Source organism: Passer domesticus, unplaced genomic scaffold (assembly GCF_036417665.1).
Source record: "Passer domesticus isolate bPasDom1 unplaced genomic scaffold, bPasDom1.hap1 HAP1_SCAFFOLD_96, whole genome shotgun sequence".
Classification (NCBI taxonomy): Eukaryota; Metazoa; Chordata; class Aves; order Passeriformes; family Passeridae; genus Passer; species Passer domesticus.
The window spans coordinates 93605-152500 of record NW_026990190.1 but is presented as its reverse complement, the minus strand read 5'-3'; the positions used below and the strand labels follow the sequence as shown (position 1 = coordinate 152500).

Below are 58896 nucleotides of genomic sequence, written 5' to 3'. Positions count from 1 at the left end.
CTGCCACTGAAGAACAGGGGTTAAACAGTGGGATCTGGGAGAGCAGTTACAGATGTGAAAGCAGCAGGTGGAGACTCGTGTTTCCTTTTCCCCAGCCTCAACTCATGATAGCCAGATGAGGGATACCAAAGCTGCTGCAGCCCAACCTGTTTTCACCTTGCCTGTGTGACTTCCTGAGCTGCTGCCTGCAGACAGACAAGGAGCAGCGCTGGTCTGCCAAGGAGCTCCTGCAGGTAAAATGCAAAGGGGCCGCAGGTGAAACAGGGTGCGAGGGATGGGCTCCTCCTCCACGGAAGTCCAAGGGCATCAGATGAGCCCCCTTCCTCCTCACCTCCACTCTTGGTGTTCTTCAAATGAAAATGGTGAGGAGTCCTAGACTGGGCTGGGCTGGCAGGGCCCTGTAAAGGTCATCTGGTGCAAGTGTCCTGCAATGCGCAGGGACATCTTTAAAGAGATCAGGTTGCTCAGAGCCCCTTCCCACCTACCACGGAATGTTTGCCCCATCCCTGCCCAGGGATGGGCATCTCTAAGGGCCATCTCTAAGGGCAACCTGTGTCAGGGTTGCATCATGTTCCAAGTAAACAAGATCTTCCTTAGACCTAATCTGACTCAATCCCCATTATATATTATAAATATTATCTCACGTCCTATTGCAACTGTTAAAAAAGGTGCCCCCTGCTTCCTGAGAATCCCCTTTGAAATACTGGAACATAGCAATGAAGTCTCCCTGGGGCCTGTTCTCCTCTAGGCTGAATAACTCCAGGTGTCTCAGCCTGTCCTCAGAAGAGAGGTGTTCTGTCCTCTGACTGCTTCTGTTGCCCTGTTTTGTAATTTGGTGGGGTGCTCCATTTTATCCAACGGCAAAAGAATTGAAGTAGAGCAATGCAGGGTACAGAGACATGAAAAGGTGGTGCAGGAACCCAAGGATGCCAGGCTGGCTGAGTGGTCAGAGATTTGGCTGTGGGCAGGAGGGGCTGTGGGGGGCTCACTGTCAGCCTCTGAGGGGCCCTGGTTTGTGCCCCCAGCCCACCCTTCGAGGCTTCTGGGACGCAAACAGGGAGAGCTGAGAGGGACTTGTCCCAGCCCCCATCTGCTGCCTGGCACGCTCAAGCAGACAGGAACTGGCCCAGGGTTACTGCCAGGTTGTGTGGCAGAGAGGGAAGTGCAGCACCCAGTGCCACTGGGCTGTCCCTGCTGGGAAGGAAGGTGCCATCCAGCACAGGAGGGGCAGGGCATGGAAAGGTAGACACTGCTCTGTCTCCCTGTGGGAATCAGCACAGTGCCTGTTGTTCAAAGAGAGGGACCAATGTGAGGCTTTGGAGTTTCCTGAAAAGAAGAAACTCCAAGGACTGAAAGTACCATTTCTAGAGCACTGGCAGGGCAAAAATCCCGGCAAGATGATGACACCTGGTTAAATGGATGAGTGGGAGTCTGGGCCAGGTTTGCCTGTGATGGCAAGGTCCTGCACATAAAGAAGGAGGTGCAGATGGTCCATCTTTCTGGATCTTTCTAGGAGCCAGAGGAATCCTGTGAAGCACTGAGCTCGGAAAGTCATGGTTCATTGATTTTTGTTGATTTTCTTTTTTCCTTTGGGCAGCATCCATTTGTACGATTTGCTGAGCCTGCGTCCAGCCTGGTGCCACGGATTGTTTCAGTGAAGAAGAGGAAGGACCAAAGAAACTGAAAATCACATCAGGACCATTTACTTCTCAACCGGCACAGGGCAGGATTGTAGGTTCGGACAAGGGTTAGGGTTAGGGTTAGAGTTGGGGTTAGGGTTAGGGTTGGGGTTAGGGTTAGGGTCAGGGTCAGGGTTAGGGTTAGGACTAGAGTTAGGACGAGGGTTAGGACTAGATTAAGGTTCAGGTTAGGGTTTAGGAGTAGGCTTAGGTTTCGGTTATGATTGTCTAATAGGCCTGCTGAGTAGGATTAGAAATTAATAAAGTTTCCAAAACTCTCCCTGAAATTTCCTTCCTTCTCACTCTCTGAATAAGCTCTTGATTTCCTTGTAAATTTTCTTTTGTTTCTTAAAGGTGGAAGTCACCCATACAGTGTCTTTGGTATGGTGTCAAATTGGGGAATGCTCATCCTCATTTATGCTCTCCAGACCATGCTGCGTTTGGAATGTAAACCACTGGCTGGAAGGAGGCCCTTGGAGCTGCAGGAGGCAGCAGCCGGGCCCTGGGTGCCTCTTCCTGGCAGCGGGCGAATCCTCCGCTCTCAGAGCCCAGGTGGCAGCTGGCTGCTCCCGAGGGGAAGCGTAGCCGTGCTGGGCACAGCCCAGACTGGAGGCATTGGCCGTCTGGAGTCTGCCCAGGAGCAGAGGAAGGCCAGGGGCAGCCCAGGGCCGGTGGCCTGGCTGAGGATTCCTACTCTTCTGCCGGCTGCCCTGTGACTCCTGGCAAAGGGCAGCAGTGTGTGCAGCACTCTGGGCAGCGGCGCAGGGAGCCGGGCTGCTGGGCAGGCTGGAGCCCAGGGCAGCGTCCTTCAGGCACGGCACTTCTGCCAGGGCAAGCCAGGCCAGCCTGAGGCACTGACAGCTTCGCAGCTCACATCTGCAGGAGCCAGTGCCTCCCACAGCTCTGCCAGGAAGCGCCTGCAGGCCTGCAGTTCTGCCCTGAGCCACAGCAAAGGTGTGAAATGCAGAGTGTTCTGCAGAAATATTCAGGCCCACCAGGCCAGCCTGCTTTGTGCTCTCTGGTGCACAGCAAGCACTGCGCAATGCTGCTCTGAGCTGCTGGGAGAGAGGTGTTAGAAATAAACAAACTCTTGGTTACCATTAAGTGGAGACAAAGTCATTAAAGCAAACGAGAACCTTCTTCTTAAATAAGGATTCAACTGAGCCGGCTGTGTATCTCTGTCTCCTGAGAGCTGAACATACACACACACCAACACAATGCTGTTTTTCATTGCTTTTCACAGCCTTGGGTGATCCCTGTCCCCTTCCCCTTTGGCTGGGTGCTAGGCAAGTTACATTCTCTCCTGACAGCCTACTTTTCTGTCCCCTCTCCTCTTCTCCTACCTCTCTTTTATTCTGGTGTTCAACCCTGCTCCTTTTCCAGCTCACAGCAACACCCAAGAAATTAACTGGAACAAATGCAAACCAGAACTAACCACCACCTAGCACCAACAGCTTTCATTCCTTTTTCTAATAACCTTTTGACTGCAGCAAAATATGACCTCCTAGCTCCATGAGGGAATCACGAGCCTAATTTCAACATGTTTTTGGGATGATGATGCATCTTCAGTGAATAGGTTTTCTTTTGGGAAGGGTATAAGGACATGAGTTCAAGGCTGCAGGGCAAACCAGTTTTTGTTAGTTAGAAATTTTCGTTATGACCTTCCCATGCATAGTTTTTTAACCTTTCTGTAATATCAAATGACCTCAGTTCTGTGATTATTACATCTGCAAAGGCCAAGAGTGTTGAAACACACAGACCCTGGGGGAGACATCAGGGTATTTATTGTAGCAGCTTCTCCCTGTAAATAGCCCCCTGCCAGGCTCAACTTGAGAGAAATTCTCAAATAATAGCCAACCATCAGCTTCTTTTTGGGTGGGATGAGGAACACCCATTAGCCCACTCCAGCACTGGAAATATTTCAATGCAATGAAGCAGCAGTGCCTACAGGAGAGAGACTCTTTGGCTCTGGGCTCTCTCTGGCACTTCTGCTGCAAGGACATTCCCCTCTGGAACATTCCCACCCACAGCAGCCCACAGGGGCTGGGGGGCAGAGGCACAGGCTGGGGGTGCTCCCCTCTGGCCAGCCCTGCGGGAAGTAGGCATGGGAAAGGCCCAAACCCAGCCAAGTGCTGCTTCTGGAGGTGCTGGGAGCAGCCAGGGAGGCGGCACCAAACGGACACATCTGAAGGTCTCTTCTGCCCCGGATGAATCTGGGACTCAGCAATTGCTCTGGGCCAGGTGCAGCACCTGGCACTTGGCCTTGTGGGACCTCATGAAGCTGTCAGATGAGGTTGTCTCCCACTTCTCAAGCTTGTCCAGGTTCCTGTGCATGGCCATATCCTGCCATGGTGCCCCTGCCCGTCTCAGCTCCCCCATCCCCTGCAAATGTGCTGAGGGGGAGATTGGTCCACTGCCAGTGCCATTGGGGAAGCCACAAAAGAGCCCCAGGGCCAAGGCAGAGCCCTGAGGGACACCCCCCATCCCCAGCCTGCAGCTGCACATGGAGCCACTGCCCACAAGTCCCTGGCTGTGTCCATCTGGCCAATGGCTGGTGCCCAGAGTAGCCCACTCTCCAAAGCCAGGGCTCTGCAGGGGGCACGTCAGGCTGTCAAGTGGGACCATGGCACAGTGGGCACACTGTGGGACTGCGGGAGGGGCCTGGGCACACCAAGGACTACAAGTGCCCAAGTCCGGGGGCTCCTCCATGCAGTTTCCAGTGGGCTCCGCTGTGGATGGGGTGCTGGGTGTGGCCCTTTGTGACACAGGGCCCTTGATGATGCGGGACATGACGGTGCCCACAGACCATTGTGACATCAGAGGGCCCTTGATGATGCGGGACATGACGGTGCCCACAGACCATTGTGACATCAGAGGGCCCTTGATGATGCGGGACATGACGGTGCCCATAGACCATTGTGACATCAGAGGGCCCTTGATGATGCGGGACATGACGGTGCCCACAGACCATTATGACATCAGAGGGCCCCACCATAGCTGGGGGTATATAAGGGGTGCAGAGCCCTGGGGTGCCCAGTCCCGTGAGAGCCACTCTTGCAGAAGGAAGCGGCTCCCGGGATCTGTCCGTGCTACAGGACTGCAGAGATGGAAGTGAACAAGACAAACCTCAACTGCTTCCCATCACCCAGCCCCCTGCCCAGCTGGGGGCAAGACCAGGCCCTCAGCGGGCACCTGGTGGGGGCCGTGGGTGCCTCAGCCTGGCCACAGTCAGGCACTGAGGAGGAGGAGAGGCCCTTTGTCATCATGGAAGACGAAAACAAACCTGACACAGATGACAAGTGGGGAGACACTGGGGCTCGAGAGTATTGCCTTTGGGAAGGAGCGACAGGCTGTGAATTGTACCAGTTGGTACAAGTAATGGCAGCAAAGGCAGCATCGTCACGCAGAGCTGGGAGTCCCCAAGAGTTGCACCAGTGGGAGGGGGCTGTGAGGGCGGCCTGGGGAGACAGGGCACAGCAAGAGCTGTACCAGCTGGCTCAGAGAGAGAGTGAGGACTGGACCTCAGCTGGGGATGATGAAGACTGGGAATACTACCCCCAGACTGAGCATTCCCAAGAATATCAAGGTGAGGCAGAGCCAGAGCTGTCCCAAGGAGAGGTCAGCAGCTCTTCCGAGTGGGAAGACTGTAGCGAGCCAGAGCTCAAAGCCCTCCAAGACGTTTCCATGGAGGAAGACAACAGCAGCGGCGCAGACCTCACCCAGGACAGCCATGAAAGCATGAGCAACTTTAGCTTCAGGCCCACTCCCTTCCTGAGGGAGGACTACAAGGACGACTGGGACGAAGTCAGCGTCCTCGAGCTGTACGAAGCAGAAGGCAGCGCCCAAAGGCTGTCAGCTCCTGAGGCAGACGAGCTGCCAGTGCCCCTCCCTCTGGAGGCCTGGGTTGAGAGCCGGGCACCGGAGTCTCTGTGCGCCTCGCTTCCCTCCCTGTACAGCGAAGCCTCCGAGGGCCAGCAGGGCTCCGAGGCAGGGCCGCAGAGCCCGAAGCCTGCCCCGCTCAGCCCTCGCGAGGCCTCAGCTCCCCAGCCGGGAGCGCAGGCCCCCAGGCAGCAGCCGGCTGCCCTCAGCAAGCGGCCCGGCCGCCTCAGGCGGGCGCTGCGGGCGCTGTTCTGCTGCCGCTGCCTGGCGCCGCAGCCGCAGGAGTAGCGCCCGCGCCTGCCCAGCCCGGGGCTGCAGATGGCGGCCGGCCCGGGGCCCAGGGAGCCCTGGACATGGCCCCGCAGCCTCAGCTGCCCCGGCAGCCCTGGAGCGGCCCGGGGCCATCTCCCCAACACCCACGGTCACCACAGTGGCCAGCCCCACACAGCACGCGTGGGACACGACTGGAGCCAGGGTGCTCAGCTGTGAATCCCACAGAGTCATCAAGGTGGGAAGAGACCCTGACGGTCACCCAGGGCCACTGGCAGTGTGGCAGCACCACCATCGCCACAAAACCACGTCCCCAAGGGCCACATCTGCACAACTCTTCAACGCCTCAGAGACAGTGACTCCTCCGCCTCCCTGGGCAGCTTCTTCCAATGCCCCTCTGTCAGAGAAAAATTGCTTCTGATATTGAATCGGAACCTCCCCTGGAAATCAATGGCCATTTCCTCTCACCCCGAAAGGACTCCATGCTGGTCTTTTGGGATTGTATCCCTGAAGAATGGCACAGATGAGAGGTGTTGCTCCATGGATGTGACTGCAGGACTTGGACTGATACCATTATTCCCATTTAAGAAATAGTTTAAGAGTTTAATAAATAGTAGTAGTAAAAAAAAAAAAGAAATAGGGATAAGAAGGTGAAGAAGAATTAGTAGTAGTAGATATAAGAAGACAAAGGAACAGGATAAGAATAATAAGTTTAATAAGAAGAATGAGAATAGGAATAAGAAGATGAAGATGAAAAAATAGTAACTAATATAAGAATATTAAAACATAAGAATTATAGTAAGCATAAGAAGTGAATAAGATTAGTTAGAATGAGAATAAGAAGAATATTATAAAGAAGATGAAGAAGAAGAAAAAAGAGTAGTAGCATTTAAGAAGAAGGGGAAGAAGAAAGAAGGGAAAAAACAAGAAGGAATAGTAATAAGAATATTAAATAAAAATATACATCCGCACATCTTCTAGAATCTCAGAAGGCAGGAGAGGACTTCAAAAATTATCTACTTCCAACTGATCATCTTCTCAGCTCTCACTCTCCAAGACCTCTTTCCTATTTCTAGCTCCCTAACTCCCATTTCTTGTTCAATAAAATCCATGTCAAATAAAATCTGGTTTTGTTCTCCTATGGTCTCATTTGTGCCTTCACTGAGGGACAGACACCTCTCCCTCATGGCATCTTAACCCTGGATGGAACCACGGGCAGGGTCCCTTCCAGCCACAAGCCTTCCAGAATTCAGGGACTCCCTTCCCTTCTTCCCTCTGCTTCCAGCTGGAGAATGTGCAGCAAAGCCACCTTTCCTTTGCTGTCTGCTCAGGGAGCCCCCCTGCTGCTGGAGCTTGACTCTGCCAAAATGCACAGACCCACCTGGGGATGCTGCTGTCAGCCCCTATGCTCTGCAGAACCTCTTCTACCCATTTCAGGCTTCAATATTAAACACTAAGCAAAAGCAAATGTGTCAGATACTGCAAAGGCCATCTCTTGCTATTTCTCCTTGGCTGACGTTTGTGCAGGTGCTTCATCCTGGTGGAGGGGAGGCTGTTGCTGAGTATTCTTCCTCCTGAGCCCCTCAAGTGACAGGAATTTCAGTTGGGTTCACAGCTGTTCACAGCTACCAAATCGGCTGTCACAGACCTGACAAAGTATTGGGGCAGGACACAGCAAGTTTCACACAAAAGACATTACAATCTCACAACATAAAAAGCCACATATGGACAAAAAAAATTAAAAATATCAAATTTAAACACTGTAATGAGCTTTAAAATAACAAAGTTGCAACAGCTGCTCATTTAATGAAATAGCAGCAAACTTGCATATTTTCAAGTGTCTAATCATAACACAGGTTCATCCTCACCACCATCCACTAGATTTCCACAGACATATTGCAGCTTCCGGCAATATTTTTAATATCGTGGGGTACCAAAACATGTGCTGAGAACGTAGCCTCTAGGAAATTTCTAAAAATATGTGAACTTCTACCATGTTCTGTGGCTGTATTTCTTAACTGCACAAGTTCTTTATTTGTAATAGGTTCCCGTGTCTTTCTAGTAGTGGCACCTCCTCTTTTTCCCTTCTTATAATCTACTGGAAAGGCATTAATTCTCTGAGCTAATTGCCAGTCCCCTGCCTGTGTGGCTTCCATTTTTATTATTGCCCAAGGATCAACATATTCTATTTCCAAATCAGAATCGCTGTCACTGCTGTCATCAGATGACGAGAAGTGAGAGCTATCAGGCCTTGCCTTATGTTTCTTATGGCTGGCTGGAGCAACATTTGGCAGAGGTGCATGTGGCTGTGGAGAGTGTAAGGCAGCACATGGCAGAACGTGGCTACAGGGAGGCAGCAGGGCTGGAGTGGCCGTGCAATGCGTGATACAGCAGGCACAGGACTGGGGGGCGTGGGGAGGGGGGGCAGAACTGAAGGAAGTCTGGGGGGTCCCGACCGGGGGCTGTGGAGCGTGGGTATGGGGGCAGGGGAGGTGCGGGATGGAGGAGGCGGCGGGACTGGAAGAGGGTGCGGCGGATACAGGGTGGCTTGGGTCTGGGGCCGATACGCGGGCAGGCACGATTCCGGCGGCAGGCGAAAGCGCGATGGTGGGGGGGGGCGCGGATACGCAGGCAGGCTGATCCCCTGCCGCAGCCTGGATGATGCCGGGGGCAGGGAAAGACACGATGGTAGCGGGGGGGGCGAGGGTGGGGGAGGGAGTGGGGGCGGGCATGGCAGGGGCAGGAGGGACGGAAAAGGGGGTGGGGGGGGGCCCCAGTAGGGTCGGGGGGAGCAGGGGGAGGGGTGGGGTTTGGGTCGGTCCTGGCGGGAACTGGCGCAGATGCTCTCGGAGATAACACAGAGCAAGGAGGCGCGCAGGGTGTGGCTCCCGAGGGGCAGGCAGGGGGGAAGAGGGGGTGGGCAGGGGCCATGGGCGCCCTGGGGTCGGGGGGTTGCGGCGCAGATGGCAGGACGCTTGGATCCAGAGGAGTACTGGAATCCATGGTGGAGGGGGTGTTATCTCCTCGATTAGCATTTGAAATAGGCGCTTCTGTTGAGTCAGATAAGAACTTCCCCTTTCGTTCAACAGAAGCTAGCCCTGAAGTTACTATCTTTTTGTTAGTTTTTTCTACAGCTTTAGTGATAGCGTGAAATATAGGTAAAAACCGGGTTACAGAAAAGTCTTGGTTAGTTTGAAACTTATATATCGTGGTCCCAATTGTATCCCAAAAGGAGTCTAAGGTAATAGTCTGTGTATTAGTGTCTGGGAAGTGGCAGAGAATCCACTTTATAAATTTTTTCAGGTTAGTTTTTGAAAGGTTACCTTTAGAAAAAGAAAAGTTGTTAGAAGATAGGATTTCTAGGATTAGGGAATATAAATCTCTCTCGTTCTGGGATGGCTTAAACGTACTAAGCTTTGATCCCATTTTTCAGTTCCCGCCAGCAGAAAAAAGAGAAAAAAAAAAGAAAAAAACCCAAAAAAAAAGGACCCAAGGAAAAATATTTTGTGCGCAAGAAAGGCTGTGTTAAACTTACACTTTTCAGCCTGTTGTGGGTCAAAGTTCTGCTGGGGGTCGTCTGCTCATCAGCCTCCATGAACAAGTGTTCAGGTGTCGGGGTGCGGGTCGGCTGACCTCCTGTCCAGAAGAGTCCTTCTATAACGGAGAGCTTCTCCTTCCAGGATTTCTGGCGCGGAGGCAGTGACAATTTCACGAAGAAATGCTGCTCCTCTGAAATGCCAGGTCCGGCATTCAGTTCCGCGGCCAGGATATCACGGCGGTTCAGATGTCGGCCCAGGGGCCCCTCGCTGTTCGGGCGTCCGCTATGTTCGGTGCACCATCTATGGCTGGGCTATTACCCTCAGGGCAGAAGCCCAGCGGGGAATGCCGGCCGGCCAGGATAGCTCAGCGGAGGGCCAGGATAGCTCAGCGGGGGGCTCAGGCAACCCAGGCAGGCTATTGTGATTTGCAGTCAGCTCTTTAGTGATTTCAGCTCTTTTAGCTTGCCTGGTGCCGTCGGTACCGCCGCCGCAGCAGACGCAGAGAGAGAGGGAGAAGCGCTGTATGGGTTCCGCAGGGTTCTTTTATTCGGGTCTCCGCGAAGGGTCCAGTGACAGCTCTTCTCTCCCGAAGTGGGCAGAGTTAGGGGTTTTATACCTTACAGGGGTTTTGAAAACTGTCCAATAGTAAGGGTCAGGGGAAAAGTGACCTATGGATATACAGGGAGATAACAGGGTCCGGAAAGGCGGAAGAGAGGGGTTTCTAAAGCCTTAGTCATGCTACTCTTTGGCATTTCCTAGCTCAGGCTTCTGATCGCCAGGGAGGCCGTGCAGGCCCTGTGCCTGCTACAATAAACATTTTCCTGGTGTCCAACCAAATTCTCCTCTCTTCCAACGAAATTTAGTCATAGTTATCTCTTGCTTCCTCCTGTTCTGAACATCTGCAGGAGAAGGTTGGGGGTGGACCCCTCCTCTCCCTTTCTTGCTTGGCATGACATCTTTAACTGGTTTTTTATTTCCAAATATTAATTATCAATATTGATTACTGTTTCAATTTTGTCAGCATGAATCATATCTATTTATCCATTGTTCTCTGCTATCTTGTCCTCATCTTTCCACAATTCCTGTGCCTATTCAAGTCCAGCCTGGGACCGTGCACGCATTTGCTTTAGTTCTGTAGTGATTTATGCCCAGCCATCCTGCCAACCACACCCATTTCAATGTTGCAACAACCTAACTCTGGGCTGCAGTATGTGAATCACACTCTGCTGTGTGAGATGGCAGAGCACCAGAGCAGGCACTGAAGAAGGGGCATTCAGTACATTAGTGAAGTGAGTGCTGGAACCTGGGCTAGCTCTTAGAACTCCGGCACTACGGCAGGAGTCGGGAACTGCCTCGCTATGGGGATTTACCAGAGGCAGAGCCTTTAGTGCCACTTGCTCTCCAGTGCCAGACACAAGCCACGACAGGGACGAAGCACAGGAGAAAGGAGGAGGCGTCCCGTCTTCAGGTTCCACAAGGAACAGTTTAGTCCAGGCGAAGAGAACAGGATGAAAAGCCCCTAGCTGTACTGCCCAAGGGGTTTTGTACACATACAAGTCATGGGGTGGGTGCAAACAATGAACCAATAGGGAATCCTCAGGAGAGGAGTGAGGGGATTACATCAAGTGTCTGGGGCCAATTGGGGTAGGAGGGTGGAGAGGATGGGTCACAAGGGCCAATGGGGCTCCCAGGAGTAGGGGAATTCCAAAGGGGAGTTGCAGTCAGGGATTGGCCCAAAGGTTTGGGAACCAAGGGGCTGGGTTGCCTTGACAGGCAGGGAAAGAGCTGGAACAAGGGGTGGGGAAGGGCACGAGGGACAGTTTGGAGGGAGGGTAAAACCCACAGGTGAACCAACTCAGGAAAAACATGGGGGATAACAGAGCCCTTAAACAACACTTCAAATGAAATCAATAAAATAAATTTGAACTGCAACAATCAAGAGCATCTTGAGGGACGCAGCCTGACCAGCAATGTCAGCAGGCAAAAGAAAGGTTTTGCTAAGCAATGGCCCTTTGATGAAGCAAAACATTTACAATCAGGGCAGTCCATTCATGCGGACGGGCGCACACTCTGGGGGTAGAGCTGAGGCCATGAGGTCACAGCAGGGCTCTGGGGTCACAGCAGGCTGAGCTCTCAGCAGGCCCTGAGGTCACAGAGGTGCCAGAGGTGCCAGAGCCCCGTGGTTGCACAGCAGCACAAGGAGCCAGCACTCAGTCCCTGAGCACAACTGTTGCGGCAGCAGCAGCGGTGGCAGCAGCGGTGCTGACGTTGGGACAGCGGTGTCGGGACAGCGGTGGCAGCAAGAGCTGCGGGACTGGCGGAGGACAAGGCACCATGGCCCTTGCTCTGCGCCTCCTACTCCTGCTGCTCCTGGCCGTGGCCCTGCCTGCCAGGGCTGCCCAGGCTGCTCCGCTGCAAGCGCGGCGAGCAGGTGAGCCGGCAGCCTGGCTGCCCTTTCGCGGGACAGCGCTCCCTGCTCCCTGGGAAGCGCTGGGGATGGTTTTGCCCAGGGCTTTTGGGAGGGTTTCCTCTGTGGGAGGGAGAGAGACCCCACGGGCCCTGGGTTACTCCAGCCACCCCTCCAGAGATGTTGCAAAGGGCCTGCAAAGAGGTTGGAGAGTGACCAGGAGCCAGCCCAGAGCTCCCCAGGCCCCTCTGCACCTTTGGCCATGTCCATTCACATCTGGCTCCCACAGCCTTACCCAACACCCCTGCATTGCCCAGTTCTCTGTGGCAGAAGGGGATCCCAGCATGCCACAGATATGGTTCTGATCTCCGCTCCCTTTTAGACTGGAATCGTGACATGGGTTCTCAGGAAATCCTGATGAAGGATGGTTTGAAGTTCCTGGAGGATGCTGGAGGCAAGTTTTCATTCTGCCTTTCCTTAGTGAATAATCAGGGTCAGTGCAACAGAAGCTCACTTATAAACCATTTCCCTTAATATAATCTTAAGATTAAAAGAATCTGGAAACCTTGCCCTGCACCCTTCTGGAGGCCTGCGGGCTCCCACAGGATCACTGTCAGTGGGAGGAAGGAGCATTTAGCTTTCAATCTTCCTCCCGTGTGCTGTGCCAGTGTGTCCTTCCGTGTGCTCTGTGCAGTCACAGAGAAGAGCAGAGAGGGAAGGTGCCGGGCCCAGGGCTGTGCCTCGGGGCTGAGCCTTGTGGGCAGCCTGAGGATCTCCTGCAGTGCCACAGGAGCTCTTCTGTCCTGCCTTTCTTTGCAGCTGAACCTGCCGGTGAAGGTCCCACATCCAGGACTGAGGCTCTGGGAGATGCTGAGGGTAGGTCAAGGCCTTTCCCCTGGGAGAGCTGCCAGCTCAGAGCCCAAAGCTGGGCCAGGGAGGCAGCGCTGCAGGTGCCAACACAGAACCATGCACGTGTGTGCCCGCGCCCTGCACGATCCCCTCACCGCTGCTGCGGCTCAGTGGTGCCCGTGCAGATCAGCAGAGATGGCAGAAGCTTCTGTGGCTGTTGAGTTACAGGTGTGTCTGCGGGGAGGACTTCTCAAGCTCCAGGGCTGGATGCTTGGCCCCAACCCAGCTCCCATGGCAGGGGTGAGTAGTGTGTCCCTGCTGACCCCACAGGCTGAGCCCCGCTTTTGTGGGATCCATTCCTGGGAAATGGAAGTATTTTTCTCTAAGTTCTTCTGACAGGGAAGATCCAAGACACAAGAGACAAGATATCCCTGGAACCACCCACACAGATGAAGCAAGAGCTGAAGAAAATGCGGCAGGGAGGACAAGGTGGGTGCATTTCCCTCGTGCTTCCCGTGGAACTCAGCAGCCGGGGGCTTTGGCTGCACATCTGGACACGCTGTGCCCGGCACAGCGTGAAGGGATCCATGGCAGCCTCACTGCCCCGCTGCTGCTTTCACGCCCTGCAGGGGTGTTTCCCAGCCCGCCTGGCTGCAGCTTCTGCCCAGCCTCTGCCGGAAGGCATTTGGCATCAGCTGACAGGCAGCCCAAACTGTAACACACCCTGAGATCCCCCACTATATCCAGCCCTGCAGATTAGGAAAAGGGTGGCTGTTTGGAGGTGGAAGTGCTCTCATCATGCCACTCTCACCTGGCCATTTTCCTGCTCCGTAAATTTCACAAATATTACCTCTGATGCCACCGCCCAAGTGGGGAACAGCTCCATCTGATGCAGCTGTCTCACTTCCTTTGTCAAGAGATAGACATAGAGCTTCAGTGGAAGGTGGCATTTCCTGAAGGAAGCACTCCATCTTTGGTGCCAGCCCCTGCTGCAGGAAAGAAGGCAATGCCAGACATGGGCACAGGCACAGCAGGTAATTGCTGTGCCGGGCTCAGCCCTGGCCGGGGCTGTGTGGCAGCAGCTCTTCCCCCAGGGCCTGCCCTTGCCTGGCCCAGCAGCAGCCAAAGCTGGAGGCGCCTCGGCTTCCAGGCCTCTGGAGCTGGTTCAGAGCCCCGGGGAAATGGGACGGGTGCAGCAACGTCCCTGGCGCTGCAGCTGCTGCGGAGCTGGCCCTGAGTGCCCAGAGGCCCAAGGCACAGGAGCAGCCCCGAGCGGGAGCCCTGCCACCAGCCCAGGGCCAGAGCCAGCCCTGGCACACAATGGAAACAGTTCTCATCTTGGTTTGCTTCCAGACTGGGATGCTGGGACGGTTCCTCCATTAGCATGGCCCTCTGAAGTTGTGAAGCCCTCTGAGCATTCTGCAGGTATGTTCTCACTGTCCCACCAAGGCGTAATGTTTGACTGACTGGTAACAACTAGGTGACAGAAGCTTCTGTGGCTGTTGTTTTACAGCCATGTCTGAAGGGACAACTCCACCAACTCCTACCTTGGATGCTGCACAAAAGCCCAGCTCCCATCACAGGGGTGAGTAGTGTGTCCCTGCTGACCCCAAAGGCTGAGCCCTGCTTTTGTGGGATCCATTCCTGGGAAATGGAACTACTTTCTCTTAAGGTCCTACGACAGGAGAGACCAAAGACATGGCCGGCAAGAAATTCCAGGACCCATTAGAAATCATGTGGCAAATGCTGAAGGAACGTCTGCAAAGAAGGCAAGGTGGGTGCATTTCCCTCATACTTCCCCTGGGACTCAGCAGCCGGGGACTTTGGCTGCACATCTGGACACGCCGTGCCGGGCACAGCTGGAAGGGATCCATAGCAGCCTCACTGCCCCGCTGCTGCTTTCACGCCCTGCAGGGCTGTTTCCCAGCCTGGCCTGGCTGCAGCTTCTGCCCAGCCTCTGCAGGAAGGCATTTGGCATCAGCTGACAGACAGCCCAAACTGGACCTCCGGACATGCCCACCCTCAGATCCCCTGCAATTTCCTGGTGTCCAGGCAGATCAGATGTTGGGGCTGTTTGAGGAAGGAAGCAGCCATGGGTTGTCCCAAAATCCTGCGTGTTTTCTGATCCTTATCCATTCCTTTCACAAGTGATGCCTCCTGAAATTGTCCCCTTCCCCATTCCCAGTGAGGAATGTTTCCATCTGATCCAGCGTCTCTTTTCCATTTTCCAGAAATGAAAGGAGAGCCTGTGAAGATGGAAGCATTTCCCAGAGGAAGCAGTGGTTCCGTGCCAGCCTCTGCTGCAGGAAGGGAGGCCATGCCAGGCACAGACACAGGAGGTAATTGCTGTGCCTCTGGGCCTGAGCCCTGCTGAGGCTTGAGCTGCCCTCTCTGCTGCTTGGCAGTGCGGGCACAGCCTGGACTAGAGCAGCGCAGCCCAGGGGAATTATCCCCAGCAGGCTCAGGGCACTCGGGTCCTGAGCAGTCCTGCTGGGGTCCCTCCATGGGAGACATGTCCTGAAACCTGGCAGTGACTGCACAGGGTGCCCACGGTGGGGAAAGGACAGAGAGGGAGAGCAAGGCTCCAGTGTGTCCTGAGAGGGCCTGGCTGTTTGCCCTTGGGATCTGGGGGGTGTCCCCACAGAAGGAGGGCAGGAGGGACAGAGGGAGGTAGGGAGGCATAGCTGTGGCACTGCCTGCTGCAGTCTGCCCCAGGGCTTTAGGGAGGATTTCCTCTGTGTCTGAGGGAGAGAGCCCCAGGGCCCTGTGCTGCTCCAACCACCCCTCCCTGGGATGTTGCTGAGGGCAGGGAAACAGTGTGGAGAGTGACCAGGAGCCAGCCCAGAGCTCCCCAGGCCCCTGTGCACCTTTGGCCATGTCTATTCACATCTGGCTCCCACGGCCTTAGCCGACCCCCTTGCAGTGCCCAGTTCTCTGTGGCAGAAGGGGATCCCAGCACACTCTGGAAAGTGTTTTAATCTGTGCTCCGTTCTAGATGAGGTTGCTGGGAAGGCTTCTCCATCAGCTTGGATGAATAAAGTTTTGAAGCCCTTGGAGCCTCCTGCAGGTATGTTCTCAGTGTGCTACCAAGGAAGCATTGTAGACAAGCGGGCAGGAACCAGGTGACAGAAGCTTCTGTGGCTGTTGTGTTACAGATGTGTCTACAGGGAGGACTTCTCCAGCTTCTCCAGCTCCTACCTTGGATGCTATACGCAAGCCCAGCTCCCATCACAGTGGTGAGTAGTGTGTCCCTGCTGACCTCAAAGGCTGAGCCTTGCTTTTGTAGGATCCATTCCTGGGAAATGGAAATATATTTCTCTAAGGTACTCCAACAGGGAAAGTCCAAGATACAACAGATAAGATGTCCCTGCAAACTTCCAAACAGATTAGGCAAGAGCTGAAGGAACCCCTGCAGACAAGAGAAGGTGGGTGCATTTCTCTCATGCTTCCCCTGGGACTCAGGAGCCGGGGGCTTTGGCTGCACATCTGGACACGCCGTGCCTGGCACAGCGGGAAGGGATCCATGGCAGCCTCGCTGCCCCGCTGCTGCTTTCACGCCCTGCAGGGCTGTTTCCCAGCCTGGCCTGGCTGCAATTCCTCCCCAGCCTCTGCAGGATGGAATTTGGCATCAGCTGACAGGCAGCCCAAACTGTAACACACCCTGAGATCCCCCACTATATCCAGCCCTGCAGATTAGGAAAAGGGTGTCTGTTTGGAGGTGGAAGTGCTCACATCATGCCACTGTAATCTGGCCATTTTCCTGCTCCATAAATTTCACAAATATTACCTCTGATGCCACCGCCCAAGTGGGGAACAGCTCCATCTGATGCAGCTGTCTCCCTTCTTTTGTCAAGAGATGGACATAGTGCTTCAGTGGAAGTTGGCATTTCTTGAAGGAAGCACTCCATCTTCGGTGCGAGCCCCAGCTGCAGGAAGGAAGGCGATGCCAGACACGGGCACAGGCACAGCAGGTAATTGCTGTGCCAGGCTCAGCCCTGGCCGGGGCTGTGTGGCAGCAGCTCTTCCCCCAGGGCCTGCCCTTGCCCAGCCCGGCAGCAGCCAAAGCTGGAGGCACCTGGGCTTCCAGGCCTCTGGAGCTGGTTCAGAGCCCCGGGGAAACGGGACTGGTGCAGCAAGGTCCCTGGCGCTGCAGCTGCTGCGGAGCTGGCCCTGAGTGCCCAGAGGCCCAAGGCACAGGAGCAGCCCCGAGCGGGAGCCCTGCCGCCAGCCCAGGGCCAGAGCCAGCCCTGGCACACAATGGAAACAGTTCTCATCTTGGTTTGCTTCCAGACTGGGATGCTGGGAATGATTCTGCATTAGCCTGGCGCTCTGAAGTTGTGCAGCCCTCCGAGCATTCTGCAGGTATGTTCTCACTATCCCAACAAGGCGTAATGTTTGACTGACTGGTCAGGACCAGGTGACAGAAGCTTCTGTGGCTGTTGTGTTACAGATGTGTCTGCAGGGACGACTTCACCAACTCCTACCCTGGATGCTGCACAAAAGCCCAGCTCCCATCACAGGAGTGAGTAGTGTGTCCCTGCTGACCCCTCAGGCTGAGCCTTGCTTTTGTGGGGTCCATTCCTGGGAAATGGAACTACTTTCTCTTAAGGTCCTACGACAGGAGAAACCAAAGACATGGCAGGCAAGAAATTCCAGGACCCATTAGAAATCATGTGGCAAATGCTGAAGGAATGTCTGCAGAGAAGACAAGGTGGGTGCATTTCCCTCATGCTTCCCCTGGGACTCAGCAGCTGAGGGCTTTGGCTGCACATCTGGACACGCCGTGCCCGGCACAGCGTGAAGGGATCCATGGCAGCCTCGCTGCCCCGCTGCTGCTTTCACGCCCTGCAGGGCTGTTTCCCAGGCTGGCCTGGCTGCAGCTTCTGCCCAGCCTCTGCAGGAAGTCATTTGGCATCAGCTGACAGGCAGCCCCTGTTGCACCACAGTCCATGCCCACCCTCAGATCCCCTGCAATTTCCTGATGTCCAGGCAGATCAGATGTTGGGGCTGTTTGAGGAAGGAAGCAGACTTGGGTTGTCCCAAAATCCTGCGTGTTTTCTGATCCTTATCCATTCCTTTCACAAGTGATGTCGCACCTTCCCCATTCCCAGTCAGGAATGTTTCCATCTGATCCAGCTGTCTCTTTTCCATTTTCCAGAAATGAAAGGAGAGCCTGTGCAGAAGGAAGCATTTCCCGGAGGAAGCAGTGGTTCCGTGCCAGCCTCTGCTGCAGGAAGGGAGGCCATGCCAGGCACAGACACAGGAGGTAATTGCTGTGCCTCTGGGCCTGAGCCCTGCTGAGGCTTGAGCTGCCCTCTCTGCTGCTTGGCAGTGCGGGCACAGCCTGGACTAGAGCGGCACAGCCCAGGGGAATTATCCCGAGCAGGCTCAGGGCACTCGGGTCCTGAGCAGTCCTGGCTGGGGTCCCTCCTTGGGAGACATGTCCTGAAACCTGGCAGTGACTGCACGGGGTGCCCACGGTGGGGAAAGGACAGAGGGGGAGAGCAAGGCTCCAGTGTGTCCTGAGAGGGCCTGGCTGTTTGCCCTTGGGATCTGGGAGCTGTCCCAGCTGAAGGAGGGCAGGAGGGAGTGTAGGAGGGAGGGATAGCTGTGGCACTGCCTGCTGCAGTTTGCCCCAGGGCTTTAGGGAGGATTCTCTGTGAGTTTGAGGGAGAGAGCCCCAGGGCCCTGGGCTACTCCAGCCACCCCTCCCAGAGATGTTGCTGAGGGCAGGGAAAGAGTGTGGAGAGTGATCAGGAGCCAGCCCAGAGCTCCCCAGGCCCCTGTGCACCTTTGGCCATGTCCATTCCCATCTGGGTCCCATAGCCTTACCCGACCCCCTGGCAGTGCCCTTTTCCCTGTAGCATTAGGGGATCCCAGCATGCCACAGATATGGTTCTGATCTCCGCTCCCTTTTAGACGGGAATCGTGACATGGGTTTTCAGGAAGTCCTGATGAAGGATGGTTTGAAGTTCCTGGGGAATGCTGGAGGCAAGTTTTCATTCTGCCTTTCCTTAGTGAATAATCAGGATCAATGCAACAAAAGCTCATTTATAAAGCATTTCCCTTAACATTATGTAAGGGCCGAAGGATTCTGAGAATCTTTCCCTGCTCCCTTCTGGATCCCTGAGGGATCCCACAGGATCACAGTCAGTGGGAGGAAGGAGCATTGATCTTTCAGTCCTCCTCCCGTGTGCTGTGCCAGTGTGTCCTTCCGTGTGCTCTGTGCAGTCACAGAGAAGAGCAGAGAGGGAAGGGGCCGGGCCCAGGGCTGTGCCCCGGGGCTGAGCCTTGTGGGCAGCCTGAGGATCTCCTGCAGTGCCACAGGAGCTCTTCTGTCCTGCCTTTCTTTGCAGCTGAACCTGCCGGTGAAGGTCCCACATCCAGGACTGAGGGTCTGGGAGATGCTGAGGGTAGGTCAAGGCCTTTCCCCTGGGAGAGCTGCCAGCTCAGAGCCCAAAGCTGGGCCAGGGAGGCAGCGCTGCAGGTGCCAGCACAGAACCATGCACGTGTGTGCCCGCGCCCTGCACGATCCCCTCACCGCTGCTGCGGCTCAGTGGTGCCCGTGCAGATCAGCAGAGATGGCAGAAGCTTCTGTGGCTGTTGAGTTACAGGTGTGTCTGCAGGGAGGACTTCTCAAGCTCCAGGGTTGGATGCTTGGCCCCAACCCAGCTCCCATGGCAGGGGTGAGTAGTGTGTCCCTGCTGACCCCACAGGCTGAGCCCCGCTTTTGTGGGATCCATTCCTGGGAAATGGAACTACTTTCTCTTAAGGTCCTCCAAAAGGAAAGACCCAAGTTTTTGCAGCCAAAAAGTCTCATGACTCAGATGAATTCCTGAGACAAACACAGAAGGAAGCACCTGGAGGACAAGGTGGGTGCCTTTCCCTCATGCTTCCCCTGGGACTCAGCAGCCGGGGGCTTTGGCTGCACATCTGGCCACGCCGTGCCCGGCACAGCGGGAAGGGATCCATGGCAGCCTCGCTGCCCCGCTGCTGCAGTCATGCCCTGCAGGGCTGTTTCCCAGCCTGGCCTGGCTGCAATTCCTCCCCAGCCTCTGCAGGATGGAATTTGGCATCAGCTGATAGGGTGCCCCAACTGTACCGTGGGCCTGAGATCCCCTGCCATTTCCCAGTCTCTGAGAAGATCAGGCGGTGCAGCTGTTTGCACAAGGGAGCGCACTGGCCCAGCCCCAATTACCTGGGCTTTTTCCTGATCTTTACCTTTGACTTAGACAAGCATTGCCTCCTGAAGGTGCCACCTCTCCAGTGGGGAATATTTCCATTTGATCCAGTTGTCCCTTTTTTCCTTTTTCAAGTGATGGACCAAAAGGCTGTTCAGGAGGAGGAACACTCAGGGAGAAGCAGTGGCTCATTGGCAACCCCTGCTGCAGGAAGGAAGGCGATGCCAGACACGGGCACAGGCACAGCAGGTAATTGCTGTGCCGGGCTCAGCCCTGGCCGGGGCTGTGTGGCAGCAGCTCTTCCCCCAGGGCCTGCCCTTGCCCGGCCCGGCAGCAGCCAAAGCTGGAGGCGCCTCGGCTTCCAGGCCTCTGGAGCTTGTTCAGAGCCCCGGGGAAACGGGATTGGTGCAGCAACGTCCCTGGCGCTGCAGCTGCTGCGGAGCTGGCCCTGAGTGCCCAGAGGCCCAAGGCACAGGAGCAGCCCCGAGCGGGAGCCCTGCCGCCAGCCCAGGGCCAGAGCCAGCCCTGGCTCCCGACTGGGCAGGGGCTGCGCTGGGTCCTGACAGGGCCTGAGCCTGTCCCCTGGGGCTGGGGGAGCTGTCACGGGGCAGGGAGGGCCAGGGGTGGCAGTGGCTGCTCAGGGATGGCTTTGGCCTGTGTCCCTGGCAGCAGCCACTGCCCAAGCAGCTGCGCTGCCCCCGGGCTCTCCTCCCGGCCTGCTGGGCTTTGTTGGCTGGCACAGCCTGTGCCCAGGGCCGGCAAGGTGCCTGCAGGCCCCAGCTCTGGGGGAAACAGAGAACGTCCTGCCCGTATCCACCGTGCTGCCAGCTCAGCAGTGCAGCACAGCATGGGCTCACGCTCCCCATCGCTCCCACAGATGCAGCTGGCACCACAAGACCTGTTACCGATGCCCAGGATGGCCTCGGAAGGGGTTTCTGTCAGGGAACAGTCTGCTGGCTAGGGTTACTGGGAGGCGTGCTTTCTTTGGAGCTTGTCTTCATGTTGTGCTGCTTTGGAATCGGGTATTCCTGGAAGAGAAAACAGTGAGTGTTTTGTTGCTCTCCCCCTCAAACAGCTTCTTTTGAAAGTCTAACGTGGTCAGGGAACATTCCCATTGAGACTGCAGTGGGGTTGTGGCCAGTCCATGATTGTCCAAATAACTCTGCTGAGGGTTCTGCTGCTGCCCAGTGCTTCCATTGACCTCTCAGTTGCTGGGCCTTGTCCTGGGGGCCCCGCTGGGGCTGCTGCCAGTGCTGGCTCCCACTGAGGCTGCCTGGCCAAGAGCAGCCCCAGGGGAACTGGGCAGAGGCAGAGGGAGGTGGGGAGGAGAAAGAGCAGGGCCGAGATTGCCCTTGAAAGGCAGAGGCGCTCTGGGGCCCGCTCCTGGCCAGGGACCCTGCCCAGAGCCGTGCCCTGCTGGCCGGGGCCTTGAGGGGCAGCTGTCCAGCTGGGCCCAGCTGTGCCAGCAGCTCCAGCCGTGCTGGGGAGCCTTGCCAGCTCTGGGCCCTGCTGTGCACGAGGGTCCCTGTGTGCCACTGGCAGCTGGAGCCTCAGCCACCTCCTCTCTGCACAGGAGCACCTCGGGACAGGAGTTGGAAGACGGTGGCTGCACCTCACACCCAGACAGCGTGAGCAGCCCCTCCAGCAGCAGGAACGGCCTGGACAGCCCTCTCAAGTGTTCTGTGAAGAGGACCCCAGAACAACCGTCAACAAGGAAGCCTCTTATTGCCCCGTAGATCCCACTGCCACCTGCTCTCCCCATGGGCCTCCCCAAGCTGCCTTCATTCCTTTTTTTCTCTCCGTCTGTCCCATCCCAGCCATCCCAAATTACTCTAGAGACCCCAGGACCAGCCCAGCACCTTCCAGCCCCTCCTCAGACCAACACATCCCTCCCTCTGCCCCTGAGCCCTTGCCCGCTAAGCAACACTGAAGGTGACACCCCACCCCTCCACCCCCCCGCTTGCAGGGTAGGCAATGGCCCATTCCTGTGTTGAAATAAAGAGATGGATTTGTGTCCTAGTTTGAAAGCAAAACCAGTGAGAGGCTCCAAGTCAGAAATACAATTTATTAGGAAAAGGGAAAAAAACCCAAAATACTTGCAATAATACAAAAGAAAAACCACTGACAGGGTCAGAATACAGCCTGACACCCTGCTAGTTAGGGTGGTGGTAGCAGTCCAGCTGAAATGGATTTGTGGTAGTGGTGATCCTGTAGAAACAATCTGGTAGCTCTCATCCTCTGGAAAAGCAGTGGGTAAGGGCAGCAGTTCCTCTGGGAATCCAGTGGAAAGACTGCTTGTTGTGTCCCAAAACCCAGATTATATCCAGCTGGGGATGCTTAGCTCCTCCCCCATGGGCAGAGCATCTCACAGTGGGCTGATATCATTCTGCCTCATGCTGTGGGTCCTTGATTAGCCATGAAACAGAAATGGCTCTGGGAGGGAGTTATCTCTGAGTCACGTGGCAAGACATTGATGGGCCCATTAACAGGATATAAGGAAGAAACAATGCCCCTCCTGGTTTCAGCAGCTCTTGAGGATGGCATTAGAATACATCTTTACACTGCAACCCAGGACAAGCGGTCACCCCAGTGTCCAGGTGGCAGCAGCAGCAAAGCCACCCAGCACCAGCACTGACTGAGCTCCATGCCCAGGAGGAGCCGTGGATGCCCACGGTGTGGGCAGGCAGAAGCCAGGCAGGGGCTGCTGTTAAAATGGAGGTTTTGGGGGGTTCAATTAAGTTAGCAATATGGACTAAGCATTTAAATTTTAAATTGTAGAATTATGTGTTTAATTTTAACCTTTTACTTAAGAAACCTCTGCCATGGTACAAAGGGCATAGGAAAATGCAAATTTCTGAAGCTTCTTGCTATGAAGGACAATACCAGGGTCATAAATAGGGGAGGAGATCTTTCTCCTTTTTAATGCCTTTATTAAAAACATTCAGCTCAGGTTGGGGAGAAAGGACAGGTTGCCCGCACCCCCACTGCTCCCAGGAGTGGCACAGAGGAGGAGGATGATGCAGCTGTGTCCGCTGGTATGCAGGCAGAGCTGGGGCTTCCATCCTCGAGGGAGTAGTGGGAATTCTGCTTTTTTGGTCTAACATTCCAGGTCCTCTTTCTAGATGACATCCTTTCAGGTTAGGATGAGGAGTAAAAAGGATCTTAGCAGATACTAAGGATTAAGTTCCTCACCTTTAGACCTTACTTAGGTTTCTTAATTTTATGTCGGCTCATTGTTTTTAGGGGTTTTTTCCTGGAAAATTGCAAAATTTGGTGAAATGCATTCTCATCTGCATACTAGCTCTGATGTCCCCCCCCCCCCACCCTGCTACCTGCAGGCTCTGGGGAAGCAGCAGGGGGACAATTGCGCTTGATTTCTAACCATTAACAGGTAATTGAAGAAAAACTATTAACAAGAGATGATTGCAACATGAAGCTATCAACAACAAATAGTCAACATTTCAACTCACAACAACTGGCCCAACCGGTTTAACTTTGCAGCCTTAAAAAAAATGGATAATTTGTTGGGGCGAACACCCCAGGTGTGGAGACACGAGACTTGACTCCATTTCAGAAGGCTGATTTATTATATATTCTATTAAAATACTACAATAAAACTATACTAAAAGAACAGAGAGGAAAAAATGACCAGAAGGCTACAAAGAAGAAGAATAGAATGGAATGCATAACAAAAATCTTGTGACTGCTCACAGGCTCAACACAGTTGGCTGTGATTGGTCATCCAGTGAAACCAATCCACATGGACCAATGGAAGATGCACCTGTTGCATTCCACAGCAGCAGATAGTTATTGTTTACATTTCTTTCCTGAGGCCCTCAGCTCCTCAGGAGGGGAAAAATCCTAGGAAAGGATTTTTAATAAAATATCATAGCTACAGATAACTTTTTTACTCATAACACCAGGAGAAGACCAGGGAATGCAGGAAGCCTAGACTAAGGAGCTCCTCTGTCTCCAAGCTGATCCAAACCAACAGACGTACTCAGATAAGCACCAGGGGACCACAGTGCACGCACAAAGGAGAAAAGTTCAAAAGTTCAGCCATGACCAAGACCACAGCCTTCGGCCTCAGAGACCACCAAAGACCCCAGTGTGACCACCACAGGAAACAACGCGTGCCCAGAAGGGCGTGGATCTCATCGCCATGGGAGGGGAGGACAGGCGGGGCCAGGGGTTGAATGTGCATGAAGAGATTGTGTAATGCATTGCATATGGAACATGTTTGTGAACAAAGATGTGGCTCGGACCAGGGCTTGGGGCACAAGTTTTCACGAGAGCCATCTCACTTGTGCCAGGCCCTGACACGCATCCCCACTTCATAACTACATCAGGTTGTGGAGTGGCGCTATAGGACATGAAATAAAGCAACGCAGACACGCATCTCTCCAAGGTAGAAAAGGGGGCAGTTAAATTTCTGACTCGAACATTTACAGATTTCCAAAAGTGAGAGTGGATTGGAGGGTGAAAGTGCCACCTCTCCAATGACACTGGACAAACCAACAGTCCATCAAATTTCTCCTCCTGCAGAAAAGAATGCATAACAATACGTTATTTGCATAAAGTCTGTGACAAAGTTTGTTACAAGAATGTAAACATCAGAAGGCTTAGAAGAACTTGTCCTAGGGTGAGGTTATGATGCTTGCATCCCCAGTCGTGTGTTCTGTTAATGCTGGATATTACGTACTGTGCCTTCACGACTGGCCCTGAAGAGCAAGGTTTGTTTTGGTTTGTTATCAGCCTGCTCCCCCACGGCTGGCAGGACAGACAGATGGCGCAGTTCATAGTGCAGCTTTTGCTTTCTGCTTTGCTTGCTGTTGCTTGCTTTGCTCTTGCTTCTGCTGTGCTCCCGCTTTGCTTTTGCTTTTTGGCTTCTGCTTGTTAGTTAGTTTAGCTAAGCAGTCCAAATTTTTCCCTGGACTGTTTTTCCTTTCCCTTTTTGAAACCACTCACACCTGCTCCAGACTGGGACCTGGGAAACATTGAGAGTTTGCATCCTCTGGCTGCAGCAGCTATCCCCAGTGCCGGAGGGAGCAACAAGAGAGCCACCACTGCCAGGAAAGACTTTCTGAATTTGTCATCCTTTTCAGATCGGTGAAAGCATTGTCATCTGCTATTGTTCATTTTGTGTGCTGGGGGTGTTTTGCCTGTCAAATAAACAGGTTCTTTCCACTTCTCTCCAAGGAATCCTTCCCGAACCGCTGGGGGGAAGGGGCCATGTGGGGTTGCTTTCTGGGGGGCCCCATTGGAGGTTTTCTCCCAGATTTACCCGAATCCAGGACAGAACATTAAAAACCAGGGCGACAGTGGAGTCTATTTATTCTGCATATGGCTTCACTGTGACCAGTGGTGGGGCCCCGAGGGGATGGGGCAGCCCATGCTGAGCGTCCCTGGGCTGAGGGACATTTCCTTCCGTGGGATCATCTGGGCCCAGACCTCCTCCAGTGCCGTGCCCAGGAAAAGAGGGAAGCCATCAAGAGTATCTCCAGGGACACAGCCTGACCAGCAATGTCAGCAGGCAAAACAAAGCTCCTCCCTAATTAACACACACTGGATAGGACCTAATTGATGGGCCATCACCAATGCAGGGTGCTGCACAGGGTCTGCTGCTCTCAGCGAGGGCCTAAGGGAAGGGAAGGGAAGGGAAGGGAAGGGAAGGGAAGGGAAGGGAAGGGAAGGGAAGGGAAGGGAAGGGAAGGGAAGGGAAGGGAAGGGAAGGGAAGGGAAGGGAAGGGAAGGGAAGGGAAGGGAAGGGAAGGGAAGGGAAGGGAAGGGAAGGGAAGGGAAGGGAAGGGAAGGGAAGGGAAGGGAAGGGAAGGGAAGGGAAGGGAAGGGCTGTGTGGCCTCGGGGTCCGACAGGGCTGGTGAGCAGCCCCAGAGACACAACAACCCAGGTCCAACCATGCTTGTTTTCCAGTTCAAAACACTCGGCGTAGCTGGCCTGGACTTCCCTGTAGGGCACGTGGGGGCTTTGGAGTCCCCAGTAAGGTGCACGAGGGGCTGGGGTCCCTCATGGCACACCCAGGGATATTTTAGGTTTCCTCTGAGGCATGGAGGGCACTGGGGTCCACTTCAAGTCATGCAAGGGATTTGGAATCCTGTGTGAGGCATGCAGAGGGTTTGGGATCTCTCCCAAGGTGTGCAGGGTGCTGGGATCTCTCCTGAGGCACATGTCACGGTTCTGGGGTCTCATTTCACATGTAGAAAGGGCTGTGGACTCTCGTAAGCGTGCAGGTGCTTTGTGTCCCTCCTGCTGCACACAGTGGGGCTGGAGTGTCTACTGAGGCACGCAGGGGACAGGGACCTCCGGCAGTCCCTCCCGGGCCCGTGCGGCTCGGGGCTGCCGCGGCCCAGGGCCAGCCGCCGTGCCGGGATGGCGGTGGCGAGGCGCCGAGGCGGAGCTGCCCCGCCGGGTCACGCTGCACCGGCACGGCACGGGCCATGCTGAGCGCCGAGCAGGTGGCACCGCCAGCCCAGGGGCCACAGCCCCAGCCCTGCCTCTTTTGGGGCCGGGCACAGACAGCCCCGTGGGACGGGCACCGCTCAGTGCCTGAGGGGACGGAACAGATGCCAGAGGAGCCCCAGGAGCCCTGTACAGGGCCCTGGCGTTGCCCGCCCGGCTCCCCCGGGCCTGTGGCCATCCCGGGCAGCAGGGGCTCGCTCTGGGCCGTGCTCTCCCCGGCCATCGGGGCTCCGGGCCAGCACCCGGCTCCTGCCACTGCCCTGAGAATGCTGAGGGGCTTTCGCGGCGGAACTGAACTTGACAGGGACAGAATTCATAGGAGACTTGTTTTGGCCTTTTACACGGTTAACTGAGAAACAACTTAAAATCCCAGGCTAAATCGTCTGCTTTAACGCGTGGGGATTCCTTCAAGACCCTTCCTAACTCCCGTGGTGCCGGGCCGGGCCGCGTCCCAGCGAGCACCAACACCAGCAGCTCGATGGATGCAGCACGGCTGGCACCAGGGAAACGAGTCAGTATCCCTACAGCTGCCCGCTCTGCCTGCACGGCTGTAACACAACAGCAATGTTACAGAAGGAACAGGCATTTTTACATCCTCACGACCGTGTGATCTTTGGTCCTGGTGGTGGATCAGAGAGAAAAGCCAAATGTGACAGACTAAACATGACTCTAGGAGAGGGATGCCTCAGCAGAGGGTCTGGGGACCTGTGGTGCCAGCCAGTGGCCCGGCACTCGGACACAGCAGCAAGACCCCAGACTATCACACTTCACCTGGGAGGGTAGAAAAGCTCAGGAGTTCTTTGTTCAAGGTCCTCCAGAGGCACCAGCTGAAGCTGCCACAGTTCCACCTTGATAAAATTGTTTAAAAAGATCCAGAGGTCTGACACTCTGCTGTGGAGGACATTCCACATGTTATATTTGCCCAATTATCCAATTAAAAAAAAAAGCCACAAAAACAACCAAACAAAATGAAACAAAACAGCAATTTGAATTATGTAGCTTAATATATATACAATTGAATACAATCAAAATATTGACAGTATCATTTGCTGGAAGTAACGAATAATTTGGTCCTGATAATAGCGTATAAGCAAAAATAACCATGCGGGGTATGCGTGGGGTACGGAGTGCATGGCTTTTGGACCCCTGTCACCTCAGGTACTAGCGTGTCAAGCCAAAATTTTCCTTTTTATGCTGTATGTCATTACCATCTCCTCCCATTTTCAATTCATCACACTTGTATCATCGCCCTCATCATCACCTTTACCACGCATGCTCCACACTTCTTTAAGTAAGTTGTACCACTCTTTGGGGATCTTCTTTGAGGAAGGCCTCTCCTCTTCCTCCATGTCCTGTAGTTCACTTTTTGGATTACACATGCGCACCAAGCTGCTACAGTATAAGCCAATACTGTGTTCTAACATTAAAGCAGTGGATCTCATATAATCAACATTTTCCTGGTGTCCAACCAAATTCTCCTCTCTTCCACTAAATTTAATCATAGTTATCTCTTGCTTCCTCCTGTTCTGAACATCTGCAGGAGACCTGTAGGGAGAGGGATAAACCCTCCTCTCTCTTTCTTGCTTGGCATTACACCTTTAACTGTTTTATTATTTCCAAATATTAATTACTTTATTAATATTGATTACTCTTTCAAATTTGTCAGCATGAATGATATCTATTTACCACACACAGTTCTCATCTTTTGGGCATTTAGGAGCTTTTCATTTTGCTTTGCACCCAAGAAAAATATACCCCCAAATGTGCACAAATAACTCCTTTCGCATATCCTCCTTTTCAGCTGGTTTTTCCATTTTTCTCTGCTATCTTGTCCTCATCTTTCCACGAGTCCTGTGTCTATTCAAGTCCAGCCTGGGACCGTGCACGCATTTGCTTTAGTTCTGTAGTGATTTATGCCCAGCCATCCTGCCAACCACACCCATTTCAATGTTGCAACAACCTAACTCTGGGCTGCAGTATGTGAATCACACTCTGCTGTGTGAGATGGCAGAGCACCAGAGCAGGCTCTGAAGAAGGGGCATTCGGTACATTAGTGAAGTGAGTGCTGGAACCTGGGCTAGCTCTTAGAACTCCAGCACTACGGCAGGAGTCGGGAACTGCCTCGCTATGGGGATTTACCAGAGGCAGAACCTGTAGTGCCACTTGCTCTCCAGTGCCAGACACAAGCCACGACAGGGACGAGGCACAGGAGAAAGGAGGAGGCGTCCCGTCTTCAGGTTCCGCAAGGAACACCTTAGTCCAGGCGAAGAGAACAGGATGAAAAGCCCCTAGCTGTACTGCCCAAGGGGTTTTGTACACATACAAGTCATGGGGTGGGTGCAAACAATGAACCAATAGGGAATGCTCAGGAGAGGAGTGAGGGGATTACATCAAGTGTCTGGGGCCAGTTGGGGTAGGAGGGTGGAGAGGATGGGTCACAAGGGCCAATGGGGCTCCCAGGAGTAGGGGAATTCCAAAGGGGAGTTGCAGTCAGGGATTGGCCCAAAGGTTTGGGAACCAAGGGGCTGGGTTGCCTTGACAGGCAGGGAAAGAGCTGGAACAAGGGGTGGGGAAGGGCATGAGGGACAGTTTGGAGGGAGGGTAAAACCCACAGGTGAACCAAGTCAGGAAAAAAAATGGGGGATAACAGAGCCCTTAAACAACACTTCAAATGAAATCAATAAAATAAATTTGAACTGCAACAATAAGAGCATCTTGAGGGACGCAGCCTGACCAGCAATGTCAGCAGGCAAAAGAAAGGTTTTGCTAAGCAATGGCCCTTTGATGAAGCAAAACATTTACAATCAGGGCAGTCCATTCATGCGGACGGGCGCACACTCTGGGGGTAGAGCTGAGGCCATGAGGTCACAGCAGGGCTCTGGGGTCACAGCAGGCTGAGCTCTCAGCAGGCCCTGAGGTCACAGAGGTGCCAGAGGTGCCAGAGCCCCGTGGTTGCACAGCAGCACAAGGAGCCAGCACTCAGTCCCTGAGCACAACTGTTGCGGCAGCAGCGGCGGTGGCAGCAGCGGTGCTGACGTTGGGACAGCGGTGTCGGGACAGCGGTGGCAGCAAGAGCTGCGGGACTGGCGGAGGACAAGGCACCATGGCCCTTGCTCTGCGCCTCCTACTCCTGCTGCTCCTGGCCGTGGCCCTGCCTGCCAGGGCTGCCCAGGCTGCTCCGCTGCAAGCGCGGCGAGCAGGTGAGCCGGCAGCCTGGCTGCCCTTTCCCGGGACAGCGCTCCCGGCTCCCTGGGAAGCGCTGGGGATGGTTTTGCCCAGGGCTTTTGGGAGGGTTTCCTCTGTGGGAGGGAGAGAGACCCCACGGGCCCTGGGCTACTCCAGCCACCCCTCCAGAGATGTTGCAAAGGGCCTGCAAAGAAGTTGGAGAGTGACCAGGAGCCAGCCCAGAGCTCCCCAGGCCCCTGTGCACCTTTGGCCATGTCCATTCACATCTGGCTCCCACAGCCTTACCCAACACCCCTGCATTGCCCAGTTCCCTGTGGCAGAAGGGGATCCCAGCACACCATGGAAATGGTTCTGGTCTCTGCTCCCTTCTAGCCTGGAATCGTGACATGGGTTTTCAGGAAGTCCTGATGAATGATGGTTTGAAGTTCCTGGAGGATGCTGGAGGCAAGTTTTCATTCTGCCTTTCCTTAGTGAATAATAAGGGTCAGTGCAACAGAAGCTCACTTATAAACCATTTCCCTTAACAAAATCTTAAGATTAAAAGAATCTGGAAACCTTGCCCTGCTCCCTTCTGGAGGCCTGAGGGCTCCCACAGGATCACTGTCAGTGGGAGGAAGGAGCATTTAGCTTTCAATCTTCCTCCCGTGTGCTGTGCCAGTGTGTCCTTCCGTGTGCTCTGTGCAGTCACAGAGAAGAGCAGAGAGGGAAGGGGCCGGGCCCAGGGCTGTGCCCCGGGGCTGAGCCTTGTGGGCAGCCTGAGGATCTCCTGCAGTGCCACAGGAGCTCTTCTGTCCTGCCTTTCTTTGCAGCTGAACCTGCCGGTGAAGGGCCCACATCCAGGACAGAGGCTCTGGGAGATGCTGAGGGTAGGTCAAGGCCTTTCCCCTGGGAGAGCTGCCAGCTCAGAGCCCAAAGCTGGGCCAGGGAGGCAGCGCTGCAGGTGCCAGCACAGAACCACGCACGTGTGTGCCCGCGCCCTGCACGATCCCCTCACCGCTGCTGCGGCTCAGTGGTGCCCGTGCAGATCAGCAGAGATGGCAGAAGCTTCTGTGGCTGTTGAGTTACAGGTGTGTCTGCGGGGAGGACTTCTCAAGCTCCAGGGCTGGATGCTTGGCCCCAACCCAGCTCCCATGGCAGGGGTGAGTAGTGTGTCCCTGCTGACCCCACAGGCTGAGCCCTGCTTTTGTGGGATCCATTCCTGGGAAATGGAACTACTTTCTCTTAAGGTCCTCCGACAGGAGAAACCAAAGACATGGCAGGCAAGAAATTCCAGGACCCATTAGTAATCATGTGGCAAATGCTGAAGGAACGTCTGCAGAGAAGACAAGGTGGGTGCATTTCCCTCATTCTTCCCATGGGTCTCAGCAGCTGGGGAAGACTTTGGCTGCACATCTAGACACGCCGTGCCTGGCACAGCTGGAAGGGATCCATGGCAGCCTCGCTGCCCCGCTGCTGCTTTCACGCCCTGCAGGGCTGTTTCCCAGCCTGGCCTGGCTGCAGCTTCTGCCCAGCCTCTGCCGGAAGGCATTTGGCATCAGCTGACAGGCAGCCCAAACTGTAACACACCCTGAGATCCCCCACTATATTCAGCCTAGCAGATTAGGAAAAGGGTGTCTGTTTGGAGGTGGAAGTGCTCACATCATGCCACTGTAATCTGGCCATTTTCCTGCTCCATAAATTTCACAAATATTACCTCTGATGCCACCGCCCAAGTGGGGAACAGCTCCATCTGATGCAGCTGTCTCCCTTCCTTTGTCAAGAGATGGACATAATGCTTCAGTGGAAGTTGGCATTTCTTGAAGGAAGCACTCCATCTTCGGTGCGAGCCCCAGCTGCAGGAAAGAAGGCAATGCCAGACACGGGCACAGGCACAGCAGGTAATTGCTGTGCCGGGCTCAGCCCTGGCCGGGGCTGTGTGGCAGCAGCTCTTCCCCCAGGGCCTGCCCTTGCCCGGCCCAGCAGCAGCCAAAGCTGGAGGTGCCTCGGCTTCCAGGCCTCTGGAGCTGGTTCAGAGCCCCGGGGAAATGGGACTGGTGCAGCAACGTCCCTGGCGCTGCAGCTGCTGCGGAGCTGGCCCTGAGTGCCCAGAGGCCCAAGGCACAGGAGCAGCCCCGAGCGGGAGCCCTGCCGCCAGCCCAGGGCCAGAGCCAGCCCTAGCACACAATGGAAACAGTTCTCATCTTGGTTTGCTTCCAGACTGGGATGCTGGGAATGATTCTGCATTAGCCTGGCGCTCTGAAGTTGTGAAGGCCTCCAAGCATTCTGCAGGTATGTTCTCACTGTCCCACCAAGGCGAAATGTTTGACTGACTGGTCAGGACCAGGTGACAGAAGCTTCTGTGGCTGTTGTGTTACAGATGTGTCTGCAGGGACGACTTCACCAACTCCTACCCTGGATGCTGCACAAAAGCCCAGCTCCTATGGCAGGGGTGAGTAGTGTGTCCCTGCTGAACCCTCAGGCTGAGCCCTGCTTTTGTGGGGTCCATTCCTGGGAAATGGAACTACTTTCTCTTAAGGTCCTACGACAGGAGAAACCAAAGACATGGCCGGCAAGAAATTCCAGGACCCATTAGAAATCATGTGGCAAATGCTGAAGGAATGTCTGCAGAGAAGACAAGGTGGGTGCATTTCCCTCATGCTGCCCCTGGGACTCAGCAGCCGGGGGCTTTGGCTGCACATCTGGACACGCCATGCCTGGCACAGCGGGAAGGGATCCATGGCAGCCTCGCTGCCCCGCTGCTGCTTTCACGCCCTGCAGGGCTGTTTCCCAGCCTGGCCTGGCTGCAGCTTCTGCCCAGCCTCTGCAGGAAGGCATTTGGCATCAGCTGACAGGCAGCCCCTATTGCACCACAGTCCATGCCCACCCTCAGATCCCCTGCAATTTCCTGATGTCCAGGCAGATCAGAAGCTGGGGCTGTTTGGGGAAGGAAGCAGCCTTGGGTTGTCCCAAAATCCTGGGTGTTTTCTGATCCTTATCCGTTCCTTTCACAAGTGATGCCTCACCTTCCCCATTCCCAGTGAGGAATGTTTCCATCTGATCCAGCTGTCTCTTTTCCATTTTTCAGAAATCAAAGGAGAGCCTGTGCAGAAGGAAGCATTTCCCGGAGGAAGCAGTGGTTCTGTGCCAGCCTCTGCTGCAGGAAGGGAGGCCATGCCAGGCACAGACACAGGAGGTAATTGCTGTGCCTCTGGGCCTGAGCCCTGCTGAGGCTTGAGCTGCCCTCTCTGCTGCTTGGCAGTGTGGACACAGCCTGGACTAGAGCGGCACAGCCCAGGGGAATTATCCCGAGCAGGCTCAGGGCACTCGGGTCCTGAGCAGTCCTGCTGGGGTCCCTCCATGGGAGACATGTCCTGAAACCTGGCAGTGACTGCACGGGGTGCCCACGGTGGGGAAAGGACAGAGGGGGAGAGCAAGGCTCCAGTGTGTCCTGAGAGGGCCTGGCTGTTTGCCCTTGGGATCTGGGAGCTGTCCCAGCAGAAGGAGGGCAGGAGGGAGTGTAGGAGGGAGGCATAGCTGTGGCACTGCCTGCTGCAGTTTGCCCCAGGGCTTTAGGGAGGATTTTCTGTGAGTTTGAGGGAGAGAGCCCCAGGAACCTGGGCTACTCCAGCCACCCCTCCCAGGGATGTTGCTGAGGGCAGGGAAAGAGTGTGGAGAGTGATCAGGAGCCAGCCCAGAGCTCCCCAGGCCCCTGTGCACCTTTGGCCATGTCCATTCCCATCTGGGTCCCATAGCCTTACCCGACCCCCTTGCAATGCCTTTTTCCCTGTAGCATTAGGGGATCCCAGCATGCCACAGATACGGTTCTGATCTCTGCTCCCTTTTAGACTGGAATCGTGACATGGGTTTTCAGGAAGTCCTGATGAAGGATGGTTTGAAGTTCCTGGAGGATGCTGGAGGCAAGTTTTCATTCTGCCTTTCCTGAGTGGATAATCAGGATCAATGCAACAAAAGCTCATTTATAAAGCATTTCCCTTAACATTATGTAAGGGCTGAAGGATTCTGAGAATCTTTCCCTGCTCCCTTCTGGATCCCTGAGGGATCCCACAGGATCGCAGTCAGTGGGAGGAAGGAGCATTGATCTTTCAGTCCTCCTCCCGTGTGCTGTGCCAGTGTGTCCTTCCGTGTGCTCTGTGCAGTCACAGAGAAGAGCAGAGAGGGAAGGGGCTGGGCCCAGGGCTGTGCCCCGGGGCTGAGCCTTGTGGGCAGCCTGATGATCTCCTGCAGTGCCACAGGAGCTCTTCTGTCCTGCCTTTCTTTGCAGCTGAACCTGCCGGTGAAGGGCCCACATCCAGGACTGAGGGTCTGGGAGATGCTGAGGGTAGGTCAAGGCCTTTCCCCTGGGAGAGCTGCCAGCTCAGAGCCCAAAGCTGGGCCAGGGAGGCAGCGCTGCAGGTGCCAGCACAGAACCACGCACGTGTGTGCCCGCGCCCTGCACGATCCCCTCACGGCTGCTGCGGCTCAGTGGTGCCCGTGCAGATCAGCAGAGATGGCAGAAGCTTCTGTGGCTGTTGAGTTACAGGTGTGTCTGCAGGGAGGACTTCTCAAGCTCCAGGGCTGGATGCTTGGCCCCAACCCAGCTCCCATGACAGGGGTGAGTAGTGTGTCCCTGCTGACCCCACAGGCTGAGCCCCGCTTTTGTGGGATGCATTCCTGGGAAATGGAACTACTTTCTCTTAAGGTCCTCCAAAAGGAAAGACCCAAGATACTGCAGCCAAAAAGTCTCATGACTCAGATGAATTCCTGAGACAAACACAGAAGGAAGCACCCGGAGGACAAGGTGGGTGCCTTTCCTTCATGCTTCCCCTGGGACTCAGCAGCCGGGTCTTTGGCTGCACATCTGGATACGCCGTGCCCGGCACAGCGGGAAGGGATCCATGGCAGCCTCGCTGCCCCGCTGCTGCTTTCACATCGTGCAGGGCTGTTTCCCAGCCTGGTCTGGCTGCAATTCCTCCCCAGCCTCTGCAGGATGGAATTTGGCAGTAGCTGATAGGGTGCCCCAACTGTACTGTGGGCCTGAGATCCCCTGCCATTTCCCAGTCTCTGAGAAGATCAGGCGGTGCAGCTGTTTGCACAAGGGAGTGCACTGGCCCAGCCCCAATTACCTGGGCTTTTTCCTGATCTTTACTTGTGACTTAGACAAGCATTGCCTCCTGAAGGTGCCACCTCCCCAGTAGGCAATATTTCCATTTGATCCAGTTGTCCCTTTTTTCCTTTTTCAAGTGATGGACCAAAAGGCTGTTCAGGAGGAGGAACACTCAGGGAGAAGCAGTGGCTCATTGGCAGCCCCTGCTGCGGGAAGGAAGGCGATGCCAGACACGGGCACAGGCACAGCAGGTAATTGCTGTGCCGGGCTCCGCCCTGGCCGGGGCTGTGTGGCAGCAGCTCTTCCCCCAGGGCCTGCCCTTGCCCGGCCCGGCGGCAGCCAAAGCTGGAGGCGCCTGGGCTTCCAGGCCTCTGGAGCTGGTTCAGAGCCCCGGGGAAACGGGACTGGTGCAGCAAGGTCCCTGGCGCTGCAGCTGCTGCGGAGCTGGCCCTAAGTGCCCAGAGGCCCAAGGCACAGGAGCAGCCCCGAGCGAGAGCCCTGCCACCAGCCCAGGGCCAGAGCCAGCCCTGGCTCCCGACTGGGCAGGGGCTGCGCTGGGTCCTGACAGGGCCTGAGCCTGTCCCCTGGGGCTGGGGGAGCTGTCACGGGGCAGGGAGGGCCAGGGGTGGCAGTGGCTGCTCAGGGATGGCTTTGGCCCGTGTCCCTGGCAGCAGCCACTGCCCAAGCAGCTGCGCTGCCCCCGGGCTCTCCTCCCGGCCTGCTGGGCTTTGTTGGCTGGCACAGCCTGTGCCCAGGGCCGGCAAGGTGCCTGCAGGCCCCAGCTCTGGGGGAAACAGAGAATGTCCTGCCCGTATCCACCGTGCTGCCAGCTCAGCAGTGCAGCACAGCATGGGCTCACGCTCCCCATCGCTCCCACAGATGCAGCTGGCACCACAAGACCTGTTACCGATGCCCAGGATGGCCTCGGAAGGGGTTTCTGTCAGGGAACAGTCTGCTGGCTAGGGTTACTGGGAGGCGTGCTTTCTTTGGAGCTTGTCTTCATGTTGGGCTGCTTTGGAATCGGGTATTCCTGGAAGAGAAAACAGTGAGTGTTTTGTTGCTCTCCCCCTCAAACAGCTTCTTTTGAAAGTCTAACGTGGTCAGGGAACATTCCCATTGAGACTGCAGTGGGGTTGTGGCCAGTCCATGATTGTCCAAATAACTCTGCTGAGGGTTCTGCTGCTGCCCAGTGCTTCCATTGGCCTCTCAATTGCTGGGCCTTGTCCTGGGGGGCCCGCTGGGGCTGCAGCCAGAGCTGGCTCCCACTGAGTCTGCCTGGCCAAGAGCAGCCCCAGGGGCACGGGGCAGAGGCAGAGGGAGGTGGGGAGGAGAAAGAGCAGGGCCGAGATTGCCCTTGAAAGGCAGAGGCGCTCTGGGGCCCGCTCCTGGCCAGGGAGCCTGCCCAGAGCCGTGCCCTGCTGGCCGGGGCCTTGAGGGGCAGCTGTCCAGCTGGGCCCAGCTGTGCCAGCACCTCCAGCCGTGCTGGGGAGCCTTGCCAGCTCTGGGCCCTGCTGTGCACGAGGGTCCCTGTGTGCCACTGGCAGCTGGAGCCTCAGCCACCTCCTCTCTGCACAGGAGCACCTCGGGACAGGAGTTGGAAGACAGTGGCTGCACCTCACACCCAGACAGCGTGAGCAGCTCCTCCAGCAGCAGGAACAGCCTGGACAGCCCTCTCAAGTGTTCTGTGAAGAGGACCCCAGAACAACCGTCTACGACGAAGCCACCTCTTACACTGTAGATCCCACTGTGACCTGCTCTCTCCATGGGCCTCCCCAAGCTGCCTTCATTCCTTTTTTTCTCTCCGTCTGTCCCATCCCAGCCAACCCGAGTTCCTCCAGGGACCCCAGGACCAGCCCAGCACATTCCAGCACCTCCTGAGACCAACACATCCCTTCCCCTGCCCCTGAGCCCCCTGGCCTTGCCCTCTAGGCAACACTGAAGGTGACACCCCACCCCACCCCACCCCACCCCACCCCACCCCACCCCACCCTCCCCCCCCCTCCAACTCCCGCTTGCAGGGTAGGCAATGGCCCATTCCTATGTTGAAATAAAGAGATGGATTTGTGTCCTAGTTTGAAAGCAAAACCAGTGAGAGACTCCAAGTCAGAAATACAATTTATTAGGAAAAGGGAAAAAAAACCAAAATACATGCAATAATACAAAAGAAAAACCACTGACAGGGTCAGAATACAGCCTGACACCCTGCTAGTTAGGGTGGTGGTAGCAGTCCAGATGAAATGGACTTGTGGAAGTGGTGATCCTGTCGAAACAATCTGGTAGCTCTCATCCTCTGGAAAAGCAGTGGGTAAGGGCGGCGGTTCCTCTGGGAATCCAGTGGAAAGACTGCTTGTTGTGTCCCAAAACCCAGATTATATCCAGCTGGGGATGCTTAGCTCCTCCCCCATGGGCAGAGCATCTCACAGTGGGCTGATATCATTCTGCCTCATGCTGTGGGTCCTTGATTAGCCATGAAACAGAAATGGCTCTGGGAGGGAGTTATCTCTGAGTCATGTGGCAAGACATTGATGGGCCCATTAACAGGAGATAAGGAAGAAACAATGCCCCTCCTGGTTTCAGCAGCTCTTCAGGATGGCATTAGAATACATCTTTACACTGCAACCCAGGACAAGCGGTCACCCCAGTGTCCAGGTGGCAGCAGCAGCAAAGCCACCCAGCACCAGCACTGACTGAGCTCCATGCCCAGGAGGAGCCGTGGATGCCCACGGTGTGGGCAGGCAGAAGCCAGGCAGGGGCTGCTGTTGAAATGGAGGTTTTGGGGGGTTCAATTAAGTTAGCAATATGGACTAAGCATTTAAATTTTAAATTGTAGAATTATGTGTTGAATTTTAACCTTTTACTTAAGAAACCTCTGCCATGGTACAAAGGGCATAGGAAAATGCAAATTTCTGAAGCTTCTTGCTATGAAGGACAATACCAGTATCAAAAATAGGGCAGGAGATCTTTCTCCTTTTTAATGCCTTTATTAAAAACATTCAGCTCAGGTTGGGGAGAAAGGACAGGTCACCCGCACTCCCGCTGCTCCCAGGAGTGGCACGGAGGAGGAGGATGATGCACCTGTGCCCGCTGGTATGCAGGCAGAGCTGAGGTTTCCATCATCGAGGGAGTAGTGGGAATTCCACTTTTTTGGACTAACATTCCAGGTCCTCTTTCTAGCTGACATCCTTTCAGGTTAGGGTGAGGAGTAAAAAGGATCTTAGCAGGTACTGGATTAAGTTCCTCACCTTTAGACCTTACTTAGGTTTCTTAATTTTATGTCGGCTGATTGTTTTTAGGGGTTTTTTCCTGGAAAATTGCAAAATTTGGTGAAATGCATTCTCATCTGCATACTAGCTCTGATGTCACCCCCCCCCCACCCTGCTACCTGCAGGCTCCTGGGAAGCAGCAGGGGGACAATTGCGCTTGATTTCTAACCATTAACAGGTAATTGAAGAAAAACTGTTAACAAGAGGTGATTGCAACATGAAGCTATCAACAACAAATAGTCAACCCTTCAACTCTCAACAACTGGCCCAACCGGTTTAACTTTGCAGCCTTAAAAAAAATGGATAATTTGTTGGGGCGAACACCCCAGGTGTGGAGACACGAGACTTGACTCCATTTCAGAGGGCTGATTTATTATATATTCTATTAAAATACTACATTAAAACTATACTAAAAGAACAGAGAGGAAAAAATGACCAGAAGGCTACAAAGAAGAAGAATAGAATGGAATGCATAACAAAAATCTTGTGACTGCTCACAGGCTCAACACAGTTGGCTGTGATTGGTCATCCAGTGAAACCAATCCACATGGACCAATGGAAGATGCACCTGTTGCATTCCACAGCAGCAGATAGTTATTGTTTACATTTCTTTCCTGAGGCCCTCAGCTCCTCAGGAGGGGAAAAATCCTAGGAAAGGATTTTTAATAAAATATCATAGCTACAGATAAGTTTTTTACTCATAACACCAGGAGAAGACCAGGGAATGCAGGAAGGCTAGACTAAGGAGCTCCTCTGTCTCCAAGCTGATCCAAACCAACAGACGTACTCAGATAAGCACCAGGGGACCACAGTGCACGCACAAAGGAGAAAAGTTCAAAAGTTCAGCCATGAGGAAGACCACAGCCTTCGGCCTCAGAGACCACCAAAGACCCCAGTGTGACCACCACAGGAAACAACGCGTGCCCAGAAGGGCGTGGATCTAATCGCCATGTGAGGGGAGGACAGGCGGGGCCAGGGGTTGAATGTGCATGAAGAAATTGTGTAATGCATTGCATATGGAACAGGTTTGTGAACAAAGATGTGGCTCGGACCAGGGCTCGGGGCACAAGTTTTCATGAGAGCCATCTCGCCTGTGCCAGGCCCTGACACACACACCCACTTCATAACTACATCAGGTTGTGGAGTGGCGCTACAGGACATGAAATAAAACAACGCAGACACGCATCTCTCCAAGGTAAAAAAGAGGGCAGTTGAATTTCTGACTCCAACATTTACAGATTTCCAAAAGTGAGAGTGGATTGGAGGGTGAAAGTGCCACCTCTCCAATGACACTGGACAAACCAACAGTCCATCAAATTTCTCCTCCTGCAGAAAAGAATGCATAACAATACGTTATTTGCATAAAGTCTGTGACAAAGTTTGTTACAAGAATGTAAACATCAGAAGGCTTAGAAGAACTTGTCCTAGGGTGAGGTTATGATGCTTGCATCCCCAGTCGTGTGTTCTGTTAATGCTGGATATTACATACTGTGCCTTCACGACTGGCCCTGAAGAGCAAGGTTTGTTTTGGTTTGTTATCAGCCTGCTCCCCCACGGCTGGCAGGACAGACAGATGGCGCAGTTCATAGTGCAGCTTTTGCTTTCTGCTTTGCTTGCTGTTGCTTGCTTTGCTCTTGCTTCTGCTGTGCTCCTGCTTTACTTTTGCTTTTTGGCTTCTGCTTGTTAGTTCAGCTAAGCAGTCCAGATTTTTCCCTGGACTGTTTTTGCTTTCCCTTTTTGGAACCACTCACACCTGCTCCGGACTGGGACCTGGGAAACACCGAGAGTTTGCATCCTGTGGCTGCAGCAGCTATCCCCAGCGCCGGAGGGAGCGACAGCAGAGCCACCACTGCCAGGAAAGACTTTCTGAATTTGTCATCCTTTTCAGATCGGTGAAAGCATTGTCATCTGGTATTGTTCATTTTGTGTGCTGGGGGTGTTTTGCCTGTCAAATAAACAGGTTCTTTCCACTTCTCTCCAAGGAATCCTTCCCGAACCGCTGGGGGGAAGGGGCCATGTGGGGTTGCTTTCTGGGGGACCCCTTTGGAGGTTTTCTCCCAGAGTGACCCTAATCCAGGACAGAACATTAAAAACCAGGGTGACAGTGGAGTCTATTCATTCTGCATATGGCTTCACTGTGATCAGCGGTGGGGCCCCGAGGGGATGGGGCAGCCCATGCTGAGTGTCCCTGGGCTGAGGGACATTTCCTTCCGTGGGATCATCTGGGCCCAGACCTCCTCCAGTGCCGTGCCCAGGAAAAGAGGGAAGCCATCAAGAGTATCTCCAGGGACACAGCCTGACCAGCAATGTCAGCAAGCAAAACAAAGCTCCTCCCTAATTAACACACACAGGATAGGACCTAATTGATGGGCCATCACCAATGCAGGGTGCTGCACAGGGTCTTCTGCTCTCAGCCAGGGCCAGAAGGAAGGAAGGGAAGGGAAGGGAAGGGAAGGGAAGGGAAGGGAAGGGAAGGGAAGGGAAGGGAAGGGAAGGGAAGGGAAGGGAAGGGAAGGGAAGGGAAGGGAAGGGAAGGGAAGGGAAGGGAAGGGAAGGGAAGGGAAGGGAAGGGAAGGGAAGGGAAGGGAAGGGAAGGGAAGGGAAGGGAAGGGAAGGGAAGGGAAGGGAAGGGAAGGGAAGGGAAGGGAAGGGAAGGGAAGGGAAGGGCTGTGTAGCCTCAGGGTCCGACAGGGCTGGAGAGCAGCCCCAGAGACACAACAACCCAGGTGCAACCAGACTTGATTTCCAGGTCAAAACACTCGGCATAGCTGGCCTGGACTTCCCTGTAGGGCACGTGGGGGCTTTGTAGTCCCCCGTAAGGTGCGGGACGGGGTGGGGCCCCTTGTGACACACCCAGGGATATTTTAGGTTTCCTCTGAGGCAGGGAGGGCAATGGGGTCCACTTCAAGTCATGCAAGGGATTTGGAATCCTGTGTGAGGCATGTAGAGGGTTTGGGATCTCTCCCAAGGTGTGCAGGGTGCTGGGATCTCTCCTGAGGCACATGTCGGGGTCCTGGGGTCTCATTTCCCATGTAGAAAGGGCTGTGGACTCTCGTAAGCGTGCAGGTGCTTTGTGTCCCTCCTGCTGTACACAGTGGGGCTGGAGTGTCTGCTGAGGCACGCAGGGGACGGGGACCTCCGGCAGTCCCTCCCGGGCCCGTGCGGCTCGGGGCTGCCGCGGCCCAGGGCCAGCCGCCGTGCCGGGATGGCGGTGGCGAGGCGCCGAGCCGGAGCTGCCCCGCTGGGTCACGCTGCACCGGCACGGCACGGGCCATGCTGAGCGCCGGGCTGTCGGCACCACCAGCCCAGGGGCCACAGCCCCGGCCCTGCCTCTTTTGGGGCCAGGCACAGACAGCCCCGTGGGACGGGCACCGCTCAGCGCCTGAGGGGACAGAACAGATGCCAGAGGAGCCCCAGGAGCCCTGGACAGGGCCCTGGCGTTGCCCGCCCGGCTCCCCCGGGCCTGTGGCCATCCCGGGCAGCAGGGGCTCGCTCTGGGCCGTGCTCTCCCCGGCCAGCGGGGCTCCGGGCCAGCACCCGGCTCCTGCCACTGCCCTGAGAATGCTGAGGGCCTTTCGTGGCGGAACTGAACTTGACAGGGACAGAATTCATAGGAGACTTGTTTTGGCCTTTTACACGGTTAACTGAGAAACAACTTAAAATCCCAGGCTAAATCGTCTGCTTTAACGTGTGGGGATTCCTTCAAGACCCTTCCTAATTCCCGTGGTGCCGGGCCGGGCCACGTCCCAGCGAGTACCAAGACCCAGCAGCTCGATGGATGCAGCACGGCTGGCACCAGGGAAATGAGTCAGTGTCCCTACAGCTGCCTGCTCTGCCTGCACGGCTGTCACACAACAGCAATGTTACAGAAGGAACAGGCATTTTTACATCCTCACGACCGTGTGATCTTTGGTCCTGGCGGTGGATCAGAGAGAAAAGCCAAATGTGACAGAGTAAACGTGACTCTAGGAGAGGGATGCCTCAGCAGAGGGTCTGGGGACCTGTGGTGCCAGCCAGTGGCCCGGCACTCGGACACAGCAGCAAGACCCCAGACTATCACACTTCACCTGGGAGGGTAGAAAAGCTCAGGGCTTCTTTGTTCAAGGTCCTCCAGAGGCACCAGCTGAAGCTGCCACAGTTCCACCTTGATAAAACTGTTTAAAAAGATCCAGAGGTCTGACACTCTGCTGTGGAGGACATTCCACATGTTATATTTGCCCAATTATCCAATTTTAAAAGAAGCCACAAAAACAACCAAACAAAATGAAACGAAACAGCAATTTGAATTATGTAGCTTAATATATATACAATTGAATACATTCAAAATATTGACAGTATCATTTGCTGGAAGTAACGAATAATTTGGTCCTGATAATAGCGTATAAGCAAAAATAACCATGCGGGGTATGCGTGGGGTACGGAGTGCAGGGCTTTTGGACCCCCGTCACCTCACGTACTAGCGTGTCAAGCCAAAATTCCCCTTTTTATGCTGTATGTCATTACCATCTCCTCCCATTTTCAATTCATCACACTTGTATCACTGCCCTCATCATCACCTTTACCACGCATGCTCCACACTTCTTTAAGTAAGTTGTACCACTGTTTGGGGATCTTCTTTGAGGAAGGCCTCTCCTCTTCCTCCATGTCCTGTAGTTCACCTTTTGGATTACACATGCGCACCAAGCTGCTACAGTATAAGCCAATACTGTGTTCTAACATTAAAGCAGTGGATCTCATATAATCAACATTTTCCTGGTGTCCAACCAAATTCTCCTCTCTTCCACTAAATTTAATCATAGTTATCTCTTGCTTCCTCCTGTTCTGAACATCTGCAGGAGACCTGTAGGGAGAGGGATAAACCCTCCTCTCCCTTTCTTGCTTGGCATTACACCTTTAACTGTTTTATTATTTCCAAATATTAATTACTTTATTAATATTGATTACTCTTTCAAATTTGTCAGCATGAATGATATCTATTTACCACACACAGTTCTCATCTTTTGGGCATTTAGGAGCTTTTCATTTTGCTTTGCACCCAAGAAAAATATACCCCCAAATGTGCACAAATAACTCCTTTCGCATATCCTCCTTTTCAGCTGGTTTTTCCATTTTTCTCTGCTATCTTGTCCTCATCTTTCCACGAGTCCTGTGTCTATTCAAGTCCAGCCTGGGACCGTGCACGCATTTGCTTTAGTTCTGTAGTGATTTATGCCCAGCCATCCTGCCAACCACACCCATTTCAATGTTGCAACAACCTAACTCTGGGCTGCAGTATGTGAATCACACTCTGCTGTGTGAGATGGCAGAGCACCAGAGCAGGCTCTGAAGAAGGGGCATTCGGTACATTAGTGAAGTGAGTGCTGGAACCTGGGCTAGCTCTTAGAACTCCGGCACTACGGCAGGAGTCGGGAACTGCCTCGCTATGGGGATTTACCAGAGGCAGAACCTGTAGTGCCACTTGCTCTCCAGTGCCAGACACAAGCCACGACAGGGACGAGGCACAGGAGAAAGGAGGAGGCGTCCCGTCTTCAGGTTCCGCAAGGAACACCTTAGTGCAGGCGTAGAGAACAGGATGAAAAGCTCCTAGCTGTACTGCCCAAGGGGTTTTGTACACATACAAGTCATGGGGTGGATGCAAACAATGAACCAATAGGGAATGCTCAGGAGAGGAGTGAGGGGATTACATCAAGTGTCTGGGGCCAGTTGGGGTAGGAGGGTGGAGAGGATGGGTCACAAGGGCCAATGGGGCTCCCAGGAGTAGGGGAATTCCAAAGGGGAGTTGCAGTCAGGGATTGGCCCAAAGGTTTGGGAACCAAGGGGCTGGGTTGCCTTGACAGGCAGGGAAAGAGCTGGAACAATGGGTGGGGAAGGGCACGAGGGACAGTTTGGAGGGAGGGTAAAACCCACAGGTGAACCAAGTCAGGAAAAAAAATGGGGGATAACAGAGCCCTTAAACAACACTTAAAATGAAATCAATAAAATAAATTTGAACTGCAACAATAAGAGCATCTTGAGGGACGCAGCCTGACCAGCAATGTCAGCAGGCAAAAGAAAGGTTTTGCTAAGCAATGGCCCTTTGATGAAGCAAAACATTTACAGTCAGGGCAGTCCATTCATGCGGACGGGCGCACACTCTGGGGGTAGAGCTGAGGCCATGAGGTCACAGCAGGGCTCTGGGGTCACAGCAGGCTGAGCTCTCAGCAGGCCCTGAGGTCACAGAGGTGCCAGAGGTGCCAGAGCCCCGTGGTTGCACAGCAGCACAAGGAGCCAGCACTCAGTCCCTGAGCACAACTGTTGCGGCAGCAGCGGCGGTGGCAGCAGCGGTGCTGACGTTGGGACAGCGGTGTCGGGACAGCGGTGGCAGCAAGAGCTGCGGGACTGGCGGAGGACAAGGCACCATGGCCCTTGCTCTGCGCCTCCTACTCCTGCTGCTCCTGGCCGTGGCCCTGCCTGCCAGGGCTGCCCAGGCTGCTCCGCTGCAAGCGCGGCGAGCAGGTGAGCCGGCAGCCTGGCTGCCCTTTCGCGGGACAGCGCTCCCTGCTCCCTGGGAAGCGCTGGGGATGGTTTTGCCCCGGGCTTTTGGGAGGGTTTCCTCTGTGGGAGGGAGAGAGACCCCACGGGCCCTGGGCTACTCCAGCCACCCCTCCAGAGATGTTGCAAAGGGCCTGCAAAGAAGTTGGAGAGTGACCAGGAGCCAGCCCAGAGCTCCCCAGGCCCCTGTGCACCTTTGGCCATGTCCATTCACATCAGGCTCCCACAGCCTTACCCAACACCCCTGCATTGCCCAGTTCCCTGTGGCAGAAGGGGATCCCAGCACACCATGGAAATGGTTCTGGTCTCTGCTCCCTTCTAGCCTGGAATCGTGACATGGATTTTCAGGAAGTCCTGATGAATGATGGTTTGAAGTTCCTGGAGGATGCTGGAGGCAAGTTTTCATTCTGCCTTTCCTTAGTGAATAATAAGGGTCAGTGCAACAGAAGCTCACTTATAAACCATTTCCCTTAACAAAATCTTAAGATTAAAAGAATCTGGAAACCTTGCCCTGCTCCCTTCTGGAGGCCTGAGGGCTCCCACAGGATCACTGTCAGTGGGAGGAAGGAGTATTTAGCTTTCAATCTTCCTCCCGTGTGCTGTGCCAGTGTGTCCTTCCGTGTGCTCTGTGCAGTCACAGAGAAGAGCAGAGAGGGAAGGGGCCGGGCCCAGGGCAGCCTGAGGATCTCCTGCAGTGCCACAGGAGCTCTTCTGTCCTGCCTTTCTTTGCAGCTGAACCTGCCGGTGAAGGGCCCACATCCAGGACTGAGGCTCTGGGAGATGCTGAGGGTAGGTCAAGGCCTTTCCCCTGGGAGAGCTGCCAGCTCAGAGCCCAAAGCTGGGCCAGGGAGGCAGCGCTGCAGGTGCCAGCACAGAACCATGCACGTGTGTGCCCGCGCCCTGCACGATCCCCTCACCGCTGCTGCGGCTCAGTGGTGCCCGTGCAGATCAGCAGAGATGGCAGAAGCTTCTGTGGCTGTTGAGTTACAGGTGTGTCTGCAGGGAGGACTTCTCAAGCTCCAGGGCTGGATGCTTGGCCCCAACCCAGCTCCCATGGCAGGGGTGAGTAGTGTGTCCCTGCTGACCCCACAGGCTGAGCCCTGCTTTTGTGGGATCCATTCCTGGAAAATGGAACTACTTTCTCTTAAGGTCCTCCGACAGGAGAAACCAAAGACATGGCAGGCAAGAAATTCCAGGACCCATTAGTAATCATGTGGCAAATGCTGAAGGAACGTCTGCAGAGAAGACAAGGTGGGTGCATTTCCCTCATTCTTCCCCTGGGTCTCAGCAGCTGGGGAAGACTTTGGCTGCACATCTGGACACGCCGTGCCTGGCACAGCTGGAAGGGATCCATGGCAGCCTCGCTGCCCCGCTGCTGCTTTCACGCCCTGCAGGGCTGTTTCCCAGCCTGGCCTGGCTGCAGCTTCTGCCCAGCCTCTGCCGGAAGGCATTTGGCATCAGCTGACAGACAGCCCAAACTGGACCTCCGGACATGCCCACCCTCAGATCCCCTGCACTTCCTGGTGTCCAGGCAGATCAGATGTTGGGGCTCTTTGGGGAAGGAAGCAGCCTTGGGTTGTCCCAAAATCCTGGGTGTTTTCTGATCCTTATCCATTCCTTTCACAAGTGATGCCTCCTGAAATTGTCCCCTTCCCCATTCCCAGTGAGGAATGTTTCCATCTGATCCAGCTGTCTCTTTTCCATTTTTCAGAAATGAAAGGAGAGCCTGTGCAGAAGGAAGCATTTCCCAGAGGAAGCAGTGGTTCTGTGCCAGCCTCTGCTGCAGGAAGGGAGGCCATGCCAGGCACAGACACAGGAGGTAATTGCTGTGCCTCTGGGCCTGAGCCCTGCTGAGGCTTGAGCTGCCCTCTCTGCTGCTTGGCAGTGCGGGCACAGCCTGGACTAGAGCGGCACAGCCCAGGGGAATTATCCCCAGCAGGCTCAGGGCACTCGGGTCCTGAGCAGTCCTGCTGGGGTCCCTCCATGGGAGACATGTCCTGAAACCTGCCAGTGACTGCACGGGGTGCCCACAGTGGGGAAAGGACAGAGAGGGAGAGCAAGGCTCCAGTGTGTCCTGAGAGGGCCTGGCTGTTTGCCCTTGGGATCTGGGGGGTGTCCCAGCAGAAGGACGGCAGGAGGGAGTGTAGGAGGGAGGGAGGCACAGCTGTGGCACTGCCTGCTGCAGTCTGCCCCAGGGCTTTAGGGAGGATTTCCTCTGTGTCTGAGGGAGAGAGCCCCAGGGCCCTGTGCTGCTCCAGCCACCCCTCCCTGAGATGTTGCTGAGGGCAGGGAAAGAGTGTGGAGAGTGACCAGGAGCCAGCCCAGAGCTCCCCAGGCCCCTGTGCACCTTTGGCCATGTCTATTCACATCTGGCTCCCACGGCCTTAGCCGACCCCCTGGCAGTGCCCAGTTCCCTGTGGCAGAAGGGGATCCCAGCACAGCCTGGAAAGTGTTCTCATCTGTGCTCCGTTCTAGATGAGGTGTCTGGGAAGGCTTCTCCATCAGCTTGGATGAATAAAGTTTTGAAGCCCTTGGAGCCTCCTGCAGGTATGTTCTCAGTGTGCCACCAAGGAAGAATTGTAGACAAGCAGGCAGGAACCAGGTGACAGAAGCTTATGTGGCTGTTGTGTTACAGATGTATCTACAGGGAGGACTTTTCCAGCTTCTCCAGCTCCTACCTTGGATGCTATACGCAAGCCCAGCTCCCATCACAGTGGTGAGTAGTGTGTCCCTGCTGACCTCAGAGGCTGAGCCTTGCTTTTGTAGGATCCATTCCTGGGAAATCGAAATATTTTTCTCAAAGGTACTCCAACAGGGAAAGTCCAAGATACAACAGATAAGATGTCCCTGCAACCTTCCAAACAGATGAGGCAAGAGCTGAAGGAACCCCTGCAGACAAGAGAAGGTGGGTGCATTTCTCTCATGCTTCCCCTGGGACTCAGCAGCCGGGGGCTTTGGCTGCACATCTGGACACGCCGTGCCCGGCACAGCGGGAAGGAATCCATGGCAGCCTCGCTGCCCCGCTGCTGCTTTCACGCCCTGCAGGGCTGTTTCCCAGCCTGGCCTGGCTGCAGCTTCTGCCCAGCCTCTGCCAGAAGGCATTTGGCATCAACTGACAGGCAGACCAAACTGTAACACACCCTGAGATCCCCCACTATATCCAGCCCTGCAGATTAGGAAAAGGGTGGCTGTTTGGAGGTGGAAGTGCTCACATCATGCCACTGTAATCTGGCCATTTTCCTGCTCCATAAATTTCACAAATATTACCTCTGATGCCACCTCCCAAGTGGGGAACAGCTCCATCTGATGCAGCTGTCTCCCTTCCTTTGTCAAGAGATGGACATAATGCTTCAGTGGAAGTTGGCATTTCTTGAAGGAAGCACTCCATCTTCGGTGCGAGCCCCAGCTGCAGGAAGGAAGGCAATGCCAGACATGGGCACAGGCACAGCAGGTAATTGCTGTGCCGGGCTCAGCCCTGGCCGGGGCTGTGTGGCAGCAGCTCTTCCCCCAGGGCCTGCCCTTGCCCAGCCCGGCAGCAGCCAAAGCTGGAGGCGCCTGCGCTTCCAGGCCTCTGGAGCTGGTTCAGAGCCCCAGGGAAACGGGACTGGTGCAGCAACGTCCCTGGTGCTGCAGCTGCTGCGGAGCTGGCCCTGAGTGCCCAGAGGCCCAAGGCACAGGAGCAGCCCCGCGCGGGAGCCCTGCCGCCAGCCCAGGGCCAGAGCCAGCCCTGGCACACATTGGAAACAGTTCTCATCTTGGTTTGCTTCCAGACTGGGAGGCTGGGAAGGATTCTTCATTAGCCTGGCGCTCTGAAGTTGTGCAGCCCTCCGAGCATTCTGCAGGTATGTTCTCACTATCCCAACAAGGCGTAATGTTTGACTGTCTGGTCAGGACCAGGTGACAGAAGCTTCTGTGGCTGTTGTGTTACAGATGTGTCTGCAGGGACGACTTCACCAACTCCTACCTTGGATGCTGCACAAAAGCCCAGCTCCTATGGCAGGGGTGAGTAGTGTGTCCCTGCTGACCCCTCAGGCTGAGCCCTGCTTTTGTGGGGTCCATTCCTGGGAAATGGAACTACTTTCTCTTAAGGTCCTACGACAGGAGAGACCAAAGACATGGCCGGCAAGAAATTCCAGGACCCATTAGAAATCATGTGGCAAATGCTGAAGGAATGTCTGCAGAGAAGACAAGGTGGGTGCATTTCCCTCATGCTGCCCCTGGGACTCAGCAGCCGGGGAAGACTTTGGCTGCACATCTGGACACGCCGTGCCCGGCACAGCGGGAAGGGATCCATGGCAGACTCGCTGCCCCGCTGCTGCTTTCACGCCCTGCAGGGCTGTTTCCCAGCCTGGCCTGGCTGCAGCTTCTGCCCAGCCTCTGCAGGAAGGCATTTGGCATCAGCTGACAGGCAGCCCCAATTGCGCCACAGTCCATGCCCACCCTCAGATCCCCTGCAATTTCCTGATGTCCAGGCAGATCAGAAGTTGGGGCTGTTTGAGGAAGGAAGCAGCCTTGGGTTGTCCCAAAATCCTGGGTGTTTTCTGATCCTTATCCATTCCTTTCACATGTGATGCCTCACCTTCCCCATTCCCAGTCAGGAATGTTTCCATCTGATCCAGCTGTCTCTTTTCCATTTTTCAGAAATGAAAGGAGAGCCTGTGCAGAAGGAAGCATTTCCCGGAGGAAGCAGTGGTTCCGTGCCAGCCTCTGCTGCAGGAAGGGAGGCCATGCCAGGCACAGACACAGGAGGTAATTGCTGTGCCTCTGGGCCTGAGCCCTGCTGAGGCTTGAGCTGCCCTCTCTGCTGCTTGGCAGTGCGGGCACAGCCTGGACTAGAGCGGCACAGCCCAGGGGAATTATCCCGAGCAGGCTCAGGGCACTCGGGTCCTGAGCAGTCCTGGCTGGGGTCCCTCCATGGGAGACATGTCCTGAAACCTGGCAGCGACTGCACGGGGTGCCCACGGTGGGGAAAGGACAGAGGGGGAGAGCAAGGCTCCAGTGTTTCCTGAGAGGGCCTGGCTGTTTGCCCTTGGGATCTGGGGGGTGTCCCAGCAGAAGGACGGCAGGAGGGAGTGTAGGAGGGAGGGATAGCTGTGGCACTGCCTGCTGCAGTTTGCCCCAGGGCTTTAGGGAGGATTTTCTGTGAGTTTGAGGGAGAGAGTCCCAGGAACCTGGGCTACTCCAGCCACCCCTCCCAGGGATGTTGCTGAGGGCAGGGAAAGAGTGTGGAGAGTGATCAGGAGCCAGCCCAGAGCTCCCCAGGCCCCTGTGCACCTTTGGCCATGTCCATTCCCATCTGGGTCCCATAGCCTTACCCGACACCCTTGCAATGCCCTTTTCCCTGTAGCATTAGGGGATCCCAGCACACCATGGAAATGGTTCTGATCTCTGCTCCCTTTTAGACTGGAATCGTGACATGGGTTTTCAGGAAGTCCTGATGAAGGATGGTTTGAAGTTTCTGGAGGATGCTGGAGGCAAGTTTTCATTCTGCCTTTCCTGAGTGAATAATTAGGATCAATGCAACAAAAGCTCATTTATAAAGCATTTCCCTTAACATTATGTAAGGGCTGAAGGATTCTGAGAATCTTTCCCTGCTCCCTTCTGGATCCCTGAGGAATCCCACTGGATCGCTGTCAGTGGGAGGAAGGAGCATTGATCTTTCAGTCCTCCTCCCGTGTGCTGTGCCAGTGTGTCCTTCCGTGTGCTCTGTGCAGTCACAGAGAAGAGCAGAGAGGGAAGGGGCCGGGCCCAGGGCTGTGCCCCGGGGCTGAGCCTTGTGGGCAGCCTGAGGATCTCCTGCAGTGCCACAGGAGCTCTTCTGTCCTGCCTTTCTTTGCAGCTGAACCTGCCGGTGAAGGGCCCACATCCAGGACTGAGGGTCTGGGAGATGCTGAGGGTAGGTCAAGGCCTTTCCCCTGGGAGAGCTGCCAGCTCAGAGCCCAAAGCTGGGCCAGGGAGGCAGCGCTGCAGGTGCCAGCACAGAACCATGCACGTGTGTGCCCGCGCCCTGCACGATCCCCTCACCACTGCTGCGGCTCAGTGGTGCCCGTGCAGATCAGCAGAGATGGCAGAAGCTTCTGTGGCTGTTGAGTTACAGGTGTGTCTGCAGGGAAAACTTCTCAAGCTCCAGGGCTGGATGCTTGGCCCCAACCCAGCTCCCATGGCAGGGGTGAGTAGTGTGTCCCTGCTGACCCCACAGGCTGAGCCCCGCTTTTGTGGGATGCATTCCTGGGAAATGGAACTACTTTCTCTTAAGGTCCTCCAAAAGGAAAGACCCAAGATACTGCAGCCAAAAAGTCTCATGACTCAGATGAATTCCTGAGACAAACACAGAAGGAAGCACCCGGAGGACAAGGTGGGTGCCTTTCCCTCATGCTTCCCCTGGGACTCAGCAGCCGGGGGCTTTGGCTGCACATCTGGACACGCCGTGCCCGGCACAGCGGGAAGGGATCCATGGCAGCCTCGCTGCCCCGCTGCTGCTTTCACATCGTGCAGGGCTGTTTCCCAGCCTGGCCTGGCTGCAATTCCTCCCCAGCCTCTGCAGGATGGAATTTGGCAGTAGCTGATAGGGTGCCCCAACTGTACTGTGGGCCTGAGATCCCCTGCCATTTCCCAGTCTCTGAGAAGATCAGGCGGTGCAGCTGTTTGCACAAGGGAGTGCACTGGCCCAGCCCCAATTACCTGGGCTTTTTCCTGATCTTTACCTGTGACTTAGACAAGCATTGCCTCCTGAAGGTGCCACCTCCCCAGTAGGCAATATTTCCATTTGATCCAGTTGTCCCTTTTTTCCTTTTTCAAGTGATGGACCAAAAGGCTGTTCAGGAGGAGGAACACTCAGGGAGAAGCAGTGGCTCATTGGCAGCCCCTGCTGCGGGAAGGAAGGCGATGCCAGACACGGGCACAGGCACAGCAGGTAATTGCTGTGCCGGGCTCAGCCCTGGCCGGGGCTGTGTGGCAGCAGCTCTTCCCCCAGGGCCTGCCCTTGCCCAGCCCGGCAGCAGCCAAAGCTGGAGGCGCCTGGGCTTCCAGGCCTCTGGAGCTGGTTCAGAGCCCCGGGGAAACAGGACTGGTGCAGCAACGTCCCTGGCGCTGCAGCTGCTGCGGAGCTGGCCCTAAGTGCCCAGAGGCCCAAGGCACAGGAGCAGCCCCGAGCGGGAGCCCTGCCGCCAGCCCAGGGCCAGAGCCAGCCCTGGCTCCCGACTGAGCAGGGGCTGCGCTGGGTCCTGACAGGGCCTGAGCCTGTCCCCTGGGGCTGGGGGTGCTGTCACGGGGCAGGGAGGGCCAGGGATGGCATTGGCTGCTCAGGGATGGCTTTGGCCCGTGTCCCTGGCAGCAGCCACTGCCCAAGCAGCTGCGCTGCCCCCGGGCTCTCCTCCCGGCCTGCTGGGCTTTGTTGGCTGGCACAGCCTGTGCCCAGGGCCGGCAAGGTGCCTGCAGGCCCCAGCTCTGGGGGAAACAGAGAACGTCCTGCCCGTATCCACCGTGCTGCCAGCTCAGCAGTGCAGCAGAGCACGGGCTCACGATCCCCATCGCTCCCACAGATGCAGCCGGCACCACAAGACCTGCTACCGATGCCCAGGATGGCCTCGGAAGGGGTTTCTGTCAGGGAACAGTCTGCTGGCTAGGGTTACTGGGAGGCGTGCTTTCTTTGGAGCTTGTCTTCATGTTGGGCTGCTTTGGAATCGGGTATTCCTGGAATAGAAAACAGTGAGTGTTTTGTTGCTCTCCCCCTCAAACAGCTTCTTTTGAAAGTCTAACGTGGTCAGGGAACATTCCCATTGAGACTGCAGTGGGGTTGTGGCCAGTCCATGATTGTCCAAATAACTCTGCTGAGGGTTCTGCTGCTGCCCAGTGCTTCCATTGGCCTCTCAATTGCTGGGCCTTGTCCTGGGGGGCCCGCTGGGGCTGCAGCCAGTGCTGGCTCCCACTGAGGCTGCCTGGCCAAGAGCAGCCCCAGGGGCACGGGGCAGAGGCAGAGGGAGGTGGGGAGGAGAAAGAGCAGGGCCGAGATTGCCCTTGAAAGGCAGAGGCGCTCTGGGGCCCGCTCCTGGCCAGGGACCCTGCCCAGAGCCGTGCCCTGCTGGCCGGGGCCTTGAGGGGCAGCTGTCCAGTGGGGCCCAGCTGTGCCAGCAGCTCCAGCCGTGCTGGGGAGCCTTGCCAGCTCTGGGCCCTGCTGTGCACGAGGGTCCCTGTGTGCCACTGGCAGCTGGGGCCTCAGCCACCTCCTCTCTGCACAGGAGCGCCTTGGGACAGGAGTTGGAAGACAGTGGCTGCACCTCACACCGACAGCGTGAGCAGCTTCTCCAGCAGCAGTAACGGCCTGGACAGCCCTCTCAAGTGTTCTGTGAAGAGGACCCCAGAACAACCGTCGACAAGGAAGCCTCTTATTGCCCCGTAGATCCCACTGCCACCTGCTCTCCCCATGGGCCTCCCCAAGCTGCCTTCATTCCTTTTTTTATCTCAGTCTGTCCCATCCCAGCCAACCCGAGTTCCGCTAGGGACCCCAGGACCAGCCCAGCACCTTCCAGCACCTCCTCAGACCAACACATCCCTTCCCCTGCCCCTGAGCCCCCTGGCCTTGCCCTCTAGGCAATACTGAAGGTGACACCCCACCCCACCCCACCCCACCCTCCCCCCCCCTCCAACTCCCGCTTGCAGGGTAGGCAATGGCCCATTCCTATGTTGAAATAAAGAGATGGATTTGTGTCCTAGTTTGAAAGCAAAACCAGTGAGAGGCTCCAAGTCAGAAATACAATTTATTAGGAAAAGGGAAAAAAAACCAAAATACATGCAATAATACAAAAGAAAAACCACTGACAGGGTCAGAATACAGCCTGACACCCTGCTAGTTAGGGTGGTGGTAGCAGTCCAGATGAAATGGACTTGTGGAAGTGGTGATCCTGTCGAAACAATCTGGTAGCTCTCATCCTCTGGAAAAGCAGTGGGTAAGGGCGGCGGTTCCTCTGGGAATCCAGTGGAGAGACTGCTTGTTGTGTCCCAAAACCCAGATTATATCCAGCTGGGGATGCTTAGCTCCTCCCCCATGGGCAGAGCATCTCACAGTGGGCTGATATCATTCTGCCTCATGCTGTGGGTCCTTGATTAGCCATGAAACAGAAATGGCTCTGGGAGGGAGTTATCTCTGAGTCATGTGGCAAGACATTGATGGGCCCATTAACAGGAGATAAGGAAGAAACAATGCCCCTCCTGGTTTCAGCAGCTCTTCAGGATGGCATTAGAATACATCTTTACACTGCAACCCAGGACAAGCGGTCACCCCAGTGTCCAGGTGGCAGCAGCAGCAAAGCCCACCCAGCACCAGCACTGACTGAGCTCCATGCCCAGGAGGAGCCGTGGATGCCCACGGTGTGGGCAGGCAGAAGCCAGGCAGGGGCTGCTGTTGAAATGGAGGTTTTGGGGGGTTCAATTAAGTTAGCAATATGGACTAAGCATTTAAATTTTAAATTGTAGAATTATGTGTTGAATTTTAACCTTTTACTTAAGAAACCTCTGCCATGGTACAAAGGGCATAGGAAAATGCAAATTTCTGAAGCTTCTTGCTATGAAGGACAATACCAGCGTCATAAATAGGGCAGGAGATCTTTCTCCTTTTTAATGCCTTTATTAAAAACATTCAGCTCAGGTTGGGGAGAAACGACAGGTCATCCGCACCCCGCTGCTCCCAGGAGTGGCACGGAGGAGGAGGATGATGCAGCTGTGCCCGCTGGTATGCAGGCAGAGCTGGGGCTTCCGTCCTCGAGGGAGTAGTGGGAATTCCACTTTTTTGGTCTAACATTCCAGGTCCTCTTCCTAGCTGACATCCTTTCAGGTTAGGGTGAAAAGTAAAAAGGATCTTAGCAGATACTGGATTAAGTTCCTCACCTTTGGACATTACTTAGGTTTCTTAGTTCCATGTTGGCTCATTGTTTTCAGGGTTTTTTTCCTGGAAAATTGCAAAATTTGGTGAAATGCATTCTCATCTGCATACTAGCTCTGGTGTCATCCCCCCCACCCTGCTACCTGCAGGCTCAGGTGAATCAGCAGGGGGACAATTGCGCTTGATTTCTAACCATTAACAGGTAATTGAAGAAAAACTATTAACAAGAGGTGATTGCAATGTGAAGCTACCAACAAGAAACAGTCAAAACTTCAACTCACAACAACTGGCCCTACCTGTTTAACTTTGCAGCCTTAAAAAAAAAGGACAACTTTTTTACACATAACAGTCCCCCCTTTTTTTCTTTGATCAGGCTGAAGCTTAAGCTTGCATCAACTTGCAATTTTTGGCTCATTAGCATAGAATTTCTTATAATTTTTATATTGATTATAAAATTCCTGAGCACTTTGGTGATCATAGTTACTCAATTTCATTCCTTTTTTTGGTTTTTTTCAGGTTAATTTCTTTAGAGATCCGTAGGTTATTCTGTACGGCAGATGTCACTATTTTAAATAAGCAGGGAAATAAGAAGAGCAAACTAACATGTGTACACACTGTGAAGAAGGCTTTAGTTTTCCAACCTCTTTTGAAAGTCCATGGGTTATCCCACAAGTGGAATCCAGTGCAGGAGTCCTTTCTTGATTTCTTACATATGCTAGTTTTCTTATTTCGTTTAAGATGCTTCAAACGACTGCTACAACTAATTTGATTTGATAAATTACTGTTTTGGTTTAGGTGAGTTGGTCATTAATATGATTAAGAGCTAATGCGGTCTGATTAGATATTATCTCTAATACTGCTTGTAGCTTCATAATTTTGTTTACTATATATTGCTTCTTCCATTTGGTTTTTCTTAAATCGCTGTATATAGGAACTGTTCAACTTGATCCAGATTCTTTGGGTAATATAAAGAAAGCTTGTTTTATAATCCTAATGATGCAACTGCCAGACCAGTCTCTTGGCAATTTAGTGGATGCTGTAGTAGCATAGATCCAAAACAGGTGTTTAGGGGTCTCCCGAAATGTATGATTAGTTTCTGTTGGGCCCTCCCAATATTTAGAAATTTCTTTCATTCTCCAAAAGAGGTTTATCTCTTTTTTATCATACTCATAAAGTCTATATGTTTTATTGTAAATGCACTTGTTCTCTTTTTTCTTAACAGGCCAAATTCTATTTGGATCTCTTGGGATCCACCGCGTAGCAGAGTCTTTTACTGCTAAATACCTTTTACAAGCCATTCTTCCTACTGGCGTACTGTACCCCTTCCTTTCCTTAACATACATTCTTCTTTTATTAGATTTTTACTTGGGGGTGTTGCTAAATGGTCTTGTTCTCTTCTTGCTTTTACTATTTCTTTTCCTCTGACCAGATTTACCAGGCTTGCTTCAGTAGCATCATGTTCAAAGTACCACCAGGCCTCTTCTACAGGGTGCTCTGCCAGGAGTTGCTGCCTAGAGGTGGCGGTGTTCCGGGCCATCCAATAGATTTTCTCATTCTCTTGATAGAAGATCAACTGGGAGAGGTTAACACAATTACGGCTTGTAATTGGTGTGGACTCTCAACAAAGAACTTACTTCTTCTTCCTCACAGAGGGGTTGGTAGTACTCACTGCACGGCTCTCTTGGGCTCCCCAGAGCACCACTAGCAATGAAAGCCATTATTACTACCCTTCCCAAGAGTCCGGTATGGGTCATCTTGCACAGCCTGCCCACCCGGCCTTGCTTCTTGGGGATTTTACTAAGGAGAAGTTCCCAAGCTCTTTAGAGTCTCTTCTATTTGCTTCCCTGGTTAAACCTCTCTTGATCTGTCCTTACTGATTTGGTCTCTCTTAGGGGAGTACTCTGCAGAAGATTAACCCTCAGTCTTTGGTACTAAGTTGGGAGGACTTCACCAGAATTACCTATTAACAATTTTTAACTTTTACAAATCTCTTAAAACACTTTAGGATATGTTATGATTCTAAACTCTTTTCTTATGCAGTTCATCAGTCTTTTTGGCTCTTCCTTTTGAGTGTCAACTTTAAGTCTTTTGGTCCTTTTACAATGGTATACTCAGCTGAATTAACTCCTGATGTGGCTGAATCCTGTCCTGAGTTAGGGGGTGAGGGTGGTGTGGAATCTGATCCAATACCAGAGGGAAACACTGACCAATCTTGTCCAATGCTGGCGGGTGGGACTGGTCCTTTAATTCTCGTGATGTGGGTCCAACCCTTTTCTCTGGTCCGCACAGCTGAATTAGCGATGAGGAGTACCTGAAAGGGGCCTTCAAATTTAGGCATTAATGGTCTACTATTGCAGGATTATTTCAAAACCCAATCTCCTGGGTTAATGTTACGTGCTTTTCTGTCAAGAGGGGAGGTTTGGGGGAGGTATCCTCTTTTTCTAAGTCCTTCCAGGGTTCTTCCAATGACTTCTAAATATTTTCTGGTAGCTGCTTCTTCTTCCAAATAGTCTCCTGTGCTACAGGGTGTTAACAAGAATGGCAGTCCAAGCATCATTTCATAGGGTGAAATCCCTATATCAGACCGGGGTCTTGTTCTGATGCGCAAAAGCATTAGGGGCAAACACTTTAGCCAATTCATTTTTGTTTCTTCAATCAGTTTAGTTAATACTAATTTTTGAGAGTTTTGTTCATCCGTTCCATCCTCCCAGAACTCTGGGGGTGCCACGGAGTATGTAATCTCCATTTTATTCCTAAAACTTCAATTATATTTTGCAATGTTTGGGCCACAAAATGTGGACCTCGGTCTGAGTCTATGGTATTCACCATTCCATATCTGGGGATGATGTTCTCCAAGATTACCCTTGCCACAACCTGGGCTGTTTCCTTTTTTGTCGGGAAGGCTTCTACCCAATGGGTGAGATGATCTACTATAACCAGTAGATGCTTCTATCCTTACTCTGGGGGCATCTTAGTGAAATCCATCTCTATGCTCTGGAAAGGCCTGAGAGTCAATTCCCTCCCTCCAGCTGCTACCTTTTTCATAACCTTCTGGTTCACTTTTTGGCAAATTAAACAGCCTTTTCTAATTGCTTTTGCTAGGTCATATACACTTATGCACAAGTTATTTCTTAGGAAATGATCACATAGTCCTTGGACTCCTCAGTGAGTTAAATTATGTGGTCCTGTTAGCACTGTCCCAGCAAGTGCTTTGTTTAGAAACACCCGTCCATCTGATCTTAACCACTCCCCTCGCTGCCCTTGGTGCAACTTTAAATCTTTTATAGCCTTTACTTTTTTTTTTACTAAATATAGGTTCTTATCTTCCTCCCTCCTCAGGCATGGTTTCTGCTTTAAAAACTTCTACCGGATCCCCTGGTTCTAAAGCTGCTTCCTTTGCTCTCCTGATCAGCTAGCCACGGTTTCACAACTTTAGGCTGAACAGTTTTGGGGGTCCAGTTGCTCCACAGTACCAGCAGCGCCTTTCGCTCAAAGGGGCTTGAGGCCTCTCCATTCCTCCTGTCCCTGACGGTACTGGCGTTTCCTTGCCTGCTCCTGGTGGTGGACTCTCCCACTCTTTTGTTACCTTGGATTGTAGGATAGAGTTGCTTGCCCCCACATTTCCTCTAGCTATAGCGACCATGATACTAGCCCTGGCCTTTGCTTTTTCTTCTTGCCTCCTTAAATATACCTTCAATGCTTCTTTCAATAACTCATTAATGTCCTTCTCTGGCCAATCTTCAATCTTTTCCAGTTTTCTCTGTTTATCAGGCCAAGATGTAGTAAGAAATTGGACCTTTAGTAGCACCTGACCCTCCTTGGTGTCCGGGTCTGTTCTGGAGTACAACTGGAAGTTCTGCTTTAGGCAATTAAGCCAAGTAGCAGGAGTTTCATCCTTCTCTTGTGCACTCTTGAATGCTAATTTTGTATTAGTTGCATTGGGAACTGATTCTCTGATTCCCCCTGATTATCAAAGACCTGTACTCTATCATGGCCTTCCTTGCTTCCTTCCTCCTGATTAGGGTTCCAATTGGGATCCACTAGTGGCAATTTTTCTGCACCTGATGGCACTTGGGGCCCTGGATGATTATCTTTGTCCCAAATTCTTATGCTAGCACCTCTAATAATTCGGAACTCTTCTGGGGAAAATAATATATTTAGAATGGAATTCATTTCCCCCAAGTGCAGATATTTAGACCTAAGAATTGATCCACTTGGTTTGCAATACCCACAGGGTCTTCAACTAAATTCCCTAACTCCCTCTTGAATCCTCTCACCTCAGAAGCAGTTAGAGGAGCATTCACAAAACCAACACCTCCTGCTACTCCTCCCATAGGAACTTCTCTAAGGGGAAAAAGTCTCTCTACCTTGGAGGTCATGGATCGGGTACCGCAGTGTGGCCCATCTTCAGACACAAAATTACTCATTTGAGGGCTATTAGCATTAACCTGGACCTGCTGTAGGCCAACAGCTGTATCTGGTGATAAGAGGTTACCAGGTAAGGAGGCATTTGTCTCCCAGTTAGGAGGAGGTGGAGGGACAGCAGTAGGAGGGGGAGAAGAGCTTGAGTGCATGTTAAGTGGAGCTGGAGAAGGGGTGGAGCGTGCAGCAGCTGAAGGAGGCACTAGTGGGGGTGCAGAAGCAGCTAAAGGAGTCGAAGGGGGTGGTGAGGGA

The 58896-nt window shown here is 54.2% G+C and overlaps 3 protein-coding genes and 3 long non-coding RNA genes across 6 annotated transcripts in view; all 6 read left to right on the top strand.

Moving 5' to 3' along the window:
* Positions 1-314, top strand: part of LOC135293258 (REST corepressor 2-like) — a 9301-nt gene extending 8987 nt beyond the window's left edge. Inside the window, exon 5 of the mRNA XM_064407251.1 lies at positions 192-314. Coding sequence (XP_064263321.1) covers positions 192-314 — 123 coding nt within the window. The remainder of the gene's footprint in view (positions 1-191) is intronic.
* Positions 315-11724: 11410 nt separating this feature from the next.
* LOC135293254 (uncharacterized) lies at positions 11725-21826 on the top strand. The gene is made up of 25 exons (XM_064407248.1): positions 11725-11798; positions 12157-12228; positions 12594-12650; positions 12852-12923; positions 13023-13112; positions 13541-13657; positions 13977-14048; positions 14137-14208; positions 14296-14397; positions 14855-14962; positions 15619-15690; positions 15779-15859; positions 15947-16048; positions 16478-16594; positions 16914-16985; positions 17074-17145; positions 17233-17334; positions 17782-17889; positions 18543-18614; positions 18980-19036; positions 19238-19309; positions 19397-19495; positions 19940-20053; positions 20682-20847; positions 21378-21826. Exons 2-25 carry the CDS (start codon positions 12171-12173, stop codon positions 21538-21540), a joined length of 2217 nt encoding a protein of 738 aa, XP_064263318.1. The 5' UTR covers positions 11725-11798; positions 12157-12170; the 3' UTR covers positions 21541-21826.
* A 10201-nt stretch (positions 21827-32027) lies between these two features.
* LOC135293256 (uncharacterized) lies at positions 32028-33364 on the top strand. Its single transcript, XR_010355352.1, has 3 exons — positions 32028-32085; positions 32533-32640; positions 33293-33364. It is a non-coding gene; the product is annotated as an uncharacterized LOC135293256 (long non-coding RNA).
* A 408-nt stretch (positions 33365-33772) lies between these two features.
* On the top strand, positions 33773-36476 carry LOC135293269 (uncharacterized). Its single transcript, XR_010355362.1, has 6 exons — positions 33773-33786; positions 33988-34059; positions 34147-34245; positions 34689-34802; positions 35431-35596; positions 36127-36476. It is a non-coding gene; the product is annotated as an uncharacterized LOC135293269 (long non-coding RNA).
* An 8602-nt stretch (positions 36477-45078) lies between these two features.
* Positions 45079-50129, top strand: LOC135293255 (uncharacterized). Its single transcript, XM_064407249.1, has 13 exons — positions 45079-45134; positions 45336-45407; positions 45495-45596; positions 46057-46164; positions 46821-46892; positions 46981-47061; positions 47149-47250; positions 47680-47796; positions 48116-48187; positions 48276-48347; positions 48435-48536; positions 48987-49094; positions 49748-50129. The coding sequence occupies exons 3-13, from the start codon at positions 45521-45523 to the stop codon at positions 49843-49845; spliced, it is 1008 nt and encodes a 335-aa protein (XP_064263319.1). The 5' UTR covers positions 45079-45134; positions 45336-45407; positions 45495-45520; the 3' UTR covers positions 49846-50129.
* Positions 50130-50441: 312 nt separating this feature from the next.
* Positions 50442-51258, top strand: LOC135293261 (uncharacterized). Its single transcript, XR_010355353.1, has 3 exons — positions 50442-50514; positions 50602-50700; positions 51145-51258. It is a non-coding gene; the product is annotated as an uncharacterized LOC135293261 (long non-coding RNA).
* Positions 51259-58896: the final 7638 nt, after the last annotated feature.

What these genes read in the sequence shown, in the direction of transcription:
- LOC135293254 (XM_064407248.1), top strand. Translation starts at nt 12,171, where the DNA reads ATGGGTTCTCAGGAAATCCTGATGAAGGATGGTTTGAAGTTCCTGGAG. An exon ending in GTTCCTGGAGGATGCTGGAG is followed by an intron (nt 12,229 to 12,593) that starts GCAAGTTTTCAT and finishes CTTTCTTTGCAG; the next exon opens with CTGAACCTGCCGGTGAAGGT. An exon ending in ACCCCTGCAGACAAGAGAAG is followed by an intron (nt 16,049 to 16,477) that starts GTGGGTGCATTT and finishes TCTTTTGTCAAG; the next exon opens with AGATGGACATAGTGCTTCAG.
- LOC135293255 (XM_064407249.1), top strand. Translation starts at nt 45,521, where the DNA reads ATGGCAGGCAAGAAATTCCAGGACCCATTAGTAATCATGTGGCAAATG. An exon ending in GCCCAGCTCCTATGGCAGGG is followed by an intron (nt 48,348 to 48,434) that starts GTGAGTAGTGTG and finishes CTTTCTCTTAAG; the next exon opens with GTCCTACGACAGGAGAGACC. An exon ending in GCCAGGCACAGACACAGGAG is followed by an intron (nt 49,095 to 49,747) that starts GTAATTGCTGTG and finishes GCTCCCTTTTAG; the next exon opens with ACTGGAATCGTGACATGGGT.